Source organism: Colossoma macropomum, unplaced genomic scaffold (genome assembly GCF_904425465.1).
Source record: "Colossoma macropomum unplaced genomic scaffold, Colossoma_macropomum, whole genome shotgun sequence".
Classification (NCBI taxonomy): Eukaryota; Metazoa; Chordata; class Actinopteri; order Characiformes; family Serrasalmidae; genus Colossoma; species Colossoma macropomum.
This window is the reverse complement of record NW_023494792.1, coordinates 15,601,818-15,673,906: the sequence shown is the minus strand read 5'-3', so window position 1 is coordinate 15,673,906 and position 72,089 is coordinate 15,601,818. Positions and strand designations below refer to the sequence as shown.

Genomic DNA, 72,089 nt, shown 5'->3' with positions numbered 1-72,089 from the left:
TGTCGAGGAAAAACAACGCAGCAAACTGAAAGCCTGATTAAAGCACACTGACATGGCAGGCCTGAAAATATTTTTATGGACCATTTCTATCTCACCGTGAATGTAAGACTGGACCTGATGAAAACAGCTCCAGTGCAGCCATGGTTATTCGGTTAACTTGCTAGCTGAAGTTATCTATACATGCTTGTGTCTGTGTTTGTCACCAAACTTCTTCTGAACTGCTGTGTATGTAGTAGTAACACCTGAGAAAAGCTTGTATTATTTTTGATGCTAACATGGCTGACATTGTTCGTGCTCAGAGAGAAAAGAGAGAGTTTTTTAAACACATTTGTTTATTTTTGATTGAAGAAAAAAGCCCACCATGCATGACATATTATTCTTAATTTGATGAAGGAAATAAAGATCAAAACAAACAGTTTTAGGAAAAAAGGTTTTAAACTGCTGTTAACTAATATCTTGGGTATATTGTACACTATCAAAAGCAAGTTTTACGTAATTAGTGATCGGACAGTTTTGTTTTCCAAACAATGGTTAAAAGCATATGCTGGAAACATTTCACTCTGCAGTCCCTGCTTTTCTAAAACTACTCATTATTTTGTTATTTCTGCACTCTGTGGTTTATGTGTTTTTGGCAAAAATATTACTGCCATTGTTTGATGGACTACACAAAGCTAAGAGGTTACCTTAAAATAATACAGTTTTCAAAGAATCTAGTTTCACTCAGTGAAATAAAAGGTTTTTACAATTTCACACAGTTTCCAAATGCACTTGGCACAGAACAATTTCAGCTCATCCCACCAGTCAAAAAATGAAGATGTTTCAGAGCAGAAAGTCAAAATAATCACTTCTTCCCCCAAATTTCTTACATAGCAATTATTTTCTCAAAATAATTACTCATGATGCTGAAATGTCACATACTTTCTGATGTAATAATTCCTTTTTTTATTGTTAGTCATCATTCTGACATACTAAGTCAAAATCATGAGAAAATAAGTAATCATTTAGACCTAATGAGTTAAAGTTCTATCGGTTGGAAATGGACTTTCATATAAAACACACATAAGCCTGGTTATATTGTACTGGTCATTTTAACTATGAAGTTGCACCTGTATTCATTTGCATGGAAGTTCCTAGTAGATAACCTGCTAAACTGGCCACCTGCACTGACGCAGTGTCAGTAGACTGTCATTAGGTTCAGTCAAATATGAGTAGATAGCTCAGTCTCTTTTGAGAGCTCAGTATTTTACAACATCTTGAATATATTTTAAAGCACTAATGAACCCAGGAAAGAAGCTAATGATTTGGTCTGTTAGCTGAGCACAGCAATGTAGCAAATAAACAATTCAATTAAACGCAAGGTTGCAGTGTTTCGTGCCTAGTAATATAATCAGGAAATTACCAAGCCTTAATACAGACAAACAGACTTTTCTGTGTTAGCCTGGGCTGTCTGTCTGTCTCCCTGCGGTGCCGGAATGAGTGAGGCTGGGAGTGAATGCTGTTTAACCCCAGAGGAGACAGAGAGGCCCTGGGGAGAAAGCAGCACTCACACACCTCATCCATCACACACACCCATCACCATTACACTGCCTGCTCCCAGAGGAACATCAGCCGTCCTTGAGAGAACTCCCATACCCTACACGCATGTGTAGCAACAAGATTTCTCTCTATTTCCATCAGCCTTGTGCTGTGAGGAAATGTGATGAACCAAACAGGTTTTATTTGGACTACTTTTAGATTCACATCAAAGAGAAAATTTAAAAAATTGTCTCTCAAGAGAAATGAAACTTATCCTACGAACTTTCTATATTTCCTTTTCAAACTAAATGAAAGTAGAGGTAATACGTTTATATGGTAATTATGGTTATCTAAGACTGAGATTGACCAGTCTGGTCCACTTTCAAAAAGAATGACATATTAAAGTCATGTAACGTCTATCTATCTATCTATCTATCTATCTATCTATCTATCTATCTATCTATCTATCTATCTATCTATCTATCTATCTATCTATCTATCTACCTACCTATCTATCTACCCACAGTGTAGCATGAGTCAGAGACCAGCCATCATCTATTTAATAGCCAATCAAAAATCAAAACAGCCAGTACAAATAATTTATTTTTAAAGAGATATTTTTGAGGAGACTAGACATAAGATGATCCACTTGTGTAAGAAGAGGGAAAGCCAAAATTGGTGTTCAGAAATGATTAAAAGATACAGAGAAAATGGAACTCCTAATAACAGCGCAAGACCTGGTAGACCACCAACACTGTCACCATCAGATAAACAGAACTTAAAGCTTTCATCTTTGAGATAGAGGAGAAAATCAAGCTCCACTCTTACTACAGATCTGAAAAAATCCACAGGTGTTTCTGTCCATCCTTCCACTGTGAGAAGAAAACTCAACACTATGAGTCTGAAAGGATGTGTAGTACTTAGAAAAGAAAACCCATTTATCATAATTAGATAATGCAGGCCCAGTACAAATGGTCCAAAATAATAAACTGAATAAAATAAATTCATTACTTTAACATATATTACAGCTAGGATTTTTTTTCTTTATCTTCTACGATGTTACCAGCTGTTGACAGCAATGATAAGCATTGTAACAGCATTTATCACATGTTCAACAATGGATTGATTAAAGCACTCAATACTGTTGATTCATCCCCCAGCTGTGACAATCAATCAGGCTTAGACAACATTGGGACACACACACACAAACACACTTGCAGTACTGATTAGAGATGTTTGTGAGGGTAAAATCACCTGTAGAGAAAGCTGACCATGTTATAGAACACTCACAGTAAGCACAAGCAAATGTTAAAATGCTGCAAGACAGAGATGGGACAACCTTACCGTGATTTGAGCTAAGCAGTCCAAATCTAACTTTGCTCTATTGTTTCAGGCCATTGATCTTGTTTCCTTTCACCCTTCTACTTTCAGAAATGCATGTTAAGCAAACTCTGTTGAACAATTGATACAAGAAAGGTCTAAGCAGAGACAAATGGGGTAGGATATAGTTCATCCATCACTTTCACGCTGAAGTCTCAGTGTTTTCAGGTTTCAAAATGTAGGAGTTCTTCTCTGCCCCATGTAGAGCTTTTCAGCCCACTCCCGTGGCTCATACAGGATGAGTCACTGCTTTCTAATTTAAGAGGAAAAAGGAGAAACAAGGAAGGCAATAGCTCTCAAAGTTCATACTGAAGTGAGTATATTCAATCCACTACACATCATCGCTGTCACATCAAAAACTCCTTTTTGGACTTCTTGTTCATTAATTAGAGCTCTCAGACCCTTAAAGGTTTAGAGTTATTGCTGTTTTTTTTGCTGTACTATACTATACTTTACTATAGTTATTGTGTAATTAATTACATTTACAATCTATTTATATTCTCTATCATCCAGTTCAAGTTTGCATTTCTTTAAACAATGACAATCTTGGCAAAAAAAAAGTCATTTATGAGCACTCAGATCAAAAACTTAGAGGTCCAGAGTTATTGCTGTTGCTTTACCATACTAAGTGAATGTAACTGCATAATTAATTACATAGTTATTACATCATACATTCAATTTACTTCTTCAGACAATGACAAAATCATGGTACAATTTGTTGGGTGTTTCTGTCTTGTACACATTTTCAGTATTTTTTTTCTTTTGATGCCAGTGGTCTTTTACATTGTGTGAACATTTCTTCATGAACAGATCATCCTTTTTCTTTCTCCACAAGTCACTGTTTCAGAGATGGAATGGTTTTCTAATGACAACGCTAAAATATATGTATATATCTGTGATTTATTTATAGTTTAATACGAATACTAAGGACCAAACTTATCTTTTTAGCACCTCATTTTCCAACAATCACTCTTTCCTCCCTCTCAGCTTGTGTGAGTGCGCAGGCTTGTATCATTTAGCTTAGTCTCTTCTACTCGAGTGCGGAGCTGTTTACTGGGGTATGCATGTACATAATCAAACACTTTGGTTAGTTAGCGGAGTGCTGTCAGAGCAGTCTGAGTGAATTTTCTTGACATCCTCATTGGCAGCTGTGACTTTGAGAGGGGTAACTGTGAAAACAAGTGCTAATAAGCATAGAGCCAGGCAGGTAGTTTCCAGAAATGTTCCGTTAAGCTACAGAGCCCTGCAGTCTCTCTAGGGACTTGGGGCAAACATAAATGGATTCTCTGCTGCATGCAACACTAAAACTGCTAAAAAAAACTAGAGAAAAACAGAGAAAGAATAAAAACAAATGTTAGAGAAAAGAAGAGCAGCTGTATAATATGAATCATAAATCACTTGCAGCTTGTATGAGGCTTTTTGGTAATAGGTTCATGCATATAAACATACTTACTGTAAATTATGCAAAGTCATTAAATAGAAAACAATTGAAATATTAATATAATGCCCATATGTTGTAACTGAAATTAAGTAGAAGTAAGCAAACATTCAACACTAACTGGCAAAATAATCAATAATCATGTCCACATTGAAAAGGGTGGTAAATAGTAGTCTTTACACTTTAAAAAGACATAATCACTATACAAACTTGACTATGCTAGCTTACTACTAACATCCTCCTGAGCATTCACGTAAAAATTAGAAAGTATGGCCAATGTATGGCCAACGTTAAACAAAAAGAGGGCCTTTGACTATCGCATCAGGAACTGAACATGCACATTCATGACAACCTATGCATGTCTATGACATTTATCTCTTCAAATGTTCATATCAGGGTGCATGAAAAATGAGATAAATGCAGTGTAGCCTGAGAAGGGCCGAACACAGCCAAAATGTGTGGAGAATCTTCTATTTTGGGATAAAATGAGCAGGGTTGGAGCTATAAGCAAAGGCCAAAGTATCCATCTGCCCACTGAACAAAGCTACTCCAGAGATTCAGAGGCAAGTGGTGCCTCAGGATTTTTCAGCCAATAGAGAGAATTCTATCTCCAATCCAGCAGAGTTTCAGTATACAGGGCAGTCAAATATAGCTGTAAGCTAGGCTTGATCTAGGATTCACCTCTTTGACCATCCTCTAGGTAAAACGGCTCAAGAAAGCATCACAAACTGGTCCTCTGTTCCAAATCTGTTTTCACGACAGCAAGAATCATCTTCATTAAATATTAAACGCTCTGAGGCCAATGCTTCATTTTACTGATTACACCAGAAACACAACCTGAGGAAATACATATTCATCATTAGCTTGAAAAGCTAATCTAACAAACTAGGAAGGGTCGACTCATTTTGCATTATACAAATCTATGAATTATTAGATTGCAGGGAGGTACATTCATTATGTGTGTATTACTGCCCCACAGCTATTTCTAATAGTAGCTTTTCAGGAGCGCTTGGGCTCTGATGAATGTTAGCTAATCGCTAATGTCAGCTGAGGCTTTAGACACCATTTATCATGTCTTTAAAGGACATGCTCATGAGAATATTAACAAGAGTGCTGCTATTGCTTAAGACAGAAGTCTCTAAGTATATTAGAGCAGTGTTTTGTGTTAGAAAAGGAAAAACCCAATAAGTTTATTAAACTTAGCAGCAGGATCATTAAAAGACTAGTAAAACACTGAATAGAACATCCGAAAACCACAGACAGGTTGGCACACAAGCACGTCCACATGAAAGTAAAAAACTAAAAATATGGGTGTTAAGGACTATAGAAGATTTGTCCAGGGGTGTCTAACATTAGAAGAGAATCAACAGGAGAGCCACATTTGCAGCAAATCACCATTTAGGAAATCTTATCATCATATAGTGCCTCTCTGAAATGCAGTCAATACAAACTGATGCATTTGAAACCCTTGTATGTTAATCAATGTAGCCTTTTATACCAGGTGTATGCAACAAATAAGGCTGCAGTGTGCACAACATTTTGTTTCACTTTGGTTTTTTGCAGCTTGCTGCTATAGACGTAAGTAAATATAATGGATAATAATGGATTTAGTGGGCAGGGTGGTTGGTTGGAGGGGCATTGCCCCATTAAATGATCCATTAACATTTGGCCTGCTTAGCAGTTGCTGTGTTAAGATTTAATGTAGTTTCAATACCGAAAATCAAATGATGTGTAAACTTGACTATGTAGAGTGTGGCTAGTTTTCTGAGATATCTTCTATAAAGCTGGAATGTTTATAAACCTGGGACCTTTTTTTAATCCATAGTTTTTCTCATAATTTAATCAAACAGTTTATCTCCAATTCTCTCTTAGCGCCCACAAAACTCGAAACATCAGAAAGAGGAGTTATCACCTATATGGAACAATATATTCAAAATGTATTCATCAAATTTTTATGCCATATTTTTGCAATGTATGAAAATATGTATTTGTTTAATATATTTTAAAAGTACATTTTAAATGTATTGTCCAAATGTATTTATCAAAAATATTTTTGCACTGTATAAAAATGGCCTGAAATGTATTCATTACATATATTTTTTAAATGCATTTATTTGTTTTTATTATATTTTTTCAATTGTATGGAGCTTTAACAAAGGTTACAGATGTAACTAAGTGGCACTGACATCTATGTTTTGCATTGTACTTTGCATTAACGGTTGTATGTATGTGGCAAAACAGTGCTTACACAAAATGTATTTCAAATACACAGGATATGAAATATCAAACTGCATTTTCACAGTGTATTAATACCTACAACACCTGCTTTTGCCAGGTTAAAGGTTCACTGGCAAATATTTAAAACTAAGATACTGCAATACAAATTCATTTTCAAATATATTTGATAAATACATCCACATACATTTATTTTTGTATACATTTGTATTTTGTATTTGTGTCTACACTTTTTATAGTACATTTTGTAATATTACCCCATACATTTTAAAATAAATGTATTTTAAATTATATTTGGTTAATATGACAATATATTCCAAAATACATTTTAGTGTTTGGAATGCATTTCGGCATTGACTGCAAGGTATTTGACATGTTCATATATTTTGCTTTCATAAAGGCAGTGATTAATGATTCCATTACTTAATGATTAAGGATTAAAAATAACAATGCTGTCTCATTGTCATGCTAAGTGTTTATGGGTAATGGATGGGGAAAAAAAATGGAAACATACAAGTTTCTGAAAATCACAAGGTTTTGTACACTTCCTTTCTCATAGCCAAGGTTGCTTCACAACAGCATTGTAATACAATTAAAGTTACACTACACAGATCAACAGGAGGCATGAAATATATATCATCTCTGTTAAACCTTGTATCTCCAAAAAAGTAACTTTCCAGGAGAAGGAAAAACATTTTTATTTTCAGTGTAAAACATTGTAACAAGATTTTGTGTCATCTTGGACTGGTTATGCTCATTTGTTTGTCATGAATATTTGTGCTAGTGGCAGCTGGTATTTTCAAATTATGTAAAAAAAAAAATTGACCAAAATAGAGGGTTAGAGTTTTTCGACCCTAGGGTTTGTTGTCAGAGCAAGACATTTTTGTTTTGATTGCGACATTTGAAATTCATGCAAGAAAACAAAAACAAAAACAGGAAGCTGCCAAAAAAGCTACCTTAACACTGAAAGTGAAATGTCTGAACACGACACATTGTGAGATTGATTATTAAAATACAATAAACATCACATATAATATACTGCACATTCTGCAAAACATCTGCATCCACGTATGCCATGTAAGTTGTTGCAGTTTGTTGTATTAGTGCCTTTTGTTCTTTTCTGGTGAGGGTGACTGACCCCCAGCCCCTTTCAGACCCAGACTCAGCAGCCCTCAGCACAGAGGGCATTGACCCACCAGCCGGGTTTTTAAACGAGTTGGAGGACGGGCCACAGGGGCAGCACCTGTCCAGATGGCAGGGAGCAGAGGCCTGTGAGCACAACCGCAGCAGGAGCTTAGCTGCAGGTTTGCGCTGGACACTGGCCAGAGCAAAACCCATGGGAGCGGCAGGACAAAGGATGCTGTGATCCAGTCTGCTGACTTTGACTTCCAGTCTGAACTTTTCTTCCCCAGTCATACGCAAGCCATGATTACAGGGAATATTAATTCAGCTGTTTGTGTCTCCGTGTTGAAATAGGCTCCTCATTTACTTGCTTCTGTATAAAGAAAGAATAATCCTTAATATTCGTTTAAAGCTTTGTGGTGCTTCTTCTAAAGTGCAAAGGGAATGTTATGTAAGGTTACTTTCAGGCTTCATGTTTATTTCACAAATTATGTGATATCCCAGCTTGTGTTTGAGTGCACATCTCTAATGCACTACGGTGAAAATAGCTTGTGGTAGCAGAGTGGTTTTAGCCTCTAAGCAGCACTGGGGGTGAGTCCCCTCACTGCAGCATTTGTGCTCTCCACTGTCCTTCACATTTCACTGGTCAGCACTCAGTAATCAACACACTACACCAAGACAGAGCTTGAGCTTAATTACCAATCACACACTGCAGGACAAACACACTCAGCCTTTCTGATACCTCCACTACTTCTGTTCACCTTTCACTCCATTATTCATGCAGGATATTATCTGTGAGTGACACATGAATATGCAAATGTAGTTTGTTTCTAGATGCTGTGCAGACGTTGATATGCTGATAAGGAGGGCTCATGAGATTGAGTGACATCTTTCACCACAGGAAGAAGACCTCCTGGATTTTGCTCATCTGGCAACCTGCTGAGAGTTGTTTTCTCCATCTAGACAACAGGAGACTTTTTTCAGACCTATTTTGCAAAACATTAGAGGCAACATTTTGCAACAACACTGACAATCTGAAAGACAGCAGAATAGAGCATTGTTGTCTTTGCTCATAGTCATGAAGTATTTCAGCTTTTCATATAGCCATAACTGAAGCCAACCATCCATCCATCCTTCCATCCATCCATCCATCCAGACACATAAACACACACATACATACATACATACACACATACATACATACATAAATGCAGTGTCCTTCACAAATACTGACACCCCTGGTAAACATATGCAAAACAGGCTGTAAAAACATTCTTTATCGCTTTTCCTTTTGATCTTTCATTCAAACGTTTAGCAAAAATCAAACATTTATTTGACGTACAATGATTGGATTTTTCTCAAATCTATTTGTGCCACAATTGTTGGCACCGCTTTGAGTGCTGCCTCCCTTTGTAAAGATCTGAGTCTTCTCCTTTAAAGCTTAATGAGACTGTGATCAGAGACCATTCCTCCACACAGAACCTCTCCAGACCCTTCAGACACTTGTGGACTCTCCTCTTCAGCTCATCCCACAGGCGTTCTATGTGGTTTAAGTCAGGGCACTGGAGGGGCCATGGCAAAACATAAATTCTGTGGTCAGTGAACCATTTCTGTCTTGATTTTGAGGTGTGCTTTAGATCATTGTCCTGCTGGAAGATCCAACAATGGCCCAGTTTAAGCTTCCTGGCCAGAGCAGTCAGGTTTTGATTTTATTGCTGCTGGTACTTGATGGAGTCTGTGATACCATGTAGGCATCCATCCATCCATACATCCATACATCCATCCATCCTCCATCCATCCATCAGTCCATCCATCTTTCTTTCAATCGTCAATCCATGCATCCTTCCATCCATCTACCCATCCCTCCAGCAAACAGTCCATCCCTCCATCTATCCATCATCCATCCATCCAGCAATCTATCCATCCATCTATCATCCATCCATCCATTTCTCCATCCACCCATCCACCAATCCACCCCTCCATCCATTCACCCATCCATCCATGTCATCCATTCATTCATTTTTCCCTCTATCCATCCACCCACATATCCTTCCATCCATCTATCCATCCTCTACCCAACAGTCCATCCCTCCATTCATTTGTCCATCATCTATTCATCCTGCAATCCATCGACCCATCTACTCACCCACCCAACTATCCATTCATCCATCCATTCATTCCTCTGTCCACCCATCCACCTATCCATTCATACATACATCCATACATCCATCTTAAATACATATTTGACCCAGGTCTCTAATGACACTACCATGCCAGGGGCAGTGGGGCAAGAAATCCAGGAATGACAAACAGGAAGTTACAGGTGTGACACAGAGCCTCTGGAGTGTTCCTGGCCATGAGCAGATGGATCAGACGTGATTACAGCATGAAGATGGAGAAACCATCTGTCCCCCTGTCTGTTTATAATGGTGAACTCAGTAACACAACACATGCAGCATTAGATGAGAAGATCTGTGTGGCAGACTCAGCTTTACTGATATTTCAGTAGCTATAGGAAATGTTTTTCAGCATTGATAAAGGAAGTGCATCTCATAAAAGCAGGGTCCATTACCTATAAAATAAAACCATGTGTTTTTAATAACTCCACCTTACCCCACTATTGTTATTGGATTTTTACAGAATATCAATATAAACAAAGCAATAACATTGAACATTTAATAGATTTTAATAATACTGTCTGTACAACAGTGTATTGTATAATAGTGAACTGTGCATGTTTATTAAATTGTGCAAGAATGTATGTTTACTGGTACTTAAGTCATTTTTTTACCAACTTGTATCTGAGTGTGGGTTTAGACTAATCTATACAACTCTGATCATAAACAAATACTCTACTGATGTTGCAATTAAAGCATTTATTTGCATTTTAAACATGCTATATATGCTTAATCGTCTCTCTCTCTCTGAAGCAAATTATAACTACAGTAACAGGACTTAAGTAAGGATTTAAGTAGGGATTTTCAGAACTTTTTCCACCCCTGAGTACAACCTAATAAACTGTATTAACTTTTATATCTTGGAATGAAAACTGGAAAAATGTGTTAATGTGCATTGATTTTAAAATATTCAAATCTCTCTCTCTCTCTCTCTCTCTCTCTCTCTCTCTCACACACACACACACACACATTCTTTTAGTCAGTGTGCACAGCTATGCTGACCTCCCTAAAAGAGTGAGAGCGGGACATCTGCGACTGAGGCCAATTATAAAGCAGCCTCTGGAGAGCAGGAGCTGCAGGAGACTCGCACTGCTGGTGACAACACACAGGTGCACTGATTCCCTATGGCTCCTTAAAGAAGACAAAAAAGCACATGTGAAATACAGAGAGAGAGAGAGAGAGAGAGAGAGAGAGAGAGAGAGAGAGAGAGACCTAGATTGATCTCAATTCTGTGTGTATATGTTTGTAAGTCTTCCAAACTGTTCCGTGCTCTGTGGGAGCGCTTGGAGGTGAACAAATCAGTTCACAGTCACTTTGAAGAGCATCTCTCTAAGTGTCATCCCAACATAAAAACTGTGTGGATAAAATATGAAATGACAAAGTTGGTATAGAAATGGTGATCTGCTTCTTTTCAGGATGATCCCAACAGATTAACTCATTGTTTTTCCCTACAATATTGTCCAAAGTCTAGTGCCATCATAATGAATATAAATGTCACATTTACAATAAGTAAGTTTGTAAGTTTTACTATGTAAGTTTCTCTGGTCAGTCTGATGATTTTGATTATATTGTCACTGAATCTGTGCCAGTATAACGTTAATTTTGCATTTGAGACCTAAACATCAAGCTGGACCTTCTTGTTGAGCCAGCACGTGTGACATCACTGACTTTTAAACTGTTATTTCAGGCTGTACAGGGTGACTTTCAGCAGCATATACACTCCATAATTTAGTGTGTTTTTTCTCTTTACTCAGTAATGCTACTTCTTTTACTTTTAACAACAACAAAAATATATTATACAGTGTAGCTTTAATGTTTATAGAGTTTACATTGGACTGGACTGGATCCTGGATCCTCACACTGATCCTTACAATTTTCCTTGACAGGGAATGGGGTTGTCCTCTAAACAAATATATATATTTAGGTACATGTGAATTCAGTATGGTTGTTTGTAAAGAAGCTCCCACTATTCTGTCAACTGTGTTCTCTTTAAAATCTGCATTGAAATTCTCTCCCCTTTAAATGTTTTTTTTCTCCACCACACAGAGCCAGTAGTAAAAGCAGAGGATGATGCTGTGGCTGAACACCAGCAGGAAACATCATGGACTGCACATCTCTGCTGCAATTTATTGGGTGATTAGTCTAGATGAGCCACTGAGGTCAGGCTGTGTGTAGCACTGAGTAGCACAGCTGGGGAGGAAGCTGTCGTTTTACCACTCTGTTAAAGATAAAAATGAGCACAGTTCTAAAGGCTTCATGTGGAGACGTCCTACTATTAGTCTGGAAAAAACAATCACTTAGTCGCTCTTCAGACTAGAACAATCATGATGTTTTTTCCATGTAAGGCGTTTCTTTACACAATGCATCTGAATTAACAATAAATGTTTGTAATGATCCAATCACTACTAAGAAAAAAGATTCAAGAAAGCATACCGTGCTGTGCAAAAGTCAGAGACCACCCTTCATTTACTGAATTTCCTGTGAAAATAACCATTAAGTTATTTAATTTTCAGCATCAGAAAAAAGCAGAAAACAGATATTTCACATACAATTACACAGAAGCCTCAACAACTAAATATAGTGTCATTTTTCAGAGTGTGTCCACTCTGCCTTTATTACAGCTTTTGTTCTTTTCATGTCAGGAGACTGGGGTGGTCAGTCCACTGTTCTGAGAACACCAGCAGATTTGCAAAGGTTACTGTAAAGAGATTTTACTCCAAGCAATTTTGGAATATTTTTACTAGTACATTCATCACAATGTAAGTGGCAGCTGCTGTGCTTAAATGATCTAGAGAATTTAAAAAGGGGGATGGTTTGTTTTATTGTTTCTTTTTGGACAGCAACAACATGTGTGTGTAAACAAAGTTATTTAAAATACCTTTAATTTATTCTTCTCTCAGCTTCTTGCAGTTAGAACACTCAAAACAGGTCTCTCTCACCCACACAGGATTTAATTAACAGCCATGTCAGTGTACAGTTCCTTTAATCACTGTTTTGATCTAGAATAGAGCACCTGCTTAATGTTGATGCCACCTGAGAAATACTCTCTGAAAACAGTTTCTATTTAAAATTAGTAAGCTAATTATAACAGCATCCTAATATGGAACAGCAGTCATACACACACATGCAAGCGCACACAAGTTACAGGCACGTGCACACAAACATGCACACCCACTGTGTGCTGCGTCGGTGTTACTTCATGCAGAAGAGAGATAACAGAAGGTTTAGAGCTGAGTGTAGATGAGGTGTTTGCATCTGGAGTCTGATATTGCTGTCTGTCAAAGTGAGGACCAAAGAAATGTCAATGTCAGTAAAACAGACCACCATGGGGCTGAAAAATCAGAATAAAGCAATGAGACACAATAACAAAAACATTAAAAAAGGGACTGCTGGCTACAGCAGGCTGCATCAGGATCAGAAGCATCCCAGCTACAAAACTTCAATAAACTACACCAAGGCAACGATTTTTAACCCCTTAAATGGCGCCCAAAGTTAATTTCTATAACCCAAGAATAGCTCAGCCAGTTTACACTGAAGTCCCTGTATTTACTGAATAATAAGCTTTAGTATGTAGTAATATGTATGTAGTAGTATGTGATAATAAGCATGGGCTTTTAAGGAGTTAACTAAAACTATGCTGTTTTGTCCAAAAGGGTCATAAAGTCGTGTATTTTTACTCCATTTTTTTATGTTAAGAAGTAATTTTCATTTCTTTTCTCAAGGTCTTGAGTTGTCTAAACAGCTACAGATTGCACTGTATATGATTAGGGGGTGATTAATAAACATCTGAGCATTCCTACAGGTATGTGGGGGAGTGTATTGTGACCTTTGAGCCGTGAGGAAGGTGAGTGTTGAATCGGTGATGTGAATCATGAATCATACATGCTTTCTTAATCCAAGGCAGTTGTGCTTCAATGAAATGAAGCAGACTTATCAGCTCTGCAGAAAGGACGAGGTGAGGTCAAGAAGGCTTAACCCTGAAGTCCATTAGCAAACTATCCAACCATTACTCATTAAAGGTTATGAGGAATGCTCTAATGCTCTGGGGAAGCCTTTGTTGTGAATCACAATTAACCTCTGCAGATGCAGAGAGAACTGTAAGCGAAGGTTAAACTAATTTTCTGTTAAAGTGAAATTTGTCAGATTCATAATGACCATGACTTATGATGACTTACAAATCTATATATATATAACACGGCAGCTGTCCTTTACATCATGTTAAAAATTTCATGATGAATGAGCCAACAGAAATTCTCCAAAATCACTTAAAATAAAGTCTGTTAACGTTTATATACTAAAAGTTAAGAACATTTTTGTCTTATTCTGTAAAGTTACTATTTTGAAGATCCATGGAAACAAAAGCAACAATGTTGTCTTTTATTATTAATATTCTAAATATGTATGTTTTCATTTATTTATTTATTGTGATTCTATAAAACGGATAGTTTCAGTTACAAAATCTGATTGGTTGAGCCATTCAAAGCTGTTGTGCACACGTTACTGCACACTTAAGTTACCACACACATTCTTCAGAAATGGCCCTAGTTATTAAAATCATTGCACATTCATAGAATAATACTTCAATTGAACCTACTGTTAAAGAACTTCATTTAACCTACTGTTAAAGAACTATATTGCATAACAGTAAATAATATTTATTGAGATTATTTCTGATAATACAAGATGTATTGAACATTAGTGTATTTTATTGTATTGTAGTTTGTTAATGTTTTAGAAAAGGAATTAGTCATTTAAGGATTCACATTCCAGTGATTTTCCTCCTCTTCGTGTTGATCTAACCCTTAACTGTGGCAAAATCACTGCAGTGCATGGCCTCTTGTATCTTATTGCTTGTTATGTACTGGGATGCTGCTTATGATTAAATGCAGCACAATACTAGAGTTTAATACTCAACCGCAATAATGCCGTTCCTGCTAAAAGCCACTGAATTAACACTGATGTTCACAAACCCAGTCAATGCTGGTATTAATTAGCATGGAAGCTTATTTTCACAGCCATTTGGGGAATTCAGTTCACTGGAATTGTGACACTCGTTGGCTGGTTAGTTGTTTGATTGCAGTTTTCTTGTGCTGTACACAAAGCAAGAGTGGCTTGAGACATGTTAGACTCCCCTCGCTTACGAATGCTTGCCTGTAAGACTCATTTGCAATTTCCTCTCTGCTTTTGTCTAGAGGGTAAAAGATAGTTTTTGCTACCACAACCTTTTGGGAAATTAATTCATTTTGCTGAAGTGTCTTAATAATTACAGTGACATCAAGGTTAATTGCCTAATCTGTATTGCCATAGAGGCATCCTGTTGAAATCCCCGCACAATCTGTTTTAGAAATGAAGGCCAGAAGATACCTGCAACACGGGGAGGATCTGACCCACATAAACTTTCCAGCAAATGCAGATAATGACCTTAAAAATATACCACAAATATTAGTGTTCATTTGTTGCTGCATTTAAATCTTTCAAAGCAAAATTGAGAAAAAACTGAATTAATGGAGGCAAAAGTTTAAACACCCCTGCTCAAATTATGTGTTTTGTTAAAGTGAAAATAATTAACGGATCCTCTACAGAGAACATGGTTCTGTACATTTTAATGCACAATTACTGTTTATTTTCTGATTTTAACATATTATTAAATAAAAAAATATATTAACTGTGATTTTTCTAATGTGGTAAACTCAGCGAATAAGTAGAAATTATGCAGTGAAACTGCGAAAAAGTGAAAAAAGTGAAAAATGCCATATTTAAGTGTGCTCTCTGGAGTGGATGTGTTAACTTATTTTTACACGTAAAATCAGCAAAACATTAAATTTGACCAGGGAAGTTCTGCACAACTGTGTGATAGCATTTAAATATTGACAAGCAATAGATTTTCTTGAGTAATTGCTGTTGAGCTATAAGTGTGAGTTACTTTCACCATTCGCTTAAAAATTGCTTGGAATAAAATCGCTTTACATTAATTTACATTAAAGAAAGTTTTGCTTTCTCCTGTAAAATTGCCATTTTGGATTTCTTTTAGTCTGTCCATTTTTGTGACCGCTATTTGTCAGTTTTAAGTATTTCTGGTTTAGCACTATGCCAGAGTAGTCAATTCCCCCACAAACTGCAGCAGCTTAGAGCAAGTTTGATGCTCTAAAAGGCCCTGAATAACTAACCACAGTGTCTTGGTGCAGTGACACACCAGCATACACAGGACACTCCTGGGCTGAGCAGAGTGTGTGATGGATCTCACTGTCATCCACACACTGCTCTTTGCCAAGAGAGGCTGTGGCTGACATTAACCTGCAAACCCAGCACACATGGACAGTAGCCCCATGAGAGGTCAAGCTCACACCCACAAACACTGCGAAAAGGCCAGCCATGAGAGGTTTCATTAATAAACCACCAAAACAGGCATGACAGTTCAAGTTCACTGGCTCCAAATCTTAGCTTTGAGACCATGTTTTGTTTGTAGCATTGTTATTCAGTAATGACATTGATTCCTCCTCTGTATGATGTTTTTTAGACAATATGTACTTCCAATGTATGTTCCAATATGAATTCCAATGCAATTATTAGTGTTAATCCATTGCAAACTATTATCACTTCTCTCGACCTGTAACTCTACTTATTACTTACTGCACTCTTAAAGCAGATGTGTTGAAATTAGTGTCAATAGATGCTCATCGAGTTTACAGTGCTTCGTACACTTGTGCTGCACTGCTCATACTCACAAGTAAGGCAGTCAGTTTACCCAAGTAGCACATGTGCACAAATTACACACAAAAACAGGCAGAGATTATCTACATACAGGAAATTTAGTATTTAAGTACATTGCACATAATTAATATTATGCTATTTCAAGAGTATTAGTACCACAAGTAACAGAATTCTTCTGTCAGTAACTGTAATGGGATTACAAGAATTCATACTGTAAAATGTTGCAGTACTTCACTACAGGAGAAAGGACTTACATTACTGTAACTTGTCACGGGAGAACAGGGTTGTTGGCATAGGGTTAGTTGACATAGTATCACTAAGAGGAAAACTCCTGGTCCTCCTGACCAACTTTCATTATTTTTTTGTATAAATACATTACAGAAATGTTTTAAAGAAGAATATATATTAAAAATATATTCATCTAAGTTAGTAGAAATGGCAATCAGCTGCTATATGATCTGAAAGTCAAGTAATGCTAACTAGCTAACAAGAAGTAAACACAGAGTTGTGTCCTGATATGGGGGGCTTAGTTGGCACATTGATTTCGGGGTTGTTTGACACATGCATCAGCATGCAATGTAAGACTAACATATACTGTCACCAACAGTTGCCAACATATACTATTTAATATGATATGCTACACATATAGTAAATAGCATTCTACATAACACAACTGGAATGCAGCACCACTATGTCACTGTTTATATTCTGTCTACATTACATTTTTAACAAGTTGTCCGTACCTCTAAGCTATTGGCCATTTGATGATACGTGATTGTATTTTAGATGTGAATAGCTTATTTTGTAAAAAGATATTTCTACTTTTACTCAATTACAGGAGTTGCGTATATTGTCCACAACTCTTCAAGCCAATGATAAAATAAACATTCCTGACTCAAACAAAATTGGTTGCCATTTAATGTTTAAATATGTTGTTTGTTTGAAGGTTATGTCTATTTGTTCCTTCATTCTTTAAAATTATGTTGGGGCTAGTTGGCACAGGTGCACAGCATGAATTTAGTCATGAATTCATTAATTCCAGGTAATGTGCATTCTGCATTTAGTTCTGCTGCTAGCTGGGTTATTCCTAATGTATGGTGTGCATAGTATATACTGCAGAGAGTGGAAACTGTGCCAACCAACACGATGCTCCCCTACTTGTAGCACATTGCCCCCAACACTGGCAATAAGTCAAATGTCTGAAAAATGAAAAATGAAAAATGAAAGTGAAATGGAAAAGAGTTGTTGTCTTACCCTACACCCTGTGGAAGCGCATGGGAGCTAATTAGCATTGTATCTTACTTTCGAGATGTGTTAAAAAAAATGAAACACTTTTACAATTAAAAACATGCTTTTGAGGATACATCCCTTTATTGTTGTATAACATCCATAACAATGATGAAAGACATTAATTCTGTCCTCATCAACCAAAAGCCCCCTAAAGCAGGTGTCAAAAAGCAGTATTTTTTTCTGATAATGACTGCATACAAGACATCACTGTGGCACAGAACTGTGGGTGGAGGCCTCTCATCATCTACATCTATGCTGATATCTCATTAATCTTACTGTTGCATGTGACAAAGAGAGTGTCTACCCCATCAATGCTCAAATTAGACCTACTGAAGGATAACTCTTCTTCATAATGCAAAGCACGGCTCTGCCGACAGGCTTATTCCCTCTAATATTGACTTTAATTTCATATTTAATAGTCAGTCATAATGCTACTGAGGGAGAAGTGATTAAAAATGCTCTATTTCTTTTTTTATTAGTGTCCACACATGATTACTGGTTTTGCAGTAGTATATTGCATTGTGGAGAGTGTAATATTATTTATTTGACCATTGTGAAGACTGTAATATTATTGAGTAGAACTCAACAAACACTAGTTAGTGTGTGACTAGCAAACACAGCTTTGAGCAATTTTACACACACATGTACGTGTTGAAGTAGTGACAATTTAAAAATAAATAAAAAATTACTATGTAAGTATTATTTTAATTTAAAGTTAAATTTAGGGGTCAGGGTTTGTGGCAGCCACCTCCCACAAGAAGGCATTTTTTACATGATGATTTTGTGTATGTTACTTTTTTGTAAAGCCTAATACAGGGGTCAACAACATGCGGCTCCAGAGCTGCATGCAGCTCTTTTACTCCCTGTTGCAGCTCCACAGCAAAATTAAATTTGTAGGTAAAAATAAAATAATCCTCCTTTGCAGTAACATAAAGCTCTGCTGATTGTCTGAATCGTCTGAAACGCTGAAGTTAATGTATAACTGCCAATCCACCAACCTTTAACCCCAAAGATCAGGGTGCAGACTGCTCATCACCATAGCAACTGAATCTTGCCTATCTAGTAGCTAATGAAACGGCAAAGTGAGAGATTTCAGACAAATATTGATAAATTGGAGATGAATAGATTTACTTGCATTTATAATCACTCTAGCTGGTTTTCTGATATGTTTAATCTGCAACTAGAAACTGTCAAACACTAAAAAAAGTCATGAAGCTGAAATCAGCTTCTCGTTCGCCAGCTTCTCGCTCCAGTTTTCCTGTTCGCTCTTAAATGCAGCACTTACATTCTGTAAATTAAAACAAGAAGCTGGCGAATAAGAAGCTGACTTCAGCATCGTAAAAAAATTATCATTGAGAGACATTTTACAAAAAACTGTTATACTTTTGAGAAAAAGTTTCCTGCCAGAGATGCACATGTTGGCTATAGCTGAGCTAAAGCTTAAAGCAGAGCAAAGTAAGTCTGCGTTTTTGTTTATGTTATACTTTATGTCTATTCTAGGACATTAGCTAGCACATATTAAGATACATTTTCAGCCAAGATGGTAAAGCGTTACTTTAATGAAATGGACATTAAATATTGTGACTCCAAAAGTGGTTTGATTTTTTTTTAAAAGAGCAAAATGGCTCTTCTTAACATTTGGGTTGCCGACCCCTAGCTTATTACTATATCAGTTGATGCATTAGGTTTAAATAGATCATAACATGATGCTTTTAAATACACTGTTGTAAGTTGTAAGTACTTATTTAGTACTTATTTATTTTTAAATAGTTTTATACTGTGGGCAGTCTGAACTAATTCAGTGGAATGGTCCACATATGAGCTGTTACTATGGTCATAAAGTAGTGCTGTAATTATTGACATTTTTGCTCTGATTAAACACAGCTTTGCTGCATCATGATAAGCACAGAGAATAAGCATGCCACCTTTAATTATTTTCTGTTATGAGCATCATTTTTTCTATTTATATCATGATGACAATTTTCTAATATATCTTATTAGTGGTTGCTAATTTTTCATATACTCCTTTATAAAACAGGCTTGTACAACTAATCTAATTCCTCTCAAATTACATCATGTTCATTATTAAAATGTCAAGCTAAAAATACACTCTGTGGTAATTTGGTTCTTCTCTCATAGGAAATTGCTCTGCCATGTCAAATATGTTATCATTGCATTGTCAGTTTTGTTTCTGGGATTCAGTCATTATTTCTTCTATGTTCTATATGAGGATGGTTGTCTCAATGCTTTGCATTGTATGCTTGCCCGGAAATTTCTGCTGGTGTTGAATTTGTGTGGTTATATAATTTGTTATACAGATCAATTCCTGGCAGCTGTACAAAGTGTTTCTTCAGTTATTGGAAATTGTGTGTATGTCACAACACTCTCCTCATCTATTAGAAGGGGAATTGATTATTGTTTCTCATCTTGGGGGTCTCATTTAAGCTAAAGTGAAAAGTATTCCAAGACCATTTGTCCTGAAACAATGTCAATGTTTTGCATCAATCCCCAACTGGGTATGAGAAATCAGTGAACTCTGCAATTACACCATGGTGTTGTGTTGTAGACAGGAAAGCCATATGTTAGGACTATTCTAAAGACCTCTGACTGACAGGGGCCCTAAAAAATGATTCGAACATTAAGTTTACATGAAATGCTTCGGTCATGCCCCTTAACCAGGTGCAAATAGTACTTACTAGCAATGAATTGTGAGTAAGGAGTGCTGGTGGGGTGTAACATCTCAGCTTCCTAAAGAAAAATCTGGTTTCCAAAAATGAAAAGAAAGAAAGAAAAATGTCACCCAGTTTTTCACAAAGAAAGCTGAATGTAGTCCATGAGTAGTGGAAATGAACCTGCTAGCTTTGTCCATATGGTGAAATAGGCGACCTTTGCTGCCCTAACGTTAGTTACTTAAAAGAAAATGAGTGTTTACATTTTACTCCACTTTTAGCTGACATTTACTCAATGCAGGCAACTTAAAATGAAACTTTAGAAACCTATTCATATTAAATCAGCTAGAAATTCAGCTTCAGGCTCAGCAGCCCTGTCTCCCCATCCTCAAACCCCTACCAATGAACCAGCCCTGTCTACCCATCACCATACCCCTACCAATGAACCAGCACTGTCTCCCCATCCCCATACCCCTTCCCTTTGACCAATCTCAGCAATGTTAGACTTTATTCTGGCTCCAAATTACCACTGAAATGGCATTCAACTAGGGACAGAAACACTGACTTTCATACAAAAAAGTGTTTGAATATTCATCAAGCTGAAGGTTTTCATTTTAGGAAAAGCAGAACTCAGCTCATTACAACTGTTATGCAAATGGAAAATGCTGTGCTAAGCTAACAAGATGTTGTACACTTCTTATGAATATGTATATATATAAAAAAAACTTGATTGCAAAACCCTTCACAATCAAGAGTAAAAGGTTTCTCAAAACCAAAACTGAAGGAAACTTTTTAGGCTCTTATTGAATTTAATCTGTCTGTTTAATATGTCTCTTTTTAATCTTTAAAGCATGTGTGGATTTCTGAGACACATAATAATTCAAATTGCTGAGGTGGACTTGTTCTGAGAGGACAAATACAAAATGGTGTGCTGTCACGTTAAGGTTTTGTACTAGTACACACATATCTGAGAGCTAAACATTTAAAAGATGGATTTTTAAATATTGTTACTGTTGTTACAAAATCTTGTATCTCAATTTTTGCAACTTTTATTTTTGACATAATTTCTGTTTACATTATGTGCAAACTCCATGACGTACCGATCCATATAAATGATCAAAAATTACTATGGATGACGTCATTTCACATTTATGTACAATGAAAGTTAAGATTTTTTTTCCTTTTCCTTCTATGTTACCATTTCAGAGATAAAAGGTTTTGTTCTGACAGTGATGTGTCTTTCTGGAACATTGAACATTGATTTTGATATTTTTATTTGTTATTTTATTTTTTTTATTTTTATCCTATTTTTTAACGTAGATTTGACTCATATTTGCATACACACACATACACACACACACACGTTATCTAAGGTTGGGTGCTGGAGCTTATCCCAGTGCTTACTAGGCGGAAAGCAGGAAACACCCTGGACAGTCGCCAGTCCATCACAGAGCACACACACAGACATATACATTTACACGCACACTCACACCTAGGGCCAATTTAGCATCTCCAATTCACCTGAGAGCAACTCAAAGGGACCCTGATCGCACAAACCCTGGCCCTTCTTGCTGTGAGGTGACTGTGCTACCCACTGCACCACACCCCCTCATATTTGTATGTTATTCAAAAAGAAATATGCACACTGTTCAAATTCAAATTATGAATTTCATGACCCAAAGCATAAGTACCACTGCTTACATGAAAAAATCAAAACTCCATTTTAACCAGGCTTTTTTATTCAGTTTACCAAAGAATGTGGTCAGTTAGAACAGTGCACTGAGCAAGCTTCAAAATGGAAAACAGTCCAAATATTAAACTTTTCTTTTTATATTACATTCTCAGTATCATCAAGTATACATTCAAAAATGAACCAAGGAGGTTGGTTGTCTTACAAATATGAAAAAGATGAAATATGTAAATTTGTCAACTAGGACTGTCATGATCATTTATAGCTGACAATTAATTGCCATATAAATATTTGTGATTAAAAATGTAATAGTCTTTTTTGTTCATTGCATGCAAATAGCACAAAAGTACAAGGCTAAAGTGACCAAATTAGCTGGTTAGGTTCTTTGCTTCCTAGCTGTTAATACTTAGTACCCCAAACTGCTGATGGACACAGCACTCAAATAAACAAACATTACTCACCACTGCCCTCTAAAGGTGTTACAGCACCAGTCAAAAAAGTATCTAAAGTGATGAAAGTATTAATGCTAAAACATTTGAGTGCGCTTTGCCTGTGTGTGTGTGTGTGTGATGTCTTTTTTATGGTTGTTATGTTAATTAGCCTGTGGAGGTCTTTACAAATAATGACTCTATTGATAGAAATACACTGTATGGCATGATAGATCTCCACACAAGTAAAACACATACCACAGTACATTTCACTTATGGAAACTAAGCTGCAAAAATAGCCTCATTTTGCATTCATTGTTTCCATGATGTTGCAAAAAACTGAAGCATATTTACATATATTCACTTATTCAGCCTACAGCAGGAGTGGTTTAACTCAGACTAGTTTTTAAGCAAAACACAAACAAGGTAGCCAATCAGAAAAAAATTTAATTTACATATATCGGTTGTGAAGACACAGGAACATAAAACCATTAATTTTTTTGTAAGGTATTAAAAGAGATTTAAAATAGTAAAAAGAAATTACATTTTATGGTACATGTATTTCTGCAACCCACAGCAAATGCTTCAATGTATAACTAAATCTTAGACAAAAATGGAATGATGACTAAGTTAAACAGTTTGAAGTCAACTGCTGTTTGTATCATTTTCTTTGGTTTTCCAAAACTAACAGGGGACTGAAAAACTGCATCTGACATTCTAATTTGTGCTTTAAATAATATTCATCCACCTTTTTAGACAATCCAAAATATACCAGCACTTTCATTTGGAAAAATATGTAGTGTTGAAAGAACACTATTCAGTATTCATTTGTCTGATTAAATGATTATTTTGTCGCCGTGGTGATTTTTCTGTGCTGACCAGTGAAATATGCACTTGACCTTAAGCTCTAAACTATTGAGCTAGCACCATGATTACAACCTAGAACACAGCACTGAATTCAATAACAAGAGTTGACCTTTAAACATAGTGAGGACTAGAGGGATTTTCGATCACCAATTAGTTCAGTCTATTCCAGAGAAACCTAAAGACTCATCAGGGACACTACATTGATTGCACAACCAGCTGCCAGCAACACCACTGACAGAATAAGCACTAAGCACTTGCAAATGTGTTGGCCTCCAGTTTCTGCTACATTGTTTACTGCCCTTAGTCGAAGACATTTCATGAAAAATGACCACTTGAAGAATATGTAGTTGATCTTTAAAGATAGGCTTGGGATTTTACAACAGCAAAGCCGAAACCCACCACATTTGACAGGACTTCCAGACCAAGGTGCTGGCAATTTCAGCATTATGAGCCATTTTTTCAGCACCCCGGAGAGCACCCACCCTCTGAAAGCTGCGTCTGTGCAATCAGTCAGCAAGAGACAGCTACAGCTGGTGGAAACCAACTACCCACTGGTCACAAAGTGAGGAGCTCATTACTGTGTAGAAGCTATGGCTGAGCATGATCACAAAGTTTGATGGATCAAAGTTGGCAGCATTGCAATTGCAGATAGTACGATGGCTGTTGTCGCAGAAGGAAGGAGCCAAGCTGAATTATTATCAAAAGCTATGAGTTCTCTTGACATTGAGTATGTGTAAAAGAACAGCAATGGACATCCAAGAGAGTGGAAGTTAATTAGATATCAAGCCCTAACTCCTGGGATTGTAATTAGCAGAACTGCATGACTGCTCAGTGGTAATTAAATGTCATTATCTCAAAGTTCTCTGAAGAAACAAAGGCTGAAAATGTCAAAGGTAACTCAGTCTAAACACTTTGCGAGGAAGAGAACCCAGTAAATGAGTGGCGAGGATATAATGACATGAAGCAACATAACTAACGTAATGATGTATTTGCTGACAGCATTAAGTGGGATCTAGAATTTGCAAATATAGCAGAATATACTTTGCCACAGTATAACGGCATGTAAAAATGTTGTGATTCAAAGATCCAGATTTTTGGCTCTGACAATTATGCGTTGACTGCTGATGAAAATTAATCACTCGTATGAAATTCATTCTAAATGGCATTGCTGGAGGGTTGACTTTCCTGCTGCTTTCAGAATTAGAAAAGCAACAGGCAATTCTGCAGTGGATGTAGAGGAAGTTCTTTCCATCAATATTGCATTGCTCCATTTGTAATGTTGATTACTTTTTGATGATCTTTTACAGTTGCTAACACAGATTCTATTTCACAACAAATGAATATATTCACACATATTTTGGTTGCTCTACATCCCACACCGAATGTATTCCAATGTCAATTCACATTTCAGTGAAACGTCTAGCGCCTCTTGAGAAAATGTGATATGAATTTGCTTACATATCACTTGATACAGTATTTGGTATGTGTCTTCATTTGCAGATGAAGCCACTGAATGCATAACATTTTGAAGATTTACACAATTGAATAGAGAGCATTCTTTTCTATAAGGAAAGTACATAGAGTACCGAGAAAATTAGACAGCAGGAAGAGAGAGAGGACAAAAAAATATTTAACTTCAGAATAGTTCTGCACTCTGCACCCTGCTGACTGTACTTATATCCAAACACACACACACACACACACACACACACACACACACACACACACAATGCCTGGAGCTGTCTAAATACTAACCAACAAAGCTGCACAATACTATCTAATAACATTAACGTCTAAAACACACCCATACACAAAGTACCAAACATGTGTTATTCAAAAGCATTGACTGGGTTTCATAAATCATTGACAGAGACCAAAAATGAGCCTATCATTCATTTGCACTGTGAAATGAATATTGAGTATCTGTCAACCGTTCCAGTGTCACATTAGCATATGTGGCACATTTTATTAGCCTTGATGTGATTGCTTACTTAGGTTGCAAAAAGTAAATCTTTGAACAAGGTTGTTCTTTATAGATAAGCAATCTAAAAGTGTGTTGAAACAGCAAGCTATGCAGACAACATGCAAAGCAGTGTTAGGTGCATAATTGATTCTGCCAGTAATGGTGTGTGTAAAGTATGTAAGCTTAGCAGACTGTCTTTAACTTTAATTAAAATATCAGATGATACGTAACTTTTCAAAGGCCAGCTTTTTTAATCAGAGTTATATGTCACTGTAAATTACCCTGTGAGTATCCAATGAAACAAAACAAACGATAAATTGAGAAAAACATATTTTTTTATGCATGTTTCAAAAATATGCCTCATAAAAAATGCATATTTAGAACAGAGAGCGGGTGAAGGAAACACTGTTTACAGTCAACAGAGCTCGGTTTCCAACAGGTTAGTCATCTGCTGACCTCCTAGATTTCATCCATATGACTGCACTGGAGGAAGATCAAAGTTCCCTTATGAATAAAAGAGGAAGTCCCATCTGTGCATGCAGAATATGCTCAGGACTCTACAGTGCAAAGGAAAGTGTCAGAGCTTGGTCACTCTTACAATGGAAAGTGGGAATACTGTTACAGCACCACTGGGAAGACTAAAGGCTAGCCTGTAGAACCTGTATCATTATTTCAGTTGCAAAATTACTGAGAAGCTCCCAGAAGGGCTATACGCTAACATTTACAATCCAAGTTCATAAAATGAAATGAAAGTTATTTCATATTCATTCTGTTTCAGGTTGAGTGGGTGGAGTGCACTCAAAGCTAAAGGTGCCATCAAGGGTTCTTTGGAGCGATGCCTGAAGAACCTTTCAAATGAGTGCTTCAATTGAGTGTTATTTAAAGAATCATTGAACTGAATGGGTTGTGCCTCACTATTTGTTTATTCGATGACTGGAATAAGCACATTACTCTAGTAACAATGAATGCAAGAGTTTCCTTCAATGCCTGTTGAAATTAATGATTGGCAGATGCAACAATTGATGAAAACAGTTTAGTAAAACTCTTGATGGATATTAAAGGGGAATTCCACTGATATTTCTCAATTTCCTCATACAAACATAAACAAAGTCATTCAGAGTGGTTTGCTGTGAAGTGTTTCATTCTAGAGAAACTTATTGAAGTCAGGGATGGTGATAGGAACCAGACATTCCTGTTCCAGAAAATAGAAACCAGAAAGTTTTTTACATGAAATGGTTATGAATATGCTGTGTGATGCCTAAGATACTGTTTTATAATAGTTTTGAGGTAAGGTTTTGGCCTGAAATGTATTTTTTTATATCCATTTATGACAAAGAGTCACATGCAGGATGATCTAAGGCAAAATACAACCCAAGGAAAACTTTATTTTAAAAATAAATTAAAAATTAATAAAAAAGGAATTTCCCTTTAAACAGATAAACACTGAACTACGCTCCTAAAAATAAAGGTACCTAAAAATAACGAACCTCCTCAAAGGACGTCTTTTCATACTTGTCTAAGGTCAATGAACTGTTGTGTTATCATGAGCATCATTCAATGCTTATCACTCACAGCATGGCCAAAGTCCAGCCTCTCACATCACTCAGCGCTGAGAGAATCATTAAACAAGCTAATACCTTCATCATGCTTTCACAACAATGACATATTTACAGTGTAGAGTACACAGATATATTTTTAAATTCTTATCCACTACAACACAAGCAGCACAATCACTTAAAAAGTTACGTTAGCCCAGTTCACTGAGCCACTAAAGTTAGCTCAGCAAGACAGCATTTGGTGATTTTCATTAAGATAGACCCTCAGGTCTTGTCTTATTATAAAGTCATTAAACTCTCTATTGGTAGCAGATTGGCTCTAATAGGGAGCAGTGAGTCAGTCAGGAGGTAATTGTAATTGTACTGACCATGCAGGTGTCCAATCCACTCCATCTCTGATTCCTGAATTAACTCATTATCAATCAACCCCAAATTGTGATTCGATGTTGCCGTATTTGGCTTTTTGGCCATATCTGAGTTCAACTTAAAAACCTGTGGAAGGAATTCTTTTAAACCTCAGTCGCACAGTTGATCCGATTCTTTGTATGTAGTTCAAGTGAACTTATTTCCTTCCAAGTAAGAAAAATCACAAATGTTGTCCGTAAGAAAGAAGAAGTTTAGAGCCAAAATATTGTCCCTGTCATATCAAAACAAAAACTCTATTTTGTTATTTTCATTATTTTTTTAACATAAATTGAAAACACCAGCTGCTCTTTACATTGTGTGAATGAATGGACCAATAGAAATAGTCCAAAGTTTCTTGGAATAAGATGTCACATTACATACAGCAGTCTCCACTTGCGTGAGGAAGGGGAAAGTTAAATGGAGACAAGTGAAAAACAGGAGTTTCCAAAACTGAAGTTCAAAAAGTGATTAAGAGATCTAGGGAAAATGGGACCACTAAAAACCATGCACTGTAAGTATCAGATAAACAGAACCTAAAGCTTTCATCTCTGAGAAAGGGGGGAAAATTAAGCTCCACTTTTGGTTTAGACTTGAAAAAATCTGTCTATCCTTCCACTGTGAGAAGACAACTCAACACTATGAGTCTGAAAGAATGTGTAGCTGTCAAGACGCCCTTACTGAGAAATGTAAATCAATCAATCAATCAATCAACCTTTATTTAATCTCGGAGAACATTGAGGGTGCCCCTCATTTGCAATGTTGCCGAGTAAATAAACAAAAAAGAAGAAAATCTACAACTCAACAAAGAAGCTGCTGGCATTCTCAGCGGACTGACCATCCCAGAGTCCAGACCTCAACATCACTGAATGTGTTTTGGATTACTTGGATTGTGAGAAGCAGAACCAACTTCTAAGACTACATTTCAACCAACTTTTAAGACTGAACTTGTGGAAAAGTATCCCTGCAGATCTCTTTGAAAAACTTAAAGCAAGTCTACTGAAAATGAATAGTTTGCACTGAATGGATGTTTTGGCTAATAATTAAATAAATGTTAGTAACTTGTGGTGGTAACTTTTGCAAAGTACTGTACATTAAGACTTAAGAACATATTTTCCTTCTCCTATAAAGTTACAAGGTTTTGTAAACATAATAAAAATGTGGCGTCCTGGCTGAGAAGCGCCAGAGGAGGCCATTATTTCTGTTTCAGGAATGATATTTTTATTGAATAAGGCAGAATAGGCCACTGAAAAACAGAGAGAATAGCAGGGAAGGTCACTTCTAGCCATCGGACTCCTCTCTACGGTAAACACTTACCCCACACTAACTAAACCCATGCCCTGGAACAATAACACATCTCAAACTAACAAACAGCAACAACAGCAACAAATGTTTTTTTTACACTGAGAGGGGGGTTGAGGGTGCAGAGAGGGCGGCACAGCTTTGCATACCACGCCTCCAAAGCCCCTTCTGCACCGCAGAGTAGCTGCCACAATAATATACCACAATCTCACAAGACAATGCATCAGAGGAAAAGAGCTTCTTTAACATGTAGCTTCATGTCTTTCATTTGCCCTGGGATCTTTTCCAGCCATTACAGAAGGACATAAACACAGTCAATCTGTACAAATGTTCCTTTCTTGGTTACAAATACTAATTTTTAAATCTTTAAAGTTAAAATCTCATTTTATTTTTTTGTATAAGACATAGATAGCACCCTACACAGAAGAATGACCCAACAGTTATCCGTCAAACAACAAGAGTGCTGATCCAAGGGCACATTAAGCCCTTAAAGCCAGTCAGTCTCAAGTGGCCAGCCCCTGCAAACACAGACTGTGTCCAAGTTTGAACCTCATCAGTGAGGAGAGGATGGAGATCAAAGGGAGGGCAGCAGCTATAAGATAGCTTCTCTTATCTCCTCTCTGCAAAGTTTCCATCGATCCACCTCACTGAGTGTTTGTCCGTCAGCATACTTCCCCCCCCCAAACATTACAATTCTGCTCCACTGCAGGCCCATCGATCCGGCTGCACGTCCGGGTGCAGGCAGCATGGGGCCTTTGTGTCCTTTAATGAATTAAATAAACACAGCAGTGAGAGAAGGAAGGAGAGTATGCAAGGTGGGTGACCTTTGAGGTCAGGAGGTCAATGATGCTGACAGGTGACAGCGGAAAAGGTCGACAGAGTGTGTGGATGAGGTATATGAACAAGTGTGTAGACAGGGATCCTACATAAAACATATCCACATATGTGACTTCACAGGTGTTAGATCACTCAGGAACTTGACAGCAAATGCAGACAGCCTGCAGATGAAAAAGCAGTTTACTTGCAGATACTAATGGCCAATGGAGAAACTCTTAAAATTGACTTAAAATTTTAAGCTGATCTGACTTTTATTTTTTTTTTATAGTGAAATACAGAATTTACTGAGCAGTAGGAATAGATGTTCTTAACTCTTAGAGTTAACATACTTTTCCACATAATTTTAAACCATTTCAGTCATTAGTCATTCACACAATGTCAAAAACAGCTGACATTTTCAAATCAAATAAAATCTAAAAACTGCTAAAGGCACATAGATTTTCTCCTGTAGTTAAATTTGAAACTTTCTTTTAATATAGAATATTTTTTCTTAAGAATATATTTCTTACACCTATAAATGTAGTTCTTTGGCTTTTGTGTTTCTGTGAGGTTTGTGTCATGTTCTTTGAGAAAGTTATTGTAATATGAGATAAGGACTTTTGTTTTGTTTGTTTGCCCATCTCCAATCTACCCTATCAGACATGATGGCAGCCAATGGTACAGGAGCTGGAATGGGGTTTTTCTATCATTGTAAAACTGAGTGACATGTGACTATTTAGGAACCTTCAAGGCCTCAGACCACGCATACAATGGACGCTCTTTGTTGACTGATTCTCACCAGTGACACTTTCGTTTCTGAACCAATCCAAGTCTGCATTGTAATAGTTTTGATTGGTAATGATAATGCAGCAATTGTATATTCAGATTGCCTAATTTACATATAAATTCGCATAAAGCGATAGCTGTTTTGATCAAGTCTAGGTTAGGCGGAGAAACACCTGCAGGTGTTCTCAACCTCAAAGACTCTTTCTCTATCTCTCTCTCTCTATCTCTCTCTCTCTCTCTCTCTCTCTCTCTCTCTCTCTCTCTCTCTCTCTCTCTCTCTCTCCCTCTACTCTTAGCGTTAGCCTGCTGATTTTCTTTAAGGTTTTGTGTGTTTGTGTGAACTTGGTAACCTAGTAAGATTATTTTTCTCTTTTTTTATCTACCTTTTAATCATGTTTCCTTTTTCATCTGCCTGTAATCCTGAAAAAATAATTTTCACATTAAATTTCATAATCTATTTGACTTTTAAATTCAGTGTGTGGTCTTCTCTTCTTAGTTTTTGGGGTATATCGCGTCACAGAAATTATGAATGGGTGTTTTTTATACATTTGCAAATTTGTATTTCAATTACACTGTGGCAAAGTCAAGTTTTGATATGGCAACATGGTGTAACATATGATGTCATACACATGATCATATATGGATTAATCCATGAGACGTAACACGTTTCAGCAATCCTCTATTGCTACGCTACAAATCCAAATGCTGAATGAAAGTGCTGATACAAATGAGCGTATGTGCTGTGATAAGCCTCTGCTTTATTAGGATTACTGTAAGACACGTCTTCATTCTGAGAGATGCCACTGCGGTTGAGGTTGACAGTAATAAATTCATTCTTTCAACTTCCTCTATTGTATAGTGGCAGAAGCCATGGATACAGATGGCAAGCTCAGCTGTTTGTTTACACTTAGATCAAACAGAGTTGACTTTCCTTTCTCTCAGTCAATTATTCTTGAGATAAAAAGGCTTGACAAAGATTATCTCCAGGTTTCCTATTATCATTAATCAGCATGTTGACTGTGCCGTCCTTTTGTTCAAGTTCAAACCTCCATTCAGCCAGACTAGATATCCGAGGTTTGCCAGACAGACAGACCATGTAAATTACTGATCTAGAATCAGCTTTTCTCCTTTCCTTTCCTGGGATATCTAACCAACACATCATAGCAAATCTCATATTTACAGCCTTGCAAATCATGCATGTCAGTTTCTTTGTCAGTTAAAGGCAATGGAAAGAATATTTAATTGATAAAAGCAAACTGTAACACCGAGAGAGTATATATAATATATATATATATATAAAAAAAACACTGAGTGATGCAACGTGTAAAATGACTGTCCACTTCATTATGTATGCCTCCTTGTATCTACACTCTTTATCCATTTTATCAGCTCCACTTACCATATAGGGGCACTTTGTAGTTCTACAATTACTGTACAAAATCTGTTTCTCTGCGTACTTTGTTAGAACCCTTTTACCCTTTTCTTCAGTGGTCAGGACCACCACAGAGCAGGTATTATATGGGTGGTTGATTCTCAGTTCTGCAGTGATGCTGACGTGGTGGTGATGTGTGTGGACACAGTGTTTAAAAACTCCAGCAGCACTGCTGTGTCTGATCCACTCATACCAGCGCAACACATACTAACACCACCACCACCACGTCAGTGTTACTGCAGTGCTGAGAATTATCCACCTCCCAAATAATACCTGCTCTTTGGTGGTCCTTTAGGGGTCCTGACCATTGAAGAACAGGCACCTATATGGTAAGTGGAGCCGATAAAATGGACAAAGAGTATAGATAAAAGGAAGTGTCCTTAATGATGTGGCCAGTTTGTGTGCATAGATGTTTCAGGGCAGGTTTTATGAGCATTACAAAACAGAGAGGAACCACACCGAAGCCTCAGTGCAAATCCATATTTAAATCCCACCACCAGAGTTTCAAAGTAATTCAGAAAGTGGCCCACCAGGTTCTCAAAACCCCTTCTGAGCACTGACCGTTCTCTTTTTTGTTTGCAGCTTTGAGCTAAGGCCAGTCGAGTGGGCTGGTTCTGTGTGGTGAGCACAATGTTTGTGTTTCCATTACAAACCGATAATTGCTGAGTAATTATGTCTCTTTTGAGGCCCTTCATTGAAAACAGCAATAGCAGTAATAGTATTAACATCAAAGACAGTGTGCTGTTAATATTCATTAGGTTCTATGAAGACAGCAAGGATATATCAAGCTTGGTGATGAATCTCATCAAAACTCTTCATAGAGAATTTAGATGGCTGTACATTAAAGTGCTAAGAAAGCTGTTCCAATTCATTGTACATTATTCCACACTTCATGTGAAAAATAAGCTCTTTACAGCTTTACTACTGTAAAAAATATTACATTACATTATAAAAATAAAATTACTGATTTAAGAGACAAAAGCATGTGTGCCTATATACTGTGCCATAAAAAAAGGTTTATAAACCCCTCATCATCATATTCAGGCCACCATCCAACTGTTGGTACAAACAGAGGTCTGGTAGTCTCAACTCTCATTTATGATTTTCCAATAATTTCTAATCGAAACAGACAGACATATCTACTATAATTATATCCATATAATCTTCCCCATCTGACTAATTATATGTTTCATCAGAGTTTTGATGATACTCATTATGTCATCTTTCCCAAGAAACAGAGATAAACAGTAGAATCAGGAACAGCCAGTTGGAATCCTGAGGAAATATGCCAGACATGCTGATGATCTACATAGCTAGTGTAATCTTATCATATTCTCAATTAGCTCAATTCACAGATGCTGCATTTGATTGGTTGACTGGCACTTACACCGACACATACAAGACACAACTAAAGCCAGAGTGGTCCTCACTCTCATCATATTGATCATAGATTCAACAGTGGTTCACTGTACAGTCCTATGCAAAAGTTTGGGCGCCCCGATCAGATGACACGTTTCATTGATTGTCTAAGTTAACATGTCCTCTACAGAGAACTGCACATTTCAATGCACAATTAGCATTTATTTGCTGAATGTAACATATAAAAAACACAAAATGTGGATTATGCAACGGTTAGGACACATTTTATATTTTAGGTTTTAATGACTGTATTTACAGTGGTCCATGATACCATTTAGGTGTTTTCAGTACAGCTAAATTGTCTTATACAAGTCTTTTTCTGTCTCTTATGGCAATAGATACATCTTTCGCTAATTCATTAGGATATTACTGCAGATTAATTTTGCTGTTTTGACCTAAACTTCTATACTTTTGTTTGGCCATCTTGGACAGGCATTAATCACATTATCATGAATTACAATTACCTAATATAACAACTATTGTAGGCCTCTGTTTGGGATAGAGTATGTAGACTGTGAGAGACATCCGGGTTGTGAATTCTCTATCAGTTATCTTAATGTATAGGACAGATAATGTCTGTGTTGGATCAATATCCTGAATTTCCAACAGTCATTCCAAAGAAAGAGACAACTGCAATCAAATTCTTGTGTTTTCTTGGTCAAAGCCATGCTTTCCTATTTCATTCTTATCTCTGCCTTAGCAGTACTGCTGCAAATTCAAATGTCCTAGGTTTGTTTTCCTATTCTCTGCAACCTTTATCTGAAATCAATGAAGCTTTGCAAAGAAATTTTATAATCAATGGCTTTGTTATTCATCATATATAACACATTCCAAATGTGTTTATGTATATGTACTTTAAAGTACACCCACTGCTGACACAGGTGTCAAACTATGAACACGCAGCTTGTATAATCTCGACAGAAAAGCATTGCCAATTTAATAAGACATTCTGAAGCAGCTGCACATGAGCCTAAAATCACTGCCAAGAATCCCCTGTAAGAGTGCAAGACCCCCAGCACTGGGCTGTGGAGCAGTGCAGCTACATTCTCTGGAGTGATGTAAACATTCAGTACCTTTGGGTCTCAAAAGGTGGTCCTATAAATTTATGGTTAATACACATTTAGAAATAAAGTGATGAAGCTAAATGAAAGCATTATTTACAGTGTTTTCAGTATTCTGAGGCAGTTGTTACACTAAATAATTGACCAGTGGGCAGAGCCCCACCTGCTGGGGGAAAGAAGAGGGGAAAACAAAAACAAAAAACAAGTGCAATGTCTCTACATTACAGCTCTATGCTGCTTCATTTTTCTATAAAAACTCACATGTACATGCTGACTGCACTGTCATTCTTGTCTTTAAGCTTGATTTTTGCCATATTGCATGATTAAATTAGACTATTTTTGATTTCATGCAGGTTTCCATATCACTGCAAAGTGGATTCTACTGCAGCTCATAGAAATGTATTAAGAGTAAAAAGCTTAATGTGCACATACAGTGGAGTATGAATGCTGTTCAAGCCCATGAGAAGTGGCAGTGTAAACAGGGATGCAGATTTTGGCACATTGTGCAACTGATGACACAGCTGCAACAGTCCTTCATCACGTCCCCATCTTACACTGCAGTGCAAGCTGATTTCCATCATGTTCCCTAAACATCTTTCAAATAAACGCACTTGCATATGGTGTAATCAATCATCTAATCATGGATTACAATTATTAGCATGATAAGTCTTTACTCAATTTTACAAGATGAGATTGTTAGCAGCTGCTTCATTACCTACTAAAAACAAAGCAGAGAGTGTGTTTCCCAAAAATTGGACGGGGTAAATTATGTGGACCAAAGATGAATTTGAAGATTTTAAACAGCTCTTGGAGAGTTCCTGACATAAGCATTCATTTACATTAACGGTTATTTTCTACTGAGAAGTTACTGAATGTGATATATCAGCAGAATTGGGATGTAACGGAATACAAGTACCCAATGTATGTATGATTCAGACTACAGAAATGACGTATCTGTATTCAGCCCACGTTACACTTTGAAAAGGCAGTATTCAGAATAATTCAGAGAACTTTTAGAATGCTTACTCAACAAATTAAAAAGCACACAATCTTTCAAAGAAATTCTATGAATGCTTATTTAATAACCACTTAAAAACGTGTGCATGGCATGTAGCAAACACATTCATTATGCAGATGGGAAAAAGGAACTCAACAAATGGCTTCTTTACAAATATTGTGGTTCCTGCTAAAGCGTGAGTAGACCTTGTGTGTGCTCGTCATGGCATTATGTTACATAACATTAACTAAAAATGGCATAGATACCCACTTTATAGTGAGCATGCAAGATTTGTAACAAGTGCTTTCGAAAGTGCTTGTTTTTAAAAATATTAATCCAAGTCATTCAGTCAAATGCATTTAAAGGTCAGTGTATTGAAACATGCAGAAATGTGTTCTCTGTTGAGGATGTGTAACTTAATTTCACTTAGAAAATCAACAAACATGTAATCTGACCAGGGGCGCCGAAACTTTTGCATACGACTGTATGAGTCTTTATGTATAGATGTCCACCGGAGCACTTTTGCTGGGTTCATGAGACAGGTGGAGTAGTGCTCAGGGGATTGTGGTAGCTGCAGTGCACTAGGCAATAACCAAAAAATCAACCATAACAAATTAATAATGAACCAATAATCAGAGAAGTTGAGAATTTCTGAACCTCTCTCAAATAATAAGCATATTTTTCACGAAATATTAAGAGAAAAATTAGATGAGGAAAACTGCCAATCAGTAAACATTAGGAGGAGTCTAAATAAAGTAAAGTAAAAATTGTAACAGTTTTCTTCTTTTACTTTTTGAGATGTATTCTAAATATATTCTGCATGCATATTGGCCCCTTATTATTGAATGAATTTATGACAGTGAGTTCAGTATTTATCCATCACTACTTTTTCAAAGTATTCTGCCTAACTCCGTGTTTATCTATGTGGAAGTTATCAAATTAAAACAACTGTTCATGAAAAGATTAAACTATTATGCATGATTAACACGATGCTATTTGAGTATTTTCTCTCATGTTGGAAGAGAACAAACAATAATGATGTTGTGTTCTTAAAATACAGCAAGGTAGCCTGTCTCATAATACTTCTGTCTTTTCTTGACTCAAACGTTCTGCCATGGTCCAGTGAGACCCACAAAGAAAGCTGAACCCCCCCACTATAGCAGGACTGTTCAGAACTGTTCAACAATAATGTTCAGCTCCAACAATAATGAACATAAAGCTCTGTAGAATGACCCAATCAGCACACACGTGTTTTTAAAACAGAACGCTTACATAATTTAGTACCTTCTGAAACATATGGACTGAATCCTGAAAAGTGGAGCACTTAAAAAATCCCCTTCTTGATGTTTGATTCATGTTCACTTCATTAGCTCATTATAAAAAGCTTTGAGGGATTGCTGAATTATACACACATTAAATACACACAAGATTAATGCAGGCACTTAAAGATGGAGCGACCTTATAGTTGTAGTTGATAGCTCTGAGAGCTTTGAACTTACACTTTAAATCCTGTGATGGTTTGGAATAAAACTGATAAATCAAAGTAACTTAAACTTTTACTTTTTGGGGGGTTTTATATATGCTTATGTATGCTATTATTCCCCGTAATCTCCATTCTAAATTCAACACAAAAATATATAATAAATTACAAGAATTATCACATATAAAACTATTTCAAAAGTAGCAGATTTATAAAGTAGCACTGTATAAAACCACTGTTGTACCTTTAAGGGTACTTTTGCATTGTTTGTACCTGCATGAACAAAAAATGTACCTGCACAGAACCTTTATTTCTAACAGTGTAAAGGTTCTAAAAACCAGTTTATTTAAGAGTAAACCTAACATTAAAATGGACGAAGGTTGTAAGTGCTACTAATCATGGCAATCAGACATTTGTTTAAAGTTTATGAGGTGGCCTCTGTTAATGATCAGTCTTGCACAACTAATTATTTGCACTTCAAAGTGCTCAGAAATTGAGTTTTATCCTGATGGCTGAGGAAGACACAACATCACAGCTCTGAAGAGTTTTGTGGTTAATTGGGATGTTTGATGGAAGTATCCAACCCCCTGGCGGGCTAAACAAAAACAAACCATGGCACTCATGCTGAGCGAATATATGAGAATGTAAGAGAAAAAGAGAATGTGAGAAAATGAATGACAAGCAAATGAGCAGAGTAGAAAAGTGCACGTTTGAAAAAAAAATCACACCTTCTTCTGTGGTACAAAAGCAGTACTTTCATAAGATAACAATATAAAGTAATAGAAAAACTGTCACTGAACAGAAAAACCTACTTTTCTTTACACTACAACATTAACAACTTGTGGCTGACTGTACTTGTTTTATAATGTGCTTAATTGCTCTGTGTTTCTTGTGGTTTCTTTATTTACATTTTGTAGTTCAGGCGCCCTCTGGGTATTTTAGGAACTATATACAGTGCTCTGTAAAAGTCTTAGGCATCAGAGAAAATGATCTGGAAAGCCATTCAAGAAAACTAATATTAAATATTAAATACAAATTAACAATACATTGTGGTTGGATGTGTGTGAGTATGTTAGCTTAACCATTTCCAAACCTCTCCTCAAGGAAGTCCAGTATTTACAATTACCATCCAACACCTGCTTCAGCCCATCAGTCCTTCATTAAATTAAATCAGGTGAGCTGTTGATGGAATTAACCACATCCATGCAATTGTAACCAACATTCTAATAAATGAGGAATTCTTGTTGCTTTTTAATGTGAAACATCTGAACATACAGGCCTTTTTTAACTTCCCATTAAATTCCACATTGATCGCAAAATACTTCTACTGACCTATAAGGCTTTAAATGGCCCTGCCCCACTAGACTATTTGGTGATTATGATCTGCCATGCCTGAAGGTGCATGCTCTTAATCAGTACCTAGAATTATGAAAATTACAGCAGGAGGGAGATCTACAAAGACCCCAGCTATGGAATAACCTTCCTGTCAGTGTTCAGAATTCCATCCCAATCTTGATCTGTAAGCACAGGCTGAAAACCTGCTTGTGTTATAGTTTTTCTCTTCAGACAAAGTACACATCTGGGGGTTCATGGACATTTAATTATTGTCTGGGAAACCAGCGTAGAGAGTCAGTCAAGAGCAAATGATGTTGGGGTGCTTACATCTTTGACTCTCATAAGGTAATTGATGGTGGAGTTAAAAGGCGCTGACGTTTTGATGTCTGTGCTACCTTTTTCATCTTTTTTGGTCAAGATGGTACAGCCAGGCCTGCCAGAGTAGTTCCTTATGCTAGCCTCCGCTATCATCACCATATATATCCTGTGTTAGGCACTGTGTGCCTCGAGTGTAACTAACAAACTGTTATCTCTTTCATGTGCCATCTGATAGGATGCTGATGCAGGATCCTGAAGTACTATACCTGCTATGGTTCCTTCTACCCTCTGGACCTGCTTGACCACTTCATTTCCCCTCTGTGCAACAGAAATAGTCTACCATTACATCCCTCTCAATTCTTCATTTGTAATTTAGATGATTGAATGCCAACCCCGACATCAAATCTTAACCTGGCCCTGAAAGTTGTAAATCTACCTTGCAATTATTTTATGTCTACTATGTTCTCATAATCCTGTACATTGTCACTGTACAAAGAAAAACATAGATCTCCAAAATAATAACTTTACAGAAGAAGACAAAATGTTAACATTCAATGTAAGTTAATGTAAAGAGGTGTTATTTCAAGTAATTTTGGATAATCAAAACATAAACAAAAAAAAATGCAATGATGTGTAAATCATTTAAATCCTATATTTTATTGAAAATAGTACATACAAAGACAACATTTCAAACGTTAAAACTGAGAATTTTTGTTTGAAAAGTAACAGAGAAAAACTGAGAATTGTTTATTTGAAAAGTATGTGCCCATCTTAAATTGGGACAGGGCATGTTTACTGCTGTGTTGCATCACCTTGGGAACTGATGAGACCAATTGCTATGGTTGCTGAACAGTTTGGGGTCTCCCTGGATGTATTTTTGTTTCATAATGAGCCCAATGTTTTCAGTGGGAGACAGGTCTGGACTGCAGGCAGGCAAGTTTAGCACCCAGACTCTTTTACTACAGAGCCATGCCTTGTAGTAGCTACAGAATTTGGTTTGGCAACACCTTGCTGAAACAAGCAAGGCCTTCCCTGAAAAAGATGTCATCTGGATGGCAGCATATGTTGATCCAAAACCTGTATATATCGTTCAGCATTAATGGTGCCTTTACAGATGTGCACGTCACCCATGCCATGTGCACTAATGCACCCCCATACCATCACGGATGCTGGCTTTTAAAATGTGCACTGATAATAAGCTGGAGCTCTTTAGCCCAGAGGACACAGCGTCCATGATTTCCAAAAAAGATTTTCAAATTTTGATCCGTCGAACCACAGGAGAATTTTCCACTTCCCCTCAGTCCATCTTAAATGAGCTTCTTCTTCTTTGCATGGTAGAGTGTTACCTTGCATTTGTGGATGCAGTGGCGAACTGTGTTCACAGATAGTGGTTTCTGGAAGCGTTCCTGAGCCCACGCAGTGATTTACACTAGAGAATAATGTCTGTTTTTAATGTAGTGCTGTCTGACGGCTTGAAGATCACAGCCAGTCAGTATTGGTTTTCGGCCATGTCCTATGCATAGAAAGTTTTCTCCAGATTCTCTGAATCTTTTAATGATATTATGTACTGTAAATGAGAGATCCCCAAATTCTTTGCTAGTTTACACTGAGGAACATTGTTTTCGAATTGTTGCACTAGTTGCCACACAGTCTTTCAGAGTGGTGAACCCCTCCCCATCTTTACTTCTAAAGGACTCGGCCTCTCAGAGATGATCTTTTTATAGCCAATCATGTTACTGACTTGTTGATAATTAACCTAATTATTTGTGAGATGTTCCACCAGGTTACATTACACAACTTTCAGTCTTTTGGGCATATATTTTTCAAAAAACAAAATTTCTACAAGTTTTTACATTGATGTATTGTCTTTGTATTACTTTCAATTAAATATTAAATGATCTGCTCATTGCATTGTTTTTATTTCCATTTTAGTGTCCCAACTTTTTTGGAAAAACCACTATACAAATAAAATTGTAAAACAAGGAGGGTTACTCAACACAGGAGATTAAACCTCTATTAAATTATCAAAAACCCCTGTCCTCCCCTTGAATTGCTTAAGCCTACCCACATAAAATCTTGTCTTTATGGTTTTACTGACTAAGCAATATTTCATGGAAAGGCAAGATATACCTCATAGAAGTCTCACCACACAGCTTTTACAAATGTACTTTAAAAACCTTTCAGCTAACACCTTTGGTCAAATCAATATTAGTAAATGTCAACAGAATTTACATGAGGCACGAGACTAACACACTCATACAGTGACTTCAAAAGGACAGCAAAGATGGCAGTGTGTTAATTAGATTTTTGGAATAAGTGTAAGAGGTAAAGCAACATATTAGTTATGGCTACGGAGTAAGTGTACCTAATAAATCAGCAGCAAATTCTAAGCATATGCAGGGGGCACTTCATGCAACGCTCTCAGAGAAACTGCTATTCCAGAGCTCCATCTATTGGCTATTCTGATAACGTACAGTACATTTTACCTCATACTCACCCAACCCACCTCAACAAAACAGGACTGTTCAGTGTAAAAATCAAGCTTTACTTCAGCTGATTTGTTTCTTCCATTTTTTTTTTATTTTCAGTGTACTTACAAAAAATACTGGATCTTGCCAGCATTAACTACCATTGGCTATTATGTGATCCTCCCAGAGAAAAGAATACAGAGTACCACTCAATATAAGTACATGACATTCATACAAAATAAAGTATTCATAAGAATATGTCCTTTGCTACCCAAAATCCTTTATGGAAAAAAGACAAAGTTCAACCGTCACAATAGATGGCTATGACTAAAACACACACACGGAAAGCAACAACAGGCAACCACAGCGTTCACCAAATTGTCCCAACATACTCTGAATATAAAGTTTTGCATACTTTTTTGTTCTAATACAATTCATTTGCACAGGCACATTCTCATAAATCTATAACACAGGTCCCAACAATACAGTGAAATAAATGCAACAAGTTGGAAAATCTCTCAACTATTTTCTGTACACTACACACTATACACACACGCACACACATTCATATTTCACACCCGCTCATGTGAAAATCGTAAAACTGTAAATTAAAAAAAACAAAAAGCATGAAAAAAAATCTGGGCAGCAAAATTTTTGGTTTTGCATGAGTGATGCACTTCTGGTTTTTCATCGCTACTTTACCTTTTTTTCTCTGTTCAAAAATGTTTTGACTCTAACTATTACATATACAGTATAGAATTTCATAGCTTTTATATAAATATTTACAAACAGCACATAGTTGTGTCCCATAAGAATATCTGTCATTATATAAAAAAGTAGATAACATGTTAATGCCAAGGAGGAGAAGCTTGCATTGGTAAATTTCAATAACTTAACTGCTAAAAAGAAATTTAGTTTCATACAGTAAGTGCGGCAGCCTCATCCATGTCTCTGGGGGGGTGGGGGAAAAAAATCTTGAGGCTTTGCTCGCGTTGTAGCACCAGCGGGGTTCGCACCTCAGTGCGAAGTTGAGAATTCACCTTGGAGTAGAAATATTCCATGAGGTCATGTGCGGTACCAACCAAAAAATAAATTAGTGTTGGATAACTTACAATAGTCTGGTATTTACAGGCAAGGTTGGATACGTGGCTTTTGTGAAAGGTTGATGATTGGAGTGAATGGGAGAGTTGTGATGGCAGTGAGGGTTCACAGCAGTCTTGCAGCACATTAGTGGAGGGTGAAGATCCTCTCGCATCCATTTGAGAAGCTCATCTTGCTATTGATGAAAGGCCAACGAGAAGAAACCCCAATCGGGCTCCTCATAATCATGGCCACCCCGATATGCAAGTGTAACACTAGGTAAACATGGGGCTGATGAGCCCTGGAGAGATCCATTAAATGAGGTTTAGTCCCCGTCACTTAAGTCCTGGACTAGGCTCAAGTGGTTCATGGCACGGCTGAAGGCGCTTTGCACAGCTTTGCGAATGCTCGAAGAGCGTCCCTCCAACATTTTGATTTTATCTAAAGTCTCGCTGATCCCAAAAGGTACCATTTTGGACTTAGGAAGCCATTGCCTAAGAAAAAAATGAAGCATAAGCTTAGTTAGGATCAAATATTTTATCTTCATCATTAGTCAGTGGGACAAAGAACGTGTTTCAGTCTTCAGGCTTAAAGCAAAACTACATTTCAATGAGCATTTTCTTAATATTTCTGTTATTATATGCAAATCACTTAGCTTTCCCCTTATTTAAATGGCAGAGCCATTAACACACAAAGTACTTTAAAAAGCTATTTAATTGGGCAATGTGTGTTCTTACTTGTTCACAAAAACTCTTTCATTTAACTATTTCCAAACCTCTCCTTGCAGCAACCTAGTATTATTTATCGTTATTATTCAATACTCGGTGTGGCTCAATCTATACTTCTTTCAATTAAATTAGGTTTGCTGGTGAAGAAATTTGTCAATCTCAAGTTATGGCTGGGGGCACTGTGGAGAAATCTGGAACCAAACATGTGTTCTTCCACCTAGCTCAGAAGATACCAACTACTACTAAAGAAGAAATTGCTGTTACTTTTAACAGCATTAATGTTTTTTTGTATTACTGTAATGTTAAAAGGTGTTCTTACAAACACAGTTACTGTCTAGATAAATGTTTTTAGACAATTTCCCCAAGACTTTTGCACAGTACTGCACGAGTACATAAATCATAAAACATAAATCAAGATATAGAGTCTCACCAGTTGCGCTTGTTGTCGAAGAAGCGGACGAGGTAGAGTTTCTCCTCTGACCTGTACTGCATCAGCTCGCCGACCCTGAGCACGTCCCGTGGAGGAGTGGGGATGAACACGCCTTTGCGATGATAACCCGCCCGGGGCATCTGCGGGTCTATGATCTACACGAATGAGTGAGCGAGAAGTCAGTAAACGTTTTTGCTCTCAGACAGTGACAGCGAGAGCTGTAGCTCGAGGATGGAAATGCTCATCACTAAACTGACACACCCACCCACACACACACACACACACACACACACACACACAGACACACCCACATTCTCTGTTTGAGTCACCTGGCAAACAATGCTTTGGCTTCTACACCTCTGATTTGTGCGGCAGCATGACACTTGTGTCATCATGAACACAAGTCACAGGATGGCAGAAGGCAGATGCATGGGATGATGAAGAAAAAGAAGTCTCTGTCTGGCATGCACACATGCACACTCACCAAGGCAGGGTAGGAGGGATATCCACTAAGTTTTGCCCAGACTAGTTTAAAGGGTTCCAGAGTTAGTGTGGTAGTATTAGAGGGCATCCATATATTGCTGTTGTCAAGTTCTACGGAAGTAGGAATAATGATAAGTTATGAGGGGTTCACCAAAAACATGAGGCAGAACACCTCAAGAGCAAGAGCCATGGCTGTGCAATTCCAAACAGCATTAAGTAGCACGGGCCATCTCTTTGATGCAAAAGGCATGAAGCAAAAGGCAGTTTACCTGTGCAGTCTCCTCCACAGTGGGAATTTATCATACAAAGTTTAAGAGAATTCCATCCAAAAATCAGGCAAAAAGATAAACTGCACAGTGATTTAAGCACTGCTTTGTTAAAAGGCATGCTTAAGAATTCTAAAATACTTAATTAGATAAACTCTTTTGTTTAAGAATCATGAAACAAGTCATATCTAGTCAGCCCACTATGAAGCCTAAGAGTGTTTGAAAATCAAATGGCACCGGAAATAAATTAGTGATACATATTAAAGAACATTAAAAATGACTTTTGAATGGAATTGAACTCGTCATTGCTTTGTTAGCAGGCAAACATGAAACGTTTAAAACAGGATTAGCTGTGATGGCTTTAATTATGAGACAAGATGTACTTGAAGCTGAAATTATTCATGCAGACAGTGAAGCAAAAGCAAAGGCATCACAGAGTGTCAGCTGAAGCCATGTAGCAGAGCATTACTGAAGCAAGCAAAGAGGGATGGGACAAGCAAGCTTCCCAAAGCTGACCTGGCAGCAGCATAGCCACATATATGACTCTCAGCACTGGTTATTTTGTTAATAAATGGCCATTGTTTCCAACACAAAAACACTGCAATTCCACATTTACCAAAAGCAGGCAACTCACCAGCTGCCAACTTGCTTGCTTTGGAAATGTTCCCCGTTTCCATGCACGCAGTCAGTTCATTTCTGTCATCCGTCGTGTTTCGCCGTGCCATCGCCTGCTTCCCTTTCCCACTCTTGGGCTGACTGACAGTGCTAAGCAAGCCAAGAGGAGAGCTGTTCCAAGTTAGTGTTGATAAAAACAAACTGTCAAGGCGTTTGCATTATATAATAATGTAAACATTGAGCTAAGCTGCTGATATTTTACAGTAAGTAATCTGTTTGAAAATATGCTATTCAAAGCTCATGCAATGTAAACATTTTAAAAGGCACTGACTAAATGTGAGATGGTGTAAATCTTATTCTTACTGTTCATACCCCGTATGTCCCAGCACGCTGGTGCTTCCGCTGGAGGAGATGCTGGACTCTGAGGCACAGCGGCGGCGAGGTTCTAGCACTCTGCCACTTAGTTCTTTCTTTGGCCCCAATACAAAGCCATTAGACAGCCCTTAGACACAGCAACAAATCACTTCAGTGGACATGCATTTCTATGCATTAATTTATCACATTCATCAACCCAAGTGGACAAAACTGGTATAACAAAAACACCACAAACTTAAAAATTAAGCACTCTGCACAGAAACCTTTTTTGTCAACAGTGACTGATGTTTGCAGTTCACCATGATGAATAAATGCAAGGATAATAATAAATAATAATAAATCTTCCTTTCATGGTCTTACCAATGCTTATAATAAAACACTTTTACCTATCATTTAGTGATCTTAGAGTGGCCTTAGGATAACAATGCTGAGAATGTGTTTTCAGAACAACTGATGTTTAAAAAAATGTTTACACCAACCCTCTTAAGAGTGCTAATAAGTGTGCTATAGTTACCCGTATCAAAACGCTTCACTGGGCGTGCCTCCTCGTCTCCATCCTGGCTGTCTCCACTGCGAGCCCTCTTCCTGTGTTGGAGCAGGGTCTCTAGACGAGGAATGACCACTGACAAAATTGTCTTGGAGCCCAGCTGAGGGCAGTCCACTGAAGCTTGTCCAACCTTTACTGGCTTCTGGGGGCTAACACTCTTAGACTTCCGGAAGAGCACTGCGGTCCTTCTGTTAACTGTGCCTGCTGGTTCTGTGAGTGTGGAGGTAGCTACCACAATGTTGTTTTCAGAGGGTTGCACTTCAGGGGAAAGTCCATTTAGCAGTGAGGTAGAGAGCATCTTTCCATCAAATTTGACCTTTCTCGGGCACTTATCAAGGCTAGGTTCCATGGGTTTCAGTGCAGGGGGCTCTGAAGGACTGTCCAAATTTGGGACAAGTGGAACAGAAACTGAAGGCTCCAGTTTGGGAGGTAATGACTTGTCAACTGTGAAATGAGAAAAAAGAAAGTATGAATACACTTCAGAATGTCTGTTCATTGTCTGCAGCAGATACCATATGTATGTGCTTGTAAACAATCGGCATTTATACCAATCAAAGCTAAAATAAATGAAGAACAAAAAAAGTAATAACTCAACCTTCTTCATCCAGACACTCTGAAACAGAGCACATTGTGTCCATCTCCTGGGGTTGTTCTGAGGGAGGGCAATTGGTCTGCTGGCTCATTTCAAGTCGGACATCACCGATGGTCTTCTTTAGCAGCTTGATGCGCTTGCTCCGTGATGGGCTAGATTTCATAGCAGTGGTTAAATCCAGCATCTCTAACAGCTTATTAAGCTGCTCCTCCAAAGACATGTGCACCCGATTTGCTGGATTCAGCAGCCGGTCCACTGCAACAGCCAAAACATTGTAGAACATTCACTCATCCTGTTTCCCCATTTCCATTCAACAGGCCAAATCACTTTCCAAGATTTGCATAGACCACTGTCTGAACTGTGCAAACCAGCACCTACAGAGCTCAATCATAATGCAACAACTGACAAGTGCTACCATGAATATCATCCATTCTCCCCTTAATTAGACACTAATTAACCTCAATTTATTAAAAAAGACTTACTTCTTTATTGATACACATTTCATACCTGCTTCCCATGTCAGGGCTGGAGGAGGCTCTATTTTAGGTGATTCTGGTAGATGGATCCCACTGGGGAAGTCAAAGCCTATCCGCTCCACATCTCGCCGAGCCTTTCTAAGGATAACTCCTCCATGGTCTCGCATGCGCACAGCAACACGGTAGAAGAAAGTATCCTTGGCATTGTACTTCATGCAGTTATTGATTATGAGGTTGAAGTCATCCTCAAACTCATCCAAATTATTGTATTCATGGGCATTGATGCGTTTCCTCATGGTAGAGAAGTCCATCGGGTGTGAGATGTGATCAAGATAATCTGGAACCTTACAGACAACAATGATTCAAAAACTGTTATGTGACAAGAACACAGCTGCCCAATTAAGACAAAAATAAGCTTCAGATAGGACCCAACATGGACCAAGCGTTATCATTTACAGGTGTGAAAAGCAACACATAGCATAAAACTCCACATGACAGGAAAAGAAACTGATGAGTGTCTTACCTCATTAATGCTCACAGGCTCAGCAAACACCCTGGCCTGGTCTTTCTCTTGAAGCTGGTCCAGCACAGTTCGCAGCACAAGGGTAAATGGAGTTAGCTGCATCTCCAGCACTGACTGCTGAAGCTTCATCTGAGGAGAGAAATCACAAAATACGAATATCACAATTAAATAAAATCAGATCAAAGCAACTGCACAAAACTGTAACACAATAGAGAGTGATATGTTATTCATTATGTAATAGTAAAGGCTCTGTCCACTTGTCGAAGCTTGTGCCCATCTCAGTGCAGAAAGCTTGCTGCTTGCAGAAAGTGGTTGCTTTGCTCTGACCTGCTCTCTCTTGAGCTTTTCTCGCTTGCGAATGAGCTCCAGCAGCAAGCGTGTCCGCTCCAGGTCATGCCGCAAGCGATGCAAGTCCTTTAGCTGCTCCTTCAGTGTCCGGCAGTCATCCTCGCTTTGCTCCTGAATTAACACACACAGAGAAATTGTTTACCCAAACCCTTCTAGGCAGTCCTAGGCAAAAGCCCTGATGATAGTCATTTACTGAACAGCCACTGATGGATTTTATTTTAGACATATGACTCAAAAACGTTTTTGGTGAACACTGGTTTTAAATGTTGTCCATTGTATAAATAAAATGGTCAAGACATAAGAATTACATAAGTACAGATTAACATTTCATTGCTTAACAGTGTGTAGTGCATTAAAGCACTTACCAGTTGCGGTGTTTTCTGAGTTTGTATGGTGGTCTGCAGACGTCGAATAAGAGGCACACCATTTCTTGACTGCCTTTTCAGCATCCAGTAACTGAGAACACGCTCCACAAACAGCCTTTTCCTTTGCACAGAAACTTGGTTGAGGATAGTGCTGAAGCTGAAAAACAAAAATGAGAGTAAGAGATCAAAAATTAAATAATGTTATGATTTTCTAAAATAATAACAACCTACTGCTGTCAAAGGGAATGCTACACATCTACCAAATATAGCAGAAGTCAAACGAACAAGCCTGCTGAGAAAAGATTTGTACAACATACCTTTATGTAAAACATGTGGACAAAAGAAGTAAGTATTCATCATTCAGTTCTTATGTCACAAGTGGATTACCTTTTAGGTGTTATACTTGGCACACACACAGCTGGAACCACTGGAACCGGCTCTGCCTCTACTTTTTTATTCTTCTTTTTCTGGCATCCCTTTACTCTTGTCCTTCCATTTTTCTGTTTGCCCTTCTGACATAGACCGTTTTTGGGTTGGGCCTCTTCATAAATGGCAAGGGGCCTCCTAACACAACCGTTGGGAGTATGCGAACAACAATAGGCTGTCTTCTTCACTGAAAATGTTGTGGATCCTGTATCAGTCACTTCTTTGATGGGCTCCATCTTCATGTACAGGCCAGCTTTCTGAGCGCAGCTCACATGAAAGGCAGTATAACAATTGGCCTTACTACACTGTATGCATGCACCAACTCCTCTCTCTTTACAGAGGTAGCAGGTCAGCTTCCAACGAGCTGGCGGAATGTTAGCAACGCCATCAATGGGCTCAATGAAGACTGTGTTGGTAAAGCCAACCTCGGGGACCCAAATGGCGCAGACCACATGGCCCCAACGATCATCATCTGTTCTCTTAAGCGCTCCACCTTTATTGGGGCAAAAAATACACTCTGCAGGCTGGGAAGGAGACTGTAAACAACGGCGGCACAACCACTGGCCCTCTGGGATGTGGGGGACCCCGTAACACTCCTGATGCACTGCTAAGTTGCACATGTCACAAAAAAGAATAGCATTACTGTTCTGACACTCGCCATCCATGCAGATGCAGCACACAGCATCCTCATCAATAAGGGACTGTGGATCCCCCTGACCCTGGCTTTCAAAAAAGGACTCCTTCTCAAAGCGGTCCATCAGGAACTCAAAAACATTCTGGGACACCTGGCTGTAACCATCGCTCTTCCTCTTCTCATTGATCAGATCCAGCCATGCATAATCTTCCTCATCCATATCATACTCCACCTCTTCGTCCAGCTCATCTGATGTCTTCTCCATGTAAGTGTAATAAGAGGAGGGTCTTCGTGGCACAGCTGGAAGATTATACTCAACCGTTCTGATTTTTGGCTCTGGCAACCTCCCCTGAGCTGGAGAGGTCTGTCCTGCAGTGAGAGCGGCACACTTCTTCTGCTGATTGTTTTTGAGCCGTACAGAGCGCACCAAAACCTGTTGAGGCTTCTCGGTGTTCTCCTTGTTGCTGTTGCATTCACTGATCTCCTGAGCTAAAGGATCATCACTGCTGATGATATCAAGCTTGTCATAGATGCTGATTCGGTGAACACGTCCTTCAATCTCCAATTCTACCATGCGCTGGGCCTCGGCATAAGTGAGAGTCTCACGGTTTCGTGAGGGTTTGATGGGTGATGGAGACCTCTGTGTGGTGGCTGCACGATTATTCCGACTTTTCTTCCTCATTTTTAACACCTGGAGGAACTAACAGAGAGACATTCATGTAAAAACAAATCAAAGACAGCACCGAAAAGTTTCAGCTAGTATTAAAAATACATTCCTTAACTTACATTCACTTATATCAACTTACATTCCTTATGTTACAGCTCACTCTGTTTTGATTACTGTAAACCTAGCAATGTATCCAACCTGCCTCCTACAGAAAACTATCTGTAACGAACTCGCTGTGTGCCCATAGCAACGGCAAGCCAGGCTTGAAACTGTCCACTGTTCGTCAAAACCTGACAACAAACCCCCGACTGTTAAAAGTGTCCTGTAACTTGCACCTTATGCGTGCAATACAGTGTATAACCTCTGTATTATATTCCAGCTCCCCGAATACAAAGCACGTGGACAATATACCGTTATAATTTGCATGACAGTATCGTTATTTGGGTGCTTAAAAGATAGCTAAACAACCAAAACGAAAGCGCTGCCTAGCGTTACGGCTGTGCTCCCCAAGAAGTGGTGGAGCATACAAGCCAAGTTAAGCTAACTAGCTAGCTTACTAATGCGCAGAAATACTATTACGGTAGCTATTGTTGAATTAACCCGGGAGTCCACAGCTTCAGTGCATCATTTCAGGTCTTCCCCGCCCAGCATACCTGATCTAGTTCAAGAAGAGCTTAATAATTAGCTCATGAAGCAGTTCGGGTTAAACTCTGCAGGGCAGTGTGCCTACGGGACTGGAGTTGAGAACCGCTGAATTAAGCTATCGTTAATCAAGTTATCCGAGTGGGAGACCAACGTGCCTGAGGGCAACTTTTATAAGCACACTTCAGGTGGAAAGCCACTGTACAACATAAACATGTCTTGCTAGAAGCGTAACACTCGCCAGCTAAAGTAACTAAGGGTGTTAGCCGGCTAGCTAACGTTACCACAACACAAACAGGCCAAGGACGAGCACGAAAATCGGCGGTTTCCTCCTGGCTAGCTCTAGCGGGCTAATCCGTGCTAACGTTACTAGTCCTCAAAATTAGGCAAAGATGGCGTCAGACAAAACAAACAAGCTCTAAAAGGGAACATTAAGGGAAACGTTAGCTAACGCTCTCCCACTTCCACACCACATGCTCTAGTTCCTTAAATGCCGAACGAGACACTTACGGGAAAAAAAAGAGAGCCATCTTTCTTACCTTCGGCTTCGAAGTATCGTAGAGTAAGCCCTCAAAGCAATGCTGTAGCACGCTAGCTTCTAACTTAGCTAAAAGCGGCCGCGGCGTGTAGGGCCTGTGGTAGAGCAGCGGAGGCTAAAGCACGCAGCCAGTCCCTGCTAAGGCAGCGTTAGCGTTAGCATCCAACGGGAGCCGCTCGAGCTTTTACTCGTGTTTGAAGGATACGGCGCAGTATCCACGACAGCCGCCTGGATTCCGAGAGGAGCTGTCTAAGCCGCATTAACCCGCGCGTTAAAACGACCATTCGCCTGTTTATGCGGCCGGTCGGTTTGATGGTGTAAGATGCGATCTATGTGGGTGCTAGCAAGCTAGCTCGCCGTTCCTGCCCCCAACAACAATGCGGCTGTACGGATCCTGCCCAGCGCACAACGTGACTCACTACGTCCCGCTCTACAACGAGGAAGCAGCGAGGAGGCCGGGAGCCTAGGAGTAAACCCCCCTCCCCCACTCCTCAAGTACAAACAAATAAACCCTAATGAAGACTGAAGTGTGACAATATCTGATATATTTGGTGCTTTCCTACGCGTGGAACCCCACGGTGGAGGCCAGCGTTCATGAGTATTTTGATTTAGGATTAGAATTAGGATTGAATTCTGGTATGTTTTAATGAGTTGGGAATTACTGATGAGAAACAGAAATTGAATGGGTCTCTATAACATTTTGCTTTCTCCATTTTCCATCTTCTCACTTCCTATTCTCCACCCATGCCTAAGTGACTTCGAGTCATCCAAAATCTTTAGGGGGCAGCATAGTCGCAGTTACTGAATTGGTGATCTGAAAGTGCACCGTACACAGGAAAACGGGAGTAGAAATGTGGAAATGTGTCAAAAGGGCGTTTGTTTCCTCCTTTTTTATATCTGAAAGAGATTTGTTTTTTGAAACACAGCGTAGCAAAGAATCTCCCTCAAAGGCTATATTTATGTATGCGAACAATAAAGTACGATTTAACACTGACTTAAACACTTATCAGATGGACATTTTTCAGACCAGAACACACACAACATATGAGAGTATTCACAGGGCTAATAGATGAGGATAACACATGCATGCTCAAGAACAACATAAGACAGTTTCATATTATAGGAATTTATTGTTATAAAAAATAAACTCAGCACTGTTTACAAATGCAAAAAGAATTCCACAGTCACAGTGGAAGTACAAACTAGGGCGCTACTTCCATCTAGTATGGAAGATAGATGACAACTTCTAGAGTCATGTTACATTAGAATGGAATCACTTAAGCAACTCAGTCCCACCTAAATGTATATCAGCATTAGTCAGGTTTAGCTCACCTGCAAGCCTTTAGATTGAGCTACAAATAAGCCAGGGGCATCAACTCTAGCATTCTTTCCTTTTTGCAGATGGTATAAAATGAATAAATAAATAAATAGCCACATACTGTGGAATGTTCGTTTTGTATGAATAAATAATATACATGGGAGAGAATATACATAAATACAACACATACTTGTATTCAAAAACCTATAACCCATGAATATTGCATTGATTGTGCACACCACCCAAATATCTGGTAACCAAAGGCCAGTATGTGGCAACAGCATGAACACCAAAGGAGTTCTGCGACCCTCCGCTTTGAGTACATGCTCAGGAGTCGACTGTATTGTGTGCGTGCGCCTGTTGAGAGGAAATTCCACCACAAGGGGGCGAGAGAGACAGACCTCATAAAAAGAATGTAGGTCCCACAAAAGCAGCTTTCTGGGGGGAGAAAAAAGGCACTGAACTAATAGTTTAAAAAGTAAAGTCCAAGTCTAAGCTCTATAAGAGCAACAAGTATGACCATAGGTTGCTAGCATCACTGCTTATACAATGCCCATGAAAAATCCATCCCTTTGAAATGAAAAAGACCGAAAAATAAATTAAAGTAACTTAAAGAAGTCCCGGCAAATAATTTTGCATCGTGAATGATCAGTCAGTATATATATCCCTTGCCGTCAGAGGCTCTCTTTGCTTGAACTTGTGCTTGATGATGATGAATCTGCGCTGATAACAAGAAGAGTGATGTCCCCATTCTCTGGTTTAGAGTCTTTCTCTGTACGCATCCACTGATGCTCAAATATTTGTCCCAGTGTAGGTCTGTCTGAGGGCCGCAGGCAGAGGCACCATTTGATGAGATGCTGACACTCTGTGGAGGACCAAGCAAGAAAGGGTGAACTTTAGCAGATCTTCAATCACAAACAAAAACAGAAAAGTACTGATACTGATGTTGTTTTAAGTTACATAAGCTTGGCAAAGTGCCCTCAACACTTGACATACCAGGGGAGATTCTCCTCCTGAAGAAAAGACGGCCCTTCAGAATCTCCTCATCATGCTCGAACGGTATGTCCCCACATACCATATCGTAAAGCAACACGCCCAGTGACCACACCGTTGCTGAGCGTCCATGGTACCTGTGGTAGCGAATCCACTCTGGGGGGCTGTACACTCTGGTACCTGCACACAGAAAAAGGAAGTGGGAGCACACTGTTAAATTCAAGTGTTCAATCAAAGACTTACAGAGATAAGCAAACAAAATGTTTCACAAATGCTGAGTTTTAAACATTTACAAACTGTTTCACAACTGCTGGGACTCAAAGATTTACAAAGAAAACAATTGTTTTTGGTAATATTCATCAGTAGTCTGAGGAAACATTTGATAATCAGTCTGACTGGCAGGTTTTGTAACAGATTTCTGTTACATTTGGATTACACTGCAGTTTTGTAAGAGCTACTCAGTCAGCTGACTGGAAAAGGCGGGCGCCAGTGTCTGACTCCAACATAGCCCCTCCTCCACTACATCCACAGCCGGCTGAGGGCAGCGAGGAGAATTCAAAAGAATTAAAGCCAACTGAAACTAGAGGCTCATCTACACCCTTTCACATGCACCCAGTGCAGATAAGCATTATGCTAAAGCAACTCCAAATAGGCTCAGCATGAGTCATTCCCATAACAAAAGCCTCTTCACCAGAGCACCAGAGGTGGTGTACTAGCCCCGAAGGGTAAGACAAGCCTGGATACCAAACAAAAACAGCTGTCACGTGGTTTCACACCTCACATTTCACAACACAGCAGCAGCTCTATTTTTACTGAAAGGCACTCTGACTTTGTTAGATGGGACTTTTCACTAGAATGTATTCCCATTATTGTTATTACTATTATTAGCACATTATTACTATCATTATACGGCAACCACACAGAAACTGGCTTTGTTTGGAGAATGTGCATTTAATAAAATCAGACGATAGAAGATTCAAACTTATTTCTTTATAAACGAGGCACTAAGCGTTTTATATGTTGTGAAGGACATTAACTGGCCAGCCCACATCAACAACAGGCAAACTCAATACAAAAGGGCCATTTAATTCCCTGTAGTCCTGCGCAGTTGGGGGTGGAGGGGGTGGGAGTGTGAAAGTCAAGGACTCACCGTCGAAGTCAGTGTACACGGTGTCCTTGAGAATCGCCCCTGAGCCAAAGTCAATGAGCTTCAGGTCTCCTGTGCGCAAGTCCACTAGGAGGTTCTCGTCTTTGATGTCCCGGTGAACGACCCCGCAGCTGTAGCAGTGCCGCACAGCCTCCAGCACCTGGCGAAAGAACCCGCGGGCCGCGTCCTCATCCAGCGCGCCCTTCTCGGTTATGTAGTCAAACAAATCCTTCACCATCTCCGGCCGTTCCATGATGATCAGCCAGCCGTCAGGTCTCTCATACCAGTCGATTAGTTTAATGACCCCCTGAAAGGTGCTCCCCACTTTCTTCAGCAGGAGAACCTCCAGAGGAACCAGAGAACCGTTCTGTGAAGGTAGATGCTGTTTAGAGGTAGCGCGGACAGGCTGATAACGTTTTGAGGTCGGTTTCCTATTCGCCGGCTTCTTGTTAGTATTTTCCCGTTCTACCTTAAATGGTGCAGCAGTTACATTATGTCGCCTGAGGCTGCATAATGTAACTGCTGCACCATTTAAGGTGGAACGGGAAAATACTAACAAGAAGCCGACTTCAGCCTCTTGTTTCGAGGCGCGCTGGACAAAGACTCTTAATAACGGTAATGATACTCACTATCGTGCCCCACTCGGTCACTCTCTCCTTGGCCACGTGTTTGATGGCGACCTGAGTGAGTAAAACACAAACGCACACCTTTCAGTTCAGATGCACTGCGCGCGGGCCACGTTGCCGCGCGATTCGCGGCCATGTGCTGCTGCCGCCGCCACAACAAAGCCCCCCGCTCACCCACCCTCTCCCTCTCTCACTCACTTACCGGCAAACCGTCCGCGAGCCGACTGCCTGCGTACACCGTGCCGAAACCTCCGCTGCCCAGCACCGAGCCCACATGGTAGAGCTTCTCAAACGGCTCCCTTTCGGCTTTAGCTGTAACAGACAGAGTTTATGAGCCTCACAGACATGTGGACCAACAAGAAGACGCCACACGCCAATGCGCGCGCTGACTAACTAGCACCAAAATGGCTCCAAATGTTAGTGTTAAGGTCACGGACACAGGAATGCGACCGGAGCAGCTCAACCACAATTCAGCTTTAGACCTTAATGTTTCAGAGTCACACGAGATAAAGTAGGTTTTATATTAAAAAGGCAATCAGAACAAAAACTGGCTCCTGATGATGTTAACTACCTGCTTGGAGTTGAATTTTCCCTGGTAAGTGGTCAATGTTAGTGGCGCTGCAAATGTGAGAAAAAGATCCAAACTTGGACAGCAGCATCTTTGACGACGTCCCAAATACAATCCTTCTCCAAAAAGCCGCCGCAGACGAGAAAAAAGCGTGGGTAAAAGCAAATCGCAGGTATCCTCTGGCCGTGTGCCGTGTTAAGACTGAATATCCTTCACTGAAAACGTTAAAGAACGCTAAATATCACGCTATTGTGAAAGGAGGAGCCCGCAGGACGTTTCAGCACCGTTCGGGTGTGAAACTTCGCTGGATATCCTATTCACTGTGAGCTCCTTCTGCATCCATTGCGGAGCAAGTTGACTGATGTACTGCGTGTGTCCGCGCGCTGCTGCTGCACAGTCCGCTTATGGGGGGAGAGAGAGAGAGAGAGAGAGAGAGAGAGAGTGAGTGAACCCTGTTAATCCACACACAGGACACAGATCCCTCCGCCACGCCTCAGCTAAGGCTTTCTCTCTCTCTCTCTCTCTCTCACACACACACACACACACACACACACACACACACATTGACAGAACACTCAAAAACACTGGACTTTGACTGACGAAGAACATTAAAAAACACAGATAAAACGCTGGAACAGCCTAATGTTTAATACAGCGCTCTGAAGTTAGACTAGCCCTGTCTGAGGTCCTGAAAAACGCGCTCTAGTGAATTGTAGTGCGCGGCGCCCAAGGATACCGTGTCTGAGAGCGTTCAGCTGCGTTTTATTAGCCAAACAGAAAAACCAATTTGCGTAGAATGTAATGCGACCAAACCCCACACACTCACCGGCCTGAGAAAGAAACACGCAGGGAAGAGTAGATTGAAATCTGAATAAAACATACTTATTTTTTAATTAGTCTGTAATACAATATAGAATAATCTTTATTGTTATCAGTTATTCATACAACATACGAAGTAAAATAAAAGATATAACAATAAAGACAAGGAGTAATAAAACACAGCCGAGAGAGAGACGGAGTTTTATGTGTTAGAAGTGAGTAAAACAATAAGAGCTATGTCCTTCATACTTAGCATTAATAAACAGCACTTGATTAGAAAACCTATTTTACACCCTCTGCAGATACAAATGATCAATGATGTTTCTTAATCCCAACAGCAAACCAGAAACATTATCATCTGCTCTACGTTATATTATATGTTATAATAATAAATAACATACCATGTAACAGTGCACTATTCTTGGTATGTGTGTTTTTGTATGTATGTATGTATTTATTTATTTATTTATTTATTTATTTATTTATTTATTATTTTTCATCACTGTAACACACTTGAGTCATGCTATTAGCTAATAGTTAAGCCCTTAATGGGCTGAATCAGACGTGTTAGGGAAAATATGAAACAGTGCTGTGCAGGTGGACCCCCCAGGGCTGGAGTTGTGAAACACTGGACTAAGCCATCTTTCTTTCCTGATGAAAACACAGACTCTCAACTCTGAGTCAGGCCCCAACCAGACAAGAACTTCGCTGTGGCATGTGGGATCCCTCATACTTCTCTTAGCCGATGAACAAGTGTCTATATATTCAGATGGGCCAAATAGAAATAGTAAGTTGGACCACTCAGGAATAAAAAGTCTGTTCAATTCAAATACAATAGCATTAATGATTTATGCTCTGTGTATGAGATGAACCCAATCATAACAGAATATAGGTCTCCACATAACGACTTATTGTTTGTATCATAAGCCTCTCTATGCCTCCTTGTTTTCTCAAAGTAGCGTTCTCATTTCATCTCATGCCAGATCCATTAGGTCATGCTTCAGAATGACTTCAAGGCACTTGCTGAGTATTTTATAAGACACCTTGAAGCAATCATGAAGAGCTTTCTCAAGGTTTTGCACTTTCAGCAGCTGGGAGGTTAAAACCTGTGTGTTGTGGATCAAAGGGCCTGTCTGGAGCCAGAGGGTCAGATTTGAGAGCTCAGGTAGCACTCATATAATACATTGCTAGAATTCCTCCTTCACAAGTAGACCTGATGAGACAGTATGGGACAGAGCAGAGACCCTGTGTGTGTGAATGCACACTTCTTTAAGAATATGTGTGCACACGTTCAAGGTTAGAAGAGGATCAAGCCAAATATGGGAGGAAAAGGTTGGTTGAAATGGTGCCAAGAAATCAGCAAGTGTAAAGACCACACACTGGTGCAAATGACTTAAAAGGAGCCTGATATACTCTGGGTGGCAAGGGGATTTTATCTGTCTATATACTTTTACGGAGAGGGTCACCAAATGACACACTGCTAAGACCAAAGAATCTCACATCATAAACCGAGCCATCATAGGAAGAAAGCTCCAGAAGATGAAATTCAAAGGAAAGTATCCCCAGGTTTTCATTTTTAAATAGTCAAGCTTACTTTAAAACAGGTGAGTAGATTAAAGCATGAATCATTAGGTGAAATGGATGAAATACACTGAACCCAAAATCACAAACTGCTTTATCTGTTGATAGAATTGCAGGATTTGTATTCTGCATTAATGTATGATGCATATAACTCATTTATTTGCAGTGTAACTTCAGAGTTCATGAAGTTTTGTCCAAACTTCATTAACTTTCATCAAAATATCAATATTTTACATTTTTCTTGTATTTATTTTTTCCCTAACATTTGTGCAATTTTATGTATTAAAAATAGTCATAATTCATTTCCCAATCTCTCTTTATCAGGCTTTTTGTTATTGTGCCTTAATGACTGATAATATGTAAATGATCTCTTCTGACTGGCTACCCTTTATTGTGTTGAGTTCAAAAGCAGACTATAATAATAAAACACTCCTTATAACATCAATGTGCATGGACGGGGTTACACTGCTGTAGATGGAATAGGTGGATATATGTAAATGAATAGTGTTTTTTGTGACAGAACAAAAACATTTAAGTAAAAACTGCCAATTTTTGCAGGTTAATTTTCATATATAGACTGTATTGGTAGTGAATGGTATGTTTGGAAACTTACATGCTCATGCAGGTCTAAAAATTCTCTTAAGACTAATGACTGCTGCCGCTAATGAGTTACTAATATCGGTTAAGTTGGAACATACATTTTCAGCCGTGTTTCTAATTCATGTACATGTGTGCACCTTTGTGTTTTCAGGTATTACAATGTAGTAAGTCACTGCTAGTAGGCCTAGTATGAAGTTATGAATCTGGCTGTGTTTATGCTTTATGAGCAAGATGTTTTGCACCCCACACACTAAAACTTCCTTTGGCTTTAAAAATTGTGGATATTGAATTTTTAAATATTAATACTATCTATAAGTGGAGTTGGGGCGGCACGGTGGCGCAGTGGGTAGCGCTGTCGCCTCACAGCAAGAATGGCCTGGGTTCAATTCCCGGCCGGGCGACCAGGGTCATTTCTGTGAGGAGTTTGCATGTTCTCCCCGTGTCTGCGTGGGTTTCCTCCGGGTACTCCAGTTTCCTCCCACAGTCCAAAAACATGCAGTCAGGCCAATTGGACGTGCTAAAATTGCCCCTAGGTGTGTGTGTGTGTGAATGTGTATGCCTGTCTGTCTGTCCTGCGATGGACTGGCGACCTGTCCAGGGTGTATCCTGCCTTTCGCCCAATGACAGCTGGGATAGGCTCCAGCACCCCACTGCGACCCAGAAGGATAAGCGGTTAACATGATGTATGTATGTATGTATAAGTGGAGTTGTAAAGCATATAGGTGACATAAACTAATAGTTAAGTGTAATAATTCAAAATTAGTAGTACCACACAATACTGTTATTCATAAAGAATAGGGGAAATTGGAGGAAATAGCCCCTTAAAATTAATGTTCATTTACTGTGATGCTAAACCATTTATGTGCATGAGTACAAGATAGAGGTGGTGATATGGCAAAATGCAATATCACGACACTTACGGTACACAATGTGTCACAATATTTATTTTTTCTGACATCTGAAAAGTTGGAACACACAAAGTAGTGCCACATTTTAAAAATACAGTGAAAAACTATGAATCAAATTACTTGTATTCAACATTTCACACACTGTGCTGCACTAAATCCAGTTAAACAAGACTGATTATGCTCTCCTTTAATGAAACATGCAGTTTGGAAGTGCCGATGAGATCCATGATATACTCAGAAAAGCATATTGTGACATATTGTGCTGTAATTTATCACAATAACGATAATTATTGTCATATTGCCCAGCTCTAGTACAATATTACAACGCCTAAAACCTTCAGCATAAAGGGGGCATCTTGCCCTGACCCTAAGCCTGCCTCGGGGTAAAAAAAAGCCGCCTGGTGAATCTTGCATCAATTTGTTATCTAAGTTTTACAGAATGCATAATTTATATGTCAAATCATTTCTAGTCTCTGCATTTTTTCTATGAAAATGAAACTGAGGCATCTATCACTTTATGACTGAATGTTTCCACTTCATTTTAATAAGCTATGCCATTGTTGTTGCAGCAATAATATGAAGAAGAATTTAAACTAACCAACAGCATTCAACATTTGACGTATATATTTAAATTATTACTTTACACAAAAAAAAAAATCAGGTGTTGATGTAACTCTAACAAGCTAAAAAAATTCACATACAAACTCCAAATGCAGCCTAGATCATTATAGCTAGCATGTAACGCTAATGCTGACTAGTAGGGGTGCGGGAAAAAATCGATTCTTTGATGCATCGCGATGCGAACGTGCACGATTCTGAATCGATTCAAAAATCGATTTTCTAAATATTTACTTTATAACTTAATGTTGACAGAACGCAAAAGGCGGAACTTGGAAGTGCGGAAGTGCAGCGCCCGGACAGTCTGTGGCAGCACATAACAAAAACACAACCCAAATGTTAAGAAGAGATATTTTGTCCTTTCAACAAAAAATCAAACCAGGTTGGGAGCCACAACATTTAATGTCCAGTATGTCTCAGTATGTGATAATGTCCTAGTATAGGCTAAACAGATTTAACGCAGATTTATTTTGCTCTGCTTTAAGCTTCACCTACAGCCGCTTTCCTCCCGTCTGCGCCAGAAACTTTTCCTCAAAACTTTTTTATCACAGATGAGTAGCAGCAGCTTCTTGTGCTCCAAACAAGAGCACTGAATGAGAGCATTCTAGCTCACTTGCCACATCACTTCCATTTGTTTTATTAAAAAAGATATTGGAAGTAAATTCATTATGGATCATTACAAATACTTTGCTTTAAAAGTACCAAGTCACTTTAAATAACAATAACACCGAGTCACTTAGTCACTTTAAAAAGTATATTGTCTCTATATTCTGTGTATATTTTGTGTATATTTAATATATTTCGGTTGGTTTTTCTTGTATTGTTATTTTTACTTATTTACTTTCTGTAGAGTGATTACCTGTGCCTCACCACACACATTTCAATGCATAAATGTTCTGACATGTTGTGCAAGTGACAAATAAACTTGAAACTTGAACTCGAAACTTGAGCTCACACAGTGAGAAAATATAAATGCTATATATAAAAAAATTAATCAATAATCGTTTTATAATCGCATCGCAGCCCTCTGAATCGTAATGGAATCAAATCGTGAGGTGCCTAGAGATTCCCACCCCTACTGACTAGTCTCAAATCTTCAGCGACTCTGTATCTGTACCATGACCACTTTTCTCAGCAACCCCCCCCACCCCCCCAGTCATATGTTTTAAAACTTTTCCTGTACAATTTGATATAAATGCCTAGATCACTACAATCAAATGACAACAAATTTGATTCACTAACCCCAAAATGTTTCTGGGAGAATAAATCCCAGGAATGCAGTGATCCAGATGAAATTTCAGGATTAATTAGACCATACTCATTCAGTAAGTGTGTTGAGATTTAATCTGGCTCCATCATTTGATCAGGGGAGAGAGAAAATAAGGGTGAGGGGCATCTTACCCTGGGGGCACCCCTTCCCCCCAGTTACCCTACTCTTGTATTGTGCTAAACCTAGAAGTGAATCTAATTGAGCTCTAAACAATGAGGTCATACCAGTTATATAGGAAAAGGATGTGGTAATTGTAAATATGAATATACAACTGTAAACACTTAGAGTTTGATATAAGGCAGTAACTCTCTAGTAAGTCCATAGAGAGCAATAACATGCTAGACATGTGTCATTAAGGCATTGATTTCCTTTTCATTTTAGAAAGAGTGTGGAGTCTACAGGGGATCATTGCTAGATGGCAGATACTGTGATCATCCATTGCTAATAGAATTACATGAAGTTAATGTTGACAAATGATAGCTTCTCATCTTTTGGTCAAAGTAACATGAATGCATTCTACCATAAATATATACTGTAAAACATAATTTAAAAACACATTCTCTTCTGTTGAACTAAAGACATGGAAGGCAAATCTTAGCACAGCCTTGCTAAACAGGGGATTTCAAGATATTCAGTTGGGTCATGCTAGGTTTGAGTGCTATCCTCTCAGATTTCAGGTAGCAACATGAGAGCAGTTAAAAGCCCATGATGGTGACTCATGTTGGTCCATAGAAGACAAAAAAAAACTGTTCTGTCATGATAAGAAAGCACCACCACTGACCTCCACAGCAGGGTTCCTGTTCATGGTCTCTATATGTTTTCTTAAAAATTAGGAACAGTTGTGTGTTGGTTGGGTGGTAGGGTGGTTGCCATGTAAATGAATGAGTTTATCAGCAGTCTTCTTCCTTCAGCACCTGTGAAGCATTAGGAGATCAAAGTCAAGCCTTTACATGCAGGCCTCCCAGAACCTCGCCTACAGCCTCAGCCTCATGCACTCTTCATGTTATTGTTTTGACTGAGGACCCTGATCACGTGAGGCTCTAGTGTTGTGACTGAGGGGCTGTGGAATCTAGGTCATAGAGATCCCTCCTTCATCGGTATCCATAAGAAAAACCCAACTGCTCTTTTAATCACTGCCCTACCCTGAGACCTGCTCTTTCCTTTCACTCCAGGGAATAATGGCATTCTCTTCATCTCTTACATGCATCAGTTGAGAGAGAGGGAAAACAGGGAAGGAGGAAGACAGAAAGAGAGCGAAAGAGAGCACGAGAAACAGAGAGAGAGAAAGAGAAGGTGTAAATAATTACTCACAGTATGTACTCACCAATGACCACAGTGAGCACTTTTGGGTGTGCACTGCTTAGGGCAAGATATGCAGTTCAACTCAGTTCAGTTCAAATATTTGTACAGTACTTCTTAACAATAGTCATTGTCAAAATGCAGCTTTACAGAGGTCTGTGCCCAGACATCTAATGAGCAAGTCCAGGGTGAGGGAAGAAAGAAAAATTCCCTACAGTGGCAAGAGAAACACACTGGAAAGTGAGGTTTCAGACAAAGCAGACGTGGCTGAAATCTGCACAGACAGAATTACAAATGGAGGCATTCAAATGAAACAGAGGGGAGACCAAGTTTAGTGTTCAACTATTAATCTTAAAAAGTATTATTAACTACTGGAACTGGTATGAAACTAATAATGTAGTTATGTAGGTGAACTTACAGAAGGCCTGAAATCATCACAGAAGACAAATAAATAGCCATCTGACTATATGGAAATCAGTCATACTAGAACGCAGACAGGATCATTGCAGCAATAAGCATACCAGACAGTAATTGCACTGTGGAAGAGTCATGATTTTCCCCACCCTGCCATGACTGCTGGTGTTCCCATTAATCACATCAGCATGAGTTAGACTTAGTGTTAATAGCAAGAACACTCATTCAAAGATGTATCTGTAGCATTGTGGTCCATAGTAAGCAGTGTGGAGTCCATAGTAAGAAAGAAAATAATCTAGCAATAGTGACACTTCAGATTAGAAATAAAGCATCAAAGAATCATTCACTTATTGGAAATCATGACCTAATTTTGTTCTCCAAACTATGATTATGATTTCGGGATGGAATATGGGCTTCATGATACTCATGACACACAGCAAGGCTATAACATTCCAAAATTTCACAAAACACTAAACAGAAGCATGGTACATGAAGGAGTGACACTGATTAAATGAAATAAGGGATAGGTGCTATACACAGGACACATGAAGGTGCTCCATAGTTTACAGTTGTATGCAAAAGTGTGGACGCCCCTAATCAAGTGGCATGTTTAGTCAATTTTCTAAGTGATAGTAAGTCAACACAACCTCTACAGAGAACACATGAACACACGTTTTAATGCACAATTGCTGTTTATTTGCTGAATTTAACAAAGTGAAAAATAAATAAATAAATAAATAAATGTGGTCTGTGCAAAGGTTTTGGCACATTTTATATTATATATTTTTTTCCATTTTGTTAAATTAAGAAAACAGACAGAAATTGTGCATTTAAATTTGCAGAAAAAAATGCCATAATAAAGTCCCTGTAGAGAATGTGCTAACTTCGACTGTATATTAAGACGTATCAAGTGTCATATAACAACAATAATACAACAACAGCATAATGATAATCACAATAATAATGTAAAAAATATGTCCTGACAAGTAAAATAATCTAAAATCTAGTCAATATATCTAATATTTCTCTATATGAGATTTACTTGTCATAAAAATGCTTTCCATAGATAATTTTTGCTTGCTTCAAGAAATAATGCTGGAAACAAGCACATCCAGCTTATGTAATAGCACAATTTAACTATATACTATAGCACTGTTAGATATATTGAGTAGATTTAAGATGATTTCACTTACTAAGATTATTTTATAGTGCATCATAACAGAAATATTGTCATAAGCAACAACAGTCACATCTCAACTTTCAGACCCATAGGAACTGTCTGAAGTGCCTGACATCTCACATAAGATGTTTGGTTCTTTTGTGATGTTCTCATGTGTGGGGCAGTCGCACATTTCTTTGTTTGAGCATCTCATTTATCTGCCAGTCAAAGACAGCCCCCACCCTTCCACACCACCCAGGGAAGAACAGACATTTCAATATCATTAATGCATTCAACATATGGGCCAACAGAGAAAACAAAAGACACAATAGACATGTGTTCTTTTTGAGTATAGTCATATCGCTATAATAAGATGAAACAAGACAAATAGCTTTCAAATACATCAATGTCATATTGACTGGATGAGATATTAATCATGTAAATAGGACCTTTCTGACCCCCATTGATAATTAAAAAGTCACTTAGGATTGTCAGTGTGATGATGGAAGATGTTTTGCCACCTTCTTGAAGACCTAGAGGGTATATTTGACAGCCCCGTCACACTGACGTATCAGTTAAGATGACAGCAATTAAAAAGAAGACTCTCCTATTCAACTAACAAATTAACTCATTATAGGGATTAAGGATTTAGGCAAGATTTTATTAGAATAATCATCCTATAAGTAGGTCTTGGTGGTTCTAATTAAGGCAATCTAAAAATTAGGAAGAAAGTATAAAATGATTACAGTTTTAAGGCCAGCATTATGACTGCAATCTTTAAGGCATTAAAAAGAAAGAAAGAAAGAAAGAAAGAAAGAAAGAAAGAATGAAAGAATGAAAGAATGAAAGAAAAAGAATTAGAGTAGTTTGAGTTTTGGTTTTCTGGATGTTCATTTTAATTATTTAATTCATGATTTACGATTCCAGTTCAAACTCAACTCATGATTTATAACATCAATTACTTTATAATATAAGACTATATGTATACATTTCACATATCATTGACTTTAATGATAAGCTGTACAGGATTTACAACAGGGCATAAAGATTACATTTGGACATACAACACAGCTTCTCTCTTTACACACATGCATTTGGTCTTTGTAGACACTTCATAGCAGAGTTTCTTTCATTAAGACTGCATTTTGACTTTCAATTTATTTAGACACTGTATATTGGAGTTAAAATTTATTTGGACACTGTATATTGGAGTTCTATTCATTGAGACACTGCATATTGGGGTTTCATTATATGTTACCTTTTGGACTGATGCAGAGCACATAAAACCATAATTACTTGCATGACCACTCTCTGTTTCTGACATACACATACATTCTGGTCCTGGAGGGATGGAGTCCAGCACAGTTTAGTGATTTTCCTTCTCCGACAACCTGCAGAATCTACTGACTCACTTGAATCAGGTATATTTAAGGATATATTTGAGGAGGAAGATCGCCAAACTGTGCTGATCTGTGGCCCTCCATGACTCAAAAGGATGACACATGGACTATAGCCTCCCTCTATAGTTGGTGTTCCGTTATAAAATCTTTTAAACTCGCACCTCATCCTTCTTCAGAGTGATATGTTTCCTTTTCTTAGTTATTAGTGCACGTTAATTCACCACAATAAACGTAATAAGAACGCACACCTTTAGAAATAGAATGCCAGTTAACCAGACAAATTCTCCCTTTGTGGCAGAAATCCAGCTGGCTTCTTGGCTGAATCTAGAATATAGCTATGGATAATTTTGTATATTTCGAAAAGACTGAGCAAATATAAATAGATTGAAGAAAATGTGCCCATATATTCACTGAAACATTATTATTATACTATTTTGTGCACAGTAGATTCAATTTTACATAGCAACCATACAACTAACTGAGGTTGAGCTTTTTTGTATCTTTGTCAATAAAATAATAATATACTTCTCTTCCTTTGCTCACACACTGCCTCCACTCTTAGGAAAATTATAGGCTTCACTAAGCTGTCTGACTCAGCTATTGTAACCCACACACAGAGGCTATTTTGGACTCTCTCACAGCTACCTCTCCTCTTTTGTCTTATATATAAATGGAAGCGAGCAAGAGCAAAAGAGTTGAGGATAAAAATCTGACAGTGCAAAGCATTTTTTCTTCTATACGTAGCCTGCTCAGTCTGCTCTGAACACTTACAAATGCACTACATTTAAAAATAAACCCAGTTATTCTACTTATTACCTCTTACTTCTCCTACGTATTCTACTACTTCTAGGGAGAATCAGAACATTCTTGGACGCAGTCGGTATAGTACGAGGTTTTGTAACAGATACCTTACACAATGGACTTGCGCCACAAAGAGTTCAATCCGTCTGATACCTGTTACCTGAACTGCCACTGGATTTAATGTCACATGACCAAAACAAGTAGGTGTCACGAATCACATTCTGCGCATTGCTCAGCATGACTCAGCAAGAGCTCAATCCTGTTTGATACCTCTGACCTCAACCACCTTCCCACAAGATTTAATGTCATGTGACCAAAACAAAGCAGTCACATGATCCTCCACATGGCTCAGCATGACTCAGCAAGCTCAGTGTAAACACATGAAGCTCCTTCCAGGGCCTATATTTAGACAGCAGGTCATTCATACACTTCTCTCCACACAACTGGCCACTGACCGCATTGGATTGTTGATTCCTTTTTGTCCCACAATAAATGCTCTGATTTACTCACGTTTTTACACGTTTTACTATATGTCATAAATGTCCTGCGTATTTATTATACTTTACTGGTGGGCTTGTACACTGTTATGCATTTATCATAATGTAATTTAGTATTGTACTGCACTGTCTTGTTTAATTGCATTATTTGTAGCTTAAGTCTTCGTCACTTGTCCTGGGTGTTCCGGTTAACACTGGTCCTATCTGGCCTTCTGTATGTTTTTCTGAAGCCCTGGAGGAACATTGTTTCATTCCACTGTATATTTGTACATGCCAATAAAGTTCCTCTTGATCTCTATCTTGATACAGCATTATACTGAATATTTATTTTCCCAGTGTATTTTTTTGTTTTTTTTTTTCAAATTCATTTCATAACAAAACCCTTAACACCACACAGTCGTCACTGACATCAGATTTAATAACACATACAGTCACAACTCTGGTCAAATGACATGTTTTGTTGATTTTCTAAGTGAAATAAGTTAACACACCCTCTACAGAGGACACACTTTGCCAATTTTGGGGAATAAAGAAAAAATAAAACATAAGATATAGAATATAACTTTTGTACATGCCACATTTTAGTTTTTTTCTATTATGTTAAACTCAGCAAATAAACAGTAATTCTGCATCAAAATGTGTAGTAGTGTGTTCTCTGTAGAGGATGTGTTAACTTTACACTTACTCACAAAACATGTCATTTGCCCAGGGTGCCTAATCTTTCACATTCCACTATGTATGTAGCTCCCAGTTATGGACAGTGGTCAGAGCAGTCAGTGGCACACAGTCAAGAGGAGACTTAGGTGCTGTAGTGAAGAATGTTTTTTCAGGGAGTTTAAAGACAAAACAGCCTGACTGATATGTAAGGAAACCGTCATAGTGTTTAAAGAATACAGCATTCATCAACATTATGAAAGCACAATAACTCTTAATTTTTCCACATATGTTAATCACGTGCAAAAAAGGTAAGGCTAATAAGCTAGTGAGCTAATTTGTCTTTTTGGATCACAGCACACAAGGAATGTTACACCTTGGCCTCTTCCAAGATTCAAAATATAGGAACTCCTGGTCTGGACGACCTACAAGATTCTCTGTTAGTGACATTATAGATAAATCATCCAAAGAGATCACATGGTATAAAAGCCAGGACCCTGTTCAACTGAGAAACATTCAGGCACGTGAGTGACTGTGGTTATGTCAAGTGTCATGTGCATAAGTTCAACAGTCCTAGCCTCTATTTCTAGTTACTGCTTAAACAGACCATGAGTTTGACTCATGACCTTTGCAAATGCACGTGGTTACATCTTAATTAGGTTTCCACTGTAACACCATGTGGTTCTCACTAAGCCTCTATGAGTATGTGGCTAAGGTTAATGAATTTGGGCAATCTGGGTTGGAGGCTGATTTCTTGAGGCAATGTTAATGACTCTTGGCATGAACGTTCACCCACAATTACCCTTTACCTTGCCCTTTAGAAGACTTAATTGCCTTTTATAGCATATGTTAATTTGCTCATCAGAGGGATGTTGAGTTCATTTAGATATTTAGTCTACCTGGTAAATGTTGCTTGTCTTTCCTAAAGTTGTGCTTCCTAACAGACTCACCTGGGGTAGACAAACTACACTGATAAAAGCAATCAAGTTAAAATCAAATCTCAGTTTGCTGCCTTAAAATGCAATTGATCTCCAACAAGTCAGGACATATTGGAACCTTACAGTACATGGTAGTCAGTACATGGTAATACTGTACGCAACATGTACAGTAGATAAACTCAGAATTCAGTGCTAATTTCGCCTTCCTGTCAATTGGTTAAGGTTTCTTCTTTATGGTTGTCAAATAGCCTTTGTACTATCTGTAGGCTTAAATCAGTGACTGTTGGTCACCAATGGTCATTTGGAGGGTAACAGCTAGAGGCAGGTCTTGTTTTCTGACATGGAAAGAAAATTTCTTGAGTGAAGTCTGTGTTGCTGAAAGTATTCACTCATAATTTCAAGGATGATCATTTTCTATGCTTTAAGAAAACACATTCCAAGCATGGATTCAAGTAATGAGACCTGCTCTAAAAACTCCAGGTTACAAAAAAAAATGATGTAGTCAGGATAAGTGTAGAACATGTAAGATATTTCTAAGACTAAGTCTTTATTTCGAAGAAGCTGTGAGCATTTCAGAGCACTAAACCAATCAGAGGTGACATAATGCTGTGGGTTTATTTAATCATGCTGGCTATAGTAGGAGATGAGAAACTAATTTTGGACTGCAATGGGAGAGTGGACACAATTGAACGTTTTACTTGTGCAACACATTTGCCAAGGCCAATGACAGAAACCTCATGTAAGACGTTGTGGCAGTTCATTTGGCTTATTTTAAGAAATCTGCCTCAAACAAGCAAAATGATCTGCCAATATAGTGAGATAACTTGGTATAGAATAATGTAGAAGTAAAGAAATGAGTACTGAGATTACTTTTTCCAGGAAGTAGTAAGTTATGTAATCCCTTTACATTCTGAGAGAAATAATTAGTAGCCTGTAAAAGATTACTTTTTTTAAATAAATTACCCAAAACAAGTTAGCTTTGGCAGTGAAGTGACAAATTTTTGCTTGTCCCCATCTTTTTGCTTTTCTCTGCTGCCCTTGAATAACTTAATTAATCCCAGAAAATCACACACTCTCCAAAATGTAAATCTTAGGCTTCATAGCCCTGTTCATATCGGTGTGTCTTTACGCTGTTGTGTCATCACATAACAACATGGAATAGTCCATTATGACCATGCCATGGGGGTGGCACTGTGTGGAAATTGCTGAAAATAAATGAATAAATAAAAAAATAATAATACAATACAAATAAAGGTAATACCATTGTTAATATTGGTGCCTGTAGAGGTTTTAGTGTTAATTAAGACAAGAGGAAGAGAGAAAGAGCGTGTGAGAGAGAGGCTGATAAATGAAAGGAGAAGTAAATGAACGTGCATTTTCCTTGCCAGTTCTCAAATGCATTACTTAATAATTCCATTCAAGAAACTGCAAAACATGAAGTTGTCATATTTGATTTAAAGAAGTCATGTGATTGAACAGGCTGTTGGGATTTTTCTCATTTCTATGTCATAACAATGTAATGCCTCTCCCTCCACTAAAATAACCACACCCACCAACCCACCTTCATACCTCTGCCTCTACCATTTCTAACGTGATTTCACAGTGAACACCATTTTGGACATAAACAAGAATCAATGTACCATTGTTGGATGCCAGGTTTCCAGTGAGTCATGTTTTCAGGCCCTAGATTGTATAGGAAAGTAAACTTTTTTTTATTTTTTTCTGTATTTCAGTTAAACCGGTAACATGATGTGCCCTCTAGACGAATGTTCGCATCCCTTTTTTCAGTTAAAGACCTCAGTTCCTGGCTAAGATATTACAAAAAAAATACTATCCTACATGGGTGATGTTTTAACCCAGAGCACTGTGTTTTCTGACCTTAATCAGACTAGTGGTACTGATATGTGGGAGACATCTAAGATAAGCACACGTTGCTTAGAAGTCTCTGATGGGTCTACATAGGACCGTTAATGCTAAATTCCTGTGTGTTTGCTTAGTCATCAAGATACAAACGAAGCATAACAGGGCCATGAAGGTGAATGTAAACCATTACCATTCAGAAACATCCTGCTCCATTCTGGTTGGTAGTTGGCCATCCCCAGCAGGCCCTTCATGCTGTCGGACTCCGGTTCCAAACCATACAGTACAGTACAAAACATACAGTACCATACAGTGGATACATCATGCAATGTACCAAACCTCTGAACTTTACTGTATGCCAACACTCCGCAAATTTTTCAGCACATCGCTTTCTTTGTTTTTTTCTTTTTAAACCATTTTTTAACCAAAGTAATCAAATTGAGATTAAAAACCTCTTTTACAAGTGAGCCCTGGCCAAGAAGGCAGCAGCCACAAAAAAAGTGGAGGCCAACCAATCATTTCATAACATTTACAGTGATAAGTTTAATAACACCTTTTATAAATCTTAATATAGAATGGGTCCAGTGAGTGCAACATTGTCTTTGAAATATGCCTTTGAAAACTGTCACCATAATCTAAAATAGGTAAAAAGGTAACTTGCACTAGTTTTTTCGTGCCTGTTAAGTTAAACAAAAACTGTTCAGCCTCTGTGGGTGATGAAGCAGAACAATAGATTATGATATAATCTGCATAAAAGTGCATATCAGCATTTAAAACATTATTTCAGAGGTCATTAATGCATATTGTGAACACAGTAGCCCCAAAATGGAATACTGTGGCACCCCAAATCTAATAGTAAGCAAAAAACAATTCTAGTTCAAGTTAAAACAAACTATACAAAAGCTGAATTAAAGTGTCCCCCTCCCCACTCATCACAGATATCTTTCAAAGAGCACAGGGAAGTATATTAAACTAGCTACCTAAACTAACTCAAGCTTACTTTAGAACTAGTCAGTGTACAATCTGTGCCAGTGTAATATTCTAAGAGTAAAAACTCCATTCACATGTGTGTTGAGGGGAGGCTCTGTGTACACACTGAAACATATCATGACATTGGAGTGCACCAGTCAGGGAGCCATTCTGAAAGGATACATGTTTGTTACTGTTTCATGGACTTTTTTGTAATTGGGCCTCTTCTTATTGTTTTAAATATGTAAGCAGATAAACGGTTGTATCACATTTAAAGTTCATGATATCAGATATTGATGGACACTTTTAGTCTGTGATTTGATTCATTGAGGCTTTAGAAATACCACCTAAACACTGTGACAGTGGATGAATTCAGGGTTTTGGTGTGACAGTTCCTGGAAAGTGTGACCTCTGTGCGCTTGGATCAGAAGTGGTCTTGCCAGATCTGAAAGGTCAGCACAAGAATCATTGTCAGATCTATGTGACAGTCTAGTTGTGCTGTGGTGACTTGCCTATGCAAAGAACGTGTGGCATTTCCTTCAGAAGTCGTCTGAAGCTATGAGCCTTGACACCGCGCCATAAAATGGTTGGCTCACTTCCCATTTTTGTAATGCCAACCTTACTATAGATCAGTTTGGGGATTCTTGAGTGGAGAGTCTCTATTTCAGAAATAAGATGAATAAACTCATTACCATTGATTTTAATATGGGTGTTTTTTCCATACAGGAATCAAAATAAGGCAAATGGATTTAATCCCAGTGTAGCTATTCCAGTTTAATGTAATTTTTAAAAGTGCTTTTCTAATTTATACATACATTCAACTGCTATTGATGTTTTAAATTGAAATTAAGTAGAGTCCTCGATCACCTTTTAAGTAATTCAGCTTTAAAGGCCTGCTATTCAAGAATTCACATTAATTAATGTCCAGAAATAACCAACTTGAAATCAAAATTAATCTTAGTAGTTCATATGCTTGGCCATGTTAAGCATGATCACCATATCATATCATTCAAAAGACAAGGCAAAGGGAAATTATATCAATCAAGAATATCATATTT

General features: G+C 38.3%; 2 protein-coding genes across 7 annotated transcripts; both read right to left on the bottom strand.

Moving 5' to 3' along the window:
* Window positions 1–40,689: 40,689 nt before the first annotated feature.
* On the bottom strand, window positions 40,690–51,007 carry brd1b (bromodomain containing 1b). Of its 6 annotated transcripts, XM_036576209.1 has the most exons (13): window positions 50,594–51,007; window positions 48,073–49,445; window positions 47,686–47,842; window positions 47,300–47,431; window positions 46,973–47,101; window positions 46,481–46,793; window positions 45,977–46,228; window positions 45,349–45,825; window positions 44,832–44,961; window positions 44,479–44,609; window positions 43,580–43,689; window positions 43,096–43,250; window positions 40,690–42,431 (listed from the first exon to the last, which is right to left on the bottom strand). In XM_036576209.1, exons 2-13 carry the CDS (start codon window positions 49,425–49,427, stop codon window positions 42,263–42,265), a joined length of 3,510 nt encoding a protein of 1,169 aa, XP_036432102.1. In that variant the 5' UTR covers window positions 49,428–49,445; window positions 50,594–51,007; the 3' UTR covers window positions 40,690–42,262. The 6 variants fall into 6 exon arrangements, with proteins under 6 accessions (XP_036432102.1, XP_036432099.1, XP_036432100.1 ...); XM_036576206.1 differs by lacking the exon at window positions 43,580–43,689 and having other exon boundaries at window positions 40,693–42,431; window positions 44,479–44,630; window positions 44,823–44,961; XM_036576207.1 differs by lacking the exon at window positions 43,580–43,689 and having other exon boundaries at window positions 40,694–42,431; window positions 44,479–44,630.
* Window positions 51,008–51,702: 695 nt separating this feature from the next.
* On the bottom strand, window positions 51,703–55,693 carry pim3 (Pim-3 proto-oncogene, serine/threonine kinase). Its single transcript, XM_036576202.1, has 6 exons — window positions 55,248–55,693; window positions 54,879–54,988; window positions 54,680–54,730; window positions 54,054–54,417; window positions 52,907–53,083; window positions 51,703–52,775 (listed from the first exon to the last, which is right to left on the bottom strand). Exons 1-6 carry the CDS (start codon window positions 55,333–55,335, stop codon window positions 52,585–52,587), a joined length of 981 nt encoding a protein of 326 aa, XP_036432095.1. The 5' UTR covers window positions 55,336–55,693; the 3' UTR covers window positions 51,703–52,584.
* Window positions 55,694–72,089: the final 16,396 nt, after the last annotated feature.

Excerpts from the sequence above, each read along its gene's own strand:
- pim3 (XM_036576202.1), bottom strand. The coding sequence starts at position 55,335 with ATGCTGCTGTCCAAGTTTGGATCTTTTTCTCACATTTGCAGCGCCACT. Across the intron at positions 54,418-54,679 it reads TGACCGAGTGGGGCACGATA|AACGGTTCTCTGGTTCCTCT; the intron begins GTGAGTATCATT and ends CTACCTTCACAG. Across the intron at positions 52,776-52,906 it reads CAGGAGGAGAATCTCCCCTG|AGTGTCAGCATCTCATCAAA; the intron begins GTATGTCAAGTG and ends GGTCCTCCACAG.
- brd1b (XM_036576209.1), bottom strand. The coding sequence starts at position 49,427 with ATGAGGAAGAAAAGTCGGAATAATCGTGCAGCCACCACACAGAGGTCT. Across the intron at positions 47,843-48,072 it reads CCAAGTATAACACCTAAAAG|CTTCAGCACTATCCTCAACC; the intron begins GTAATCCACTTG and ends TTTGTTTTTCAG. Across the intron at positions 46,794-46,972 it reads AGCCTGTGAGCATTAATGAG|GTTCCAGATTATCTTGATCA; the intron begins GTAAGACACTCA and ends GTTGTCTGTAAG.